The following is a 69,706-nucleotide window of genomic DNA, read 5'->3' as shown; positions in this document are numbered from 1 at the left end:
TTCAGGCACTCAAACAAATGTTGTAGTTTTGCTTCATTCATTTCTCACTGCTTCTCTCATAAGTCATATCTCCCCCCATCTCATAGCTAGAGAGAAGTCTCGAGTCTGAGGCACCATAGAACCAGCCATGTCTTCTTCCTCTCACACAGATCGGATCATGCGCCTTCTGGACGAAAACGATGAGTTTCCTCCGGGGTGGCATGACTGGCATCAGAAGAGCCCTAATGATTTGAACAGCAAGATCATGCTCATCGCCATCATTTCATTATCCGTCGTGGTTGTGGTTGTAATACTTCTTCATACCTACGCAAGATGCGTCCTCAGACGCCAGACAGTTCGCCGAGCTGCCGCCCTACGCCGCCTGGGTTCGACCGTGGCCCGTGTCCACTCTACCGCCGAGACACCTAAGACCGGCCTCGAACCCTCCGTCATCGCCGCCTTACCCGTCTTCGTATACGGTGTGGGACGTCAGGACGGCGATGCTGACGTCGAGTGCGCCGTGTGTCTGAGCATGCTGGAGGATGAAGAAATAGCGAGGTTGCTTCCTAATTGTAAGCACAGCTTCCATGCAGTGTGCATAGACACGTGGCTGATCTCGCACCCAACGTGCCCTATCTGCCGGACGGAGGCCGAACCCCGTATGGCTCTCCAGCCGGAGCCGCGAGAGGGTCCTGTGGCAAACGCAACACCGACGGCTCCACCGTTGGAGCCGGTGAACTCAGTGTTGTCATGTGCGGAAGGGACCTCGGAAGATGGTAAAGCAGTAACTAGTGGTTCCATTTCGAGGATGAGTAGCTCTTTCAGGAGAATGCTTAGTAGAGATAGATCTTCGAGAAGGGTACAAGCTTCAGGTCAAGAAGATGGTTTTGAAGATTTAGAGAGACAGTGAGTCGGTGACAGTACTGAACTTGTTTCGTAAATTTTTGTTTACATGTTCGTATGTGTATATCACATTATATAAATTTTCCTGAGAGACCTCAGAGGTACGTACGTTACGTATATAGTCTAGACGGCAGCTCTGTATGATGGGGCTGCATGTTTCGGGCGTCGACATCTCCCCTTGGCGGTGCGCGGCATAGTCGAAAACTCGAAATGGTTGTTATTTGTAGTACTTCTTTTGCTTGAACACGATGGCGTGTATATGCAAATAGAGGCTACAGGATGTGGTCAATGATTTGTTTTTTTTTTTCTCAAAAGATACATAGATGGTCTTTGTATAAATTGATTAAGTTCGTTTTTGGCGAGCTCAATTTAGATTTTTATTGAGTAATTTTTTTGGGTTTTGCCTGAGAGATTTGATCCGGCTCCTCTTTTATGTGCATGCATGCATGTATCTATGATTGTGGCAATTTTCATGATAAAATTAAGTTCCTCTTCAATCAAACACGATCGAGGTTGTATATCACAATGATCTGAGATATTAATAAAATTAATTTAAGTGGGCGCGGGCGCGGGCGCATAGAGTTTAGCCAAGATATAGTAAAGTCGTAGAACTAGTAGAAGAACTGATGGTCCATCTTCAATCTCCAACTGTAGCTGACCTCACTTATGTTCCATGTACTGTCGATGTTGCTACATGTAGTGTTGATGTTACCGGACGGACAAAGCTTTCCAGTGCTTGAATTGAGATTTTGACAGTAGTGCGCAGCGCAGATGTGCGTCACAGTGCACAGATTCGGATCTTCGCTGGCCGGGGCATTTCAGGGGGGATCAGAGGGAATTGATGGAGCAGATTGGATTCAGATTCTAGTTTTCCAGATTTAATCTAGGCAATGCCTTGTAGAAGTACATGATTCTAGTTCCAGATTTACTCTTTAAAATAGTTTGATCTTATTAATACAGAAGAATAGTAAGTTGATTTCGAATGTGGAGGTGAGTAAAATTAAGACAATTCTAGCTAACTCCCAATTTCAGGTTCAATTTGCGTCTTTTATGACTATAATAAGAGTACAGCTACCGGAGTGAGGATTCAAGGTTTAATTTAAGCCCGATATCAGTAAGGCATGTACAGAAAGTTAAGATACGAGTTTTTATATTACAATTAGACTAGAGAAAATCGAGTATTTTAGGTATCATTTGGTGTTCTTTAGAATCGGCAGGCTGCAATCAATATTTTTGATACCTTTTAGTTTCAAAATTAATAAGAATGTCATTACGTCCATGAATAACAGCCATTCTGGAAAAATCTGAGTACTAGTACAGTACTGACTGAAGAACATGAAAGAACTACTGTTGAAGAACCGAACCGAAAAGCTATGGCTCCCGTGAGGATATGAGTCCTGTTGTAGAGTACCAAATTTCAGAAGCAATATAATGCAGAATCTACAGCTGTATTTTCGAATCATGCATTATATATTTATCTCTCTCATAATTCACCTCATCAGGTACAACGTGCAAAGGTCTGCAATACTCCAAAAACGGAACATGAAAATTGATAGGCCACATAGGTAGATTGCATTTCTTACATTAACCTTTTTAGATTTGACAAAGAGCTTGTTTATTATTGTTATTGTAGAATCATGGAAACCTTCTTGTTTAATGTCACTGCTTCTCCTTTGTGTTGAGAACATTAATTCTGACAAAGTTTTAACATGCAAATATGATGCAATCGGATCTAAGCCCGGTCATTGATTAGTTTGTTTTACCAACTTAATCTTCAAAGAACACTATTGAAACTGAGAAGCCAGGAAAATTATATTGCATGAAGATTAATTCAGACAAAATTGGCTTCTTCAATACCGATTGCTAGTTACTGCAAGACAAAATATTCACTACTTGATTTGTGACCATCAAAATTACAAAGCTCAAACAGATAAACAGAAGCCAAGTAATCGATCTATTGCACGATTTTAGAGATCCTAACTCTAAAACCTAGATATACTAATGTGACCCCAAAAATCATAAGGGTCTCAGTGTCGTTCAGCAAAAGCTCAGCTCAAGGTAAAGAGATTACCAATGTATTATGGGAGGCAATGAGCAGAAGACTGGTAAATAAGGGCAGCAAAACCAATTTGTGAGAAACTTTGTTGCTCCCATTCAGATCTTGACTAGGCCCCAACCCATATGATGCTGATGATGAACTCGAACTTCTACTGCTCCCTGACAAGCTGTGCATCCATCATAGAACACTTGATTACATATCAAATCTTACGCAAACAGAGCAATACTCTGTTTTTACCATGACAATAAGTAAGTGATCTCTATGTTATTCTACAAAAGTGACAAGCTCATAATATCATGATTGCTCAAATGGTCCCAACCCAATTGCAAGAACTCAAAAATATTAAGAATAATAATCTAGGCTCTTCTACTAGTGTGCCAAAAATTGCCCAAATGGTTCAAACCCATTGCAAGAACTCAAAACATTAAGAGTAATACTAATTGCAATTAGTTTACCTGGATGGCATCTTGCAATTACCAAAACCTGAAATGGAAAACAAAAGACAAAAGCTTTACTCTGTTAGAGATCTAAACACCATTCTCACAACAGATCCAATTCTCCAAACATGAAACGGAGAAAACCCAACAAAGAAAGGAGAAGATGAAATGATACAAGTAATGGAGGCACGAACTGGGATTCAAAGAGGTAACAGCGGCAGTGTTATCGAAGTTGCAGCTGTCGTCGGTCATGCCGTTCTTGAGGAAGTAGTCGTTGAAGGCATAGGAGGCGGTGTTCTGGATGTCGGCAGCGTCGTAGCACGGCCCACCCTGCTGGGTAGGGCTGCAGTTGGCGCCGCCGGCCCCGCAGGCCCAGTCGAGGGCGGACTGGAGAGCAGCGTCCTCGGCGTTGTTCTTGGCCACGCACCACAGCTCCGTCGTTACGACGCTGTTTTGGGCTGTGGAGAGGGAGGCGAGAGAGAAGATGAGGAGGGAGAGAATGAAGGGTGTGTGCATTTTGGTGGGAAAAGGAGGACGATGAAGTGAAACGCTGAAACTGGCTGCTGAGGCTTTTAGAGGGCGAAGAGAAGAGAAGGGGAACATTAATGTAGCCGTTTTGGTTGTTTGGTTAATTTATTGAGGGGAGAAGAGGAATATGGAGGGGTAAAATGACCGTTACTGCTAGGATAGAAGGAGGAGGAGGAGTGAGATCGACAAGCTGAGACACAGTGAGAATGCCACCCAAGAGGCAAGAGCTAGTGAGCTACTACTGACTTGACTGCTCCACAAAGTCTTGGAATCCTCGTCTCTGTCTTTCATTTTTATATTTCGGTGTTTCCTTTTTCTCCATGGATTAAAATAAATTCACAAAATACTGAAATAGTGGTTCGACTCGGCATTTCACAGAGATTTGTACCTCTACGACTGTATTTTTGAAACGTTATAGAATCCTAATCTGCGCTCGATTAATTTTACTCACACATCCTCATAAACCACGCATCTTTTACTTAACACACCAATTATTATTTAGAAGTTAGACGAGACCCTATATCTAGGGTTGTCAATTGGTCATGTCGGGTTGGGTTCGTGTGAGTCAATATATTTTGCATCTCATAAAATACAAACTCAAACCCAACATATTTAATAATTGTGTCAAAATTAAACTCAAATCCAACCTACTTATTAAACGGATCACCATTTTTTAACCCGTTTAGCTCATTTAATATATATATCATGTAATTTTATATAAAATAAGTAATAAAAACCTAGATTTAAATAAAATAGTAAACTAATTTATCTTATTATTTATATTCTAGTTCAAAATAAGTAAAGAGTTATTAAAACCATATTGCATAAGATGCGACTATTTTTAAATTGGTCATGTATATGTTTATTTTATATATAATTTTGTTTGATTTTATATTAATTGTGTCATGCGAGTTCATTTCGTGTTAGTGGATTGACCCATGGTTGACCCGATTATTAAATGAGTCATGGCGGGTTAAACCGCCGATAACCCATTTTCTAATCGTGCGAGTTCAACCCGTTTTATTTCGTGCGGGTTTCGAGTCGTGTTATTGGATCGTATCAGAATTGACAGACCTACCTATATCTAGCGTTTCCTCCTCTAATACGAGGATAGTGAGCAACCCACCATCACTTATCCCATTGTTACGCATGTAAGCCCCAGACCTTGCCATCCTTACTTGCATACCACCATTATGGCCATTGGTACTCCATAAAATCATTGTGCCGCCACCATCACTCAGGTTGAGATTGAGCGAAAAAGATATATGGATCAAAGTTACTAGAAGACCACCTCTTAGAATAGAAGTCAGCTGAAGCCTTATGAGGTAAATAGAGATAACTTTTTTTTAAAAGAGGAAAAAATGAAATTATAACTTGAAACATGTACATCACTCAGAGTTTACAACATCAAATATTGGCGCTCTAGAAGCCTCATGAGGAACTCCCTCAAACCAACAAGCTGACAAAAAATATTCAAGATCAGCTAGAGCATCAATAAAAAAAATTGCTCCCATGAAAACATGTAGGAAGCTAATTCAACTAAATTGAGCAACGGGGGCCTTAATATCTCTAACAATCACAAACAATCTCCAAGGAGGCTTAAATAATTGAACAATTGACAACATCAATGATCAACTTTTGCGTCACCTTCAACCTCCACCGAATGATAGCCACGCTCCAAGGCTATTTTCAAACTCTATTTAGGCGGCAAACCTTCAGCAATAGGAACCAAAGTGCGACCAAACGGAACAGCGACAGCATAGATCACCTGACCATCTTCACCTCTCAATATGAAACTGATAGAGCGTTAATTAAAACGTCTATAATAAATCATGTAAAACATCATCGTTAGTATATAATAAGCAATGATCGTTTTTTCCGGGGAATTGAAGGGAACTCTAAACTTTTAGTGTTAACAAATAATGGAGGGTTTGAGATTGATTATTAACTACTGAAATAAAACCTAAATTACTATTTACATGATCGACTTCTCTTTAACAAACTTAATCCAAATTCACCACTACACCACATAATTATAAGTTCGAACCTATCATGCATTCTAATTCGACCAATTACATACTTTTTAGACACCAATACAATTAGAGCCTTACGGGATCATCTAATCATGCAAGATTTCAATTAACATTTAGATTGACTTAGGGCCTAATCTAAATTTGTATGCAATCGAATTCAATAACACTTAAAGTAGAAATTAAACAAGATTACATTGAAGCACCAAATCTTTGTTGGAGACATGCTTCATGTTTGACGTCACCCACCATGGTTTCACATGCAAATTTCCATATTTTTTTACCACTTTTAATCAACAAAATCCGAACCTACTTAGGGCATGATTCGATTTGTGTTAATATGGTTGATGAATCTATCACTTAAACACAATCTTAGGGACTGCATCCAAGCACTAAATTCATATGCACATATCTAAAAATTATCTAAAAGTATGAGAAAGATGGTTGGAACACAACAATAGAAATACAAACTCATTAATTATAGGAAACCATCAATTCGGTAAAGATCCAAAAATCTAATAAAATAATCTGAAATTTTTGATTCTGTTCCGGGAGAATTACTATTCTACCCTTGTATGTGTCTTAGCCTAATAGGTTTCCTGTTAGGAGATAGATTAGCATCTCCGTAATAGATTAGGACTTCGAATCCCACGGGATTGTGGTTTTGTAATGCCTATATATAGGCCCTCATATCATTCAATAATACACAATTATTTCATCCTGAAACACGTTATCAGCACGTTGCCCTAAAACCCTGAACTTTTAGAGCCCTAGAAATTTTTTCTCTCCACCGCCGGCCGCCGTCATCTCAGGCCTCCGGCATCTCCTCGTCAGCACAGCCCCTGCTCGCCGTTGTTGCAGCCCCCCCCCCCCCCGCTGCTACCCCCGCAGCCCCGCGCACAGCCCCCGCATGCTGCCTCTGCACCCCCGCGCGCAGCCCCTGCATGCTACCCCCGCAGCCCCGCACGCTGCCCTGCCATGGTGCCCCCGCATCGCAGCCGCATGCAGCCCCGCACGCAGCCAGCCCCGCACGCAGATTCTGCCCTGTGGCCCCTGCTGCCCTACAGCCCCCTCTGCTGCCCCTGCACGCAGCCTCCGCAGCCCCGCAGGGTATCCTCCGCATTCGCTCCGCAAAAACATCTTTTTGCCCCGAAAAACCCCGCATCAGAGGATTCAAAATTGCTCCTCCCGCATATATACGCAATGAACGCGAACTGCACAAGCAAACTCTTCACTCAAGAGAAGCTACTCCCGTTTTCTCTACCCTTTTGGGCCTTTAAACTATTTCTCTTTTTTTCCTTTTTCTTTTCCAATTGCTTATTAAATCGTTTATTTGCACGTTTTCGTTTTCTAACTATGTTTCACGTGCTTGCATAGGAAAAGTGATCACTCGTCGTACTATGGTGATGACATTCATGCCGAGATGGATGATACTTTTGTCATCTACATACGATTTTGATCGTACCCTCCCAAGATTTTATGTCATCGGACGAAGATCGAAAAGGAATTCAACAAGCAACTTCATGGATGACGATCGTTTTGCAGAGCAATTTACTTATATGCGGTCTATTTGGCAGACCAACAAGTATGTTTTTCTTAAAGTTGCTGCTTTTGAAGACATATATATAAATTATCGGGCGCTATTAGCCTTTTTCATGTCTTCTTTTCCGGCCTTTCCTATAACGCCGATGAGACCAAAGAGGGATATGATTCCCCTCTTGGTCGACGTTTTTCGTGTGACGGTCCTGGGGGAGTCACGTTTTTATTTAAAAAAGAAGATATCGATTTCGTGTGGTCGCCTGAGTGCACCGCTGTTTTGGGTGCGATCATGAGAATCGCCGATATGCATCGATTATTTTGTGACCATATACATCACAACCCTTCTAATTCCGGTTACATACTTGAATAGTTTCGATTATTCGAAACCTATACAACCCTCGTTTCTTATGGATGTGTCGCCATCGCGACTGTTATTTGAATGTTTGAGTTTCTTAAACTCATGTCTATAAACGATAATCTCAAGGTCTACGTACTCATTTATTTGAGTTGATTCATTACTCTGATGCAGCACTATTTGCTGACAAAAAGATCCCAAAAATAACGAATTCTATGGGACACACTTAAAAGTGATTTAATGAACGTCTATGACGACGTATTACCAGAGTTGACCTTGAAACATGCTCAACATCCGAGAAACACATGTCATTTATTGGCACCTGTATCTATTTCTCGAGGGAATTTTGGAGATGGAAACGTAACATTCTTCCATTCTCAAGTAAGCACATTTTTGAGCCTCAGGCTAAGGCTCCGCCCAATCAGATATGCAAGATTTTGTTGCTACAGACTTTTGATTAGTCAATCTATTTTGACTATGTCTTCTGCTTACTATTTTTCAAGTATGACGTTGGCATTGCCACGATTATTGCTCGACTTTAGCTTAAGTCGTCTATTGGAACTGGAAGCTTGTTTGTGTTGTATTAAATATTGGCATATTCTATAAAATCTCTCGTATTTCTTGTTTACAAGATTGACTCGTGAGAATTTTATTTGCCTTGGCTTAGCATGCATGGTCAACGTTGCAACTCACGTGGTTTTTAAATTGGCCGCTTTTGGGTTACATGGGACCCCAATAGCACTACATTGTGATTTTGGACTTTGAAATTTGGAAAACGGACCTCGGAATGTCAAAATCGACGTCGTTTTTCCCGGCTACTCTTCCGGCGTTTCCGGAACGTTTTTTGACGTTTTACCGGCGTATGCGCCGCCTTCCGGCCATATGCCGGCGTTTCCGGCACCGCCATCCAGTTCCGGACGGCGTTCCCTGTCGGACCTGAAGCTATGGCCTCCATACCGGCCGGATTTCCGGCAATCGGTGCCGCCGGCTTCCGACGAGTTTTTCCGACGTTTTTTTTTCCGTCGTTTCTCGTCATGTTTTCCGCATATTTCAGCAGTTCTTGCTGTCACGTTTTCCCAGTCCAAATTTCACTCGGTTTTGAGTTAATTTGACATGGTTTTCTGGTTAATTTTCCAGTTTTCTCCAAGTCGTTTCATAGCTCAAATGATTTTATTATTATTGGTGACCACCCGCACCAAATGGAAGGTTTTCCACCGTAATTGTTTGATATTCAACTGCTCTAATACCATGTTTTTCCAACTCTTGAGTTGAAGAATGTAGTTCTATTGCCATGTGATACATTCGATGGGATTGCCATTTGTTTCAATCCCCTCTCTTACAATATCCTACGGCGTATTGTGTAGAGAAGTTCACCGCGTTGTTGACTCTCTTAATCTTCATTTTGAGAATGTCCCGCCGTGAAATCGAGTGTCTTGCTAATTGCGTAACCACACACACTGTCCTACGGCGCAGGTAGTTGTTTTACGGATCTCGTGCGGAGATTGTGTTGTATATCTTCGTGCCTTGCTAAGTTTTAAAGGCCATTCATGCCAATGATGGATTTTCATCTTGATATTTGTGTTAAGAATGGAGAGGAATAAATCTGTCAGATTTCATTGGCAGTATCTTTTTCAAGCTTCGACAGTAGCTTTGTTAGCCTGCAGACATCGTTTTGCTAGCCTACAGCAGTAGCTTTATGTAACTCAAGATTCTTTGAATCATGGGTTCGGTTTTACTGTCTTCTCGGTTTTGACATGATCGTTTTTTTGGTCATTTTGAACAAGATATGATGATTCGAGTTCTTTGAAATTCACATTATCATCTATTTTTCATGTTCACGAAGCGATTGGAGGACCACCTCACCATGCTCCACACGGTGAGGCCGAGCCTGCCTATTTCGGCGGCTCCATGGAATTAAGGCCGTCAGTGGCGGCATCCCCTCCTTCACAGGAGCTTGTGATGCCTCTCGTGTCTTCTAATGCCTCCATGACAATCTCTTATGCCAATCGCTCATTTTACAAAGCTTGTTCTTTTGCTAGATTTCAAGAAAGTCCTTATTTGCTAAGGCTCCAACCGAGAACATTCCATTCTTACAAAGTATTTAAGGTGACATTAGTGGACCCTATCCAACTGAATACAGACATTTTTTGGTATTTTTATGGTATAGGTTAAGAGCATCGACGCATTGGTCACACGTCGCTTTGCTTTCCACAAGAAACGCTGCATTCGCTAAAGTTTTTAGCTATGATCATCATACTAAGGGCTCACCACCCTTCCCATCCTCTCAAATCTATTTGATTGGATACCGTTGGAGAGTTCACCTCCACGACTTTGATGATTTCGTTTTGCATATCTACTGGGATCGTCGTTGAACATAGTATTCCTCATGTTCATTCACTGCACGATCTAGCAGAGCTCGGACTTGGTTATGGGTACTAACCTGCCGATTTTTGCATGGAGATATGTAATGATGTTGCATGCAGCGACACTTATTCGTTTTAGACCCACAACTTGCCAAGCGTTTAGTGCGTACCAGATGGTTACTGGATACGATCCCAACGTTCTTTTCCTTAAACGCCTATTTGGTTAAAGTTGTTTATGTGCCTCTATTGTAGTTATCTCAATGGGTATACTTGAAACGATGAAGTATTCTGGTTGGTTATGATTTATGAATCACCAACAGTTGTCCGCTATTTCCAATCTAAAACTGTGGATCTCTATCCTGCGATATTAGTAGAAGGTCACTTTGATGAGACATACTTCCCGTCGTTAGGGGGAGATATGGAATGCTCCCATTCTGGTTTTAACGCCAGGAATTGACGTGGTGTGGCACTATGTCTCATTAAGATCCCGCACTACTCAAAGTGAGCAAATGTGCAACGCATTATCGACCTCCAGAAAGTCAAAGATTCGATGCTCAATGACTTTACCGATATTTCGAAAGTGATGAGATCGCACATAAATGCTGTGATGTGCCGGTAAGGTTGGGACTCTCAGAATATGGGAGAATTTCATATGACCTGGTCCTAGCACCGTTGGCACCATCCCTGACAGTGGGAAGGAAGCCGGCGATGGCACCATCGTACGCTGTGGTGTTGTCGGCGCCCGTGGCATTGCACCACAAAACAAGGGCGGCAAACGCAAAGATGAACTAGTAAGGGTCATAGCTTCGGTCTTGGCTCCTGCCTAGATGAGGGGGAGACCATTATTCTCTAGAATCAAATCTAGAAAGAAGCGAAGTGCGTAGGCACAAGTATTTCGCCCATCATCAAGAGATATCCTCTAAACATGTGTATCAACTAAGTTTCTGTGGGACGCTACAGACTCATTTTGTTGATGTTAGAGAAGAATAGAACTCTCACGAATTGATCGTATACAGCGCGCGTGTGTGTTTAATGTATTGATCTCCCATGATTGATGATGTATTCGCTTATGCACTTATTCCGTTGTAAAGCATCAACGATGAGCAACTTGACCGAAGTGGAAAGAATCAATACAGGCTGAACTAGACTTGTTATGTTGGTCGTTGTTCGTAAGTGTAATGAGAAAGATGAAGTCATGCGATATACGCAGGACTTATGGTGCAAAGATTGTCTCATTATCCTAGTATTGACTACGATGAGTTATATTCTCTCGTTATGGACATAATTGCTTTCCGCTACTTGATCAGTAGTAGTGTCCATGAAAACTGATTTGCAGCATATGATAGTGGTCATAGAATATCTGTAAAGGGATCTTGATACAGATATGAGAGTGCCCGAGGGACTTTAAATGCCTCCAGACCACAGAGAGCTTATGTAATCAGATTGCGACGTTCGAGAGAACGTAGTACAATCGGTTGCAAGAACTCATACCCATATGTGTTCATATGAAGCTAATTCTTGATTCTCTATTCCGTCTAAGTATAGATGATGAAGAGATTCAATGAGCTATGCATTCATACATGTTAGTGTTGTTGGGATACTATTGCTTTCATTATGACGTGATTAACTATGCGCCTATGCATTGTCATTGGACTTGCATTGCTTCTTTGACATGGGTTTAGTTCTACACTTAGTGAACCAACACAAATCCTATCCACACCAACGCCGCCAGCAGCTCCAGCAACATCAACGTACGCCTTGGTGTAGCAGTCGACACTGGTAGCATAGAGGATGCATACGGTTCCGTCTTGGACCAAAATCAGTCCTTCATTGGTCCATTCCCCCATTCTATTCGCGAAAGACATTAAATGTGACAAATCAGAATCTGTCCAGTTTCGTAGGTCAACTTCAACGAGACCTACAGGACAGCTCGCTCGATGAAATATGGTGAAATTAGTACCGTTGGAAAGTCTATGTGTCTACTTTCAAGGGACATCAACCTTTCGTTCATACCTATCATATTGAGTGAGTTATGGCCGTTTTAGCAAAGTAGGACAGTCCTGTCCGGAAATTTGCAAGTCAGTCAACTTCGACAGAGCATTGTGGACTGCTCCGATCGGATGAGGTTGTGAACCTTATGTCACTGGAAAGCCACGGGTGTCTACTTTTCAGAACATTTAACGGTTCACTGATACCTATTTTGACGAAGAAGTTATGGCCGTTTAAGTGAGTGAAGGTCATTCTACCCGAGAATCTGATTTTCATTGCAAACTCTTGTTTTGAGTTGTTATGCAATCTTGTTTCCTAAGATCTAAGTTTGGCTAAGTATAGCATGGATGATCTAAGGATGTGTGGTTAGATTAATGATTAATCATTAGCCTAAGACTACGTTTGAGAAGCATGTAATGAACGTTGTATACGTTGTTCTTTGTACTCCATGATTATGGCACTAATCAGGGGGAGTTGTTTCGTAGACTTCAGGGGGAGTCTACCTCACACGATGCTATCAAATGTAGACGGTGCGTTGTGCTCTTTTTCCCTTCGATCAAGCTTTTGTTTTTACCCAAGAGGTTTTTATTTTGCTTGACAAGGTTTTTACCGAGGCAACGATGTGTGCACCATGCAACCTAGGCATGCGACACAAGGGGGAGTGTTCCGGGAGAATTACTATTCTACCCTTGTATGTGTCTTAGCCTAATAGGTTTCCTGTTAGGAGATAGGTTAGCATCTCCGTAATAGATTAGGACTCCGAATCCTACGAGATTGTGGTTTTGTAATGCTTATATATAGCCCCCCATATCATTCAATAATACACAATTATTTCATCCTGAAACAGATTCTTAATATAAAACAATAATCTGTTACTCCCCCCCTAAAAACGTTTTCTTTTGTTTATTTAAGCCCACATTCATTGTTGAAGGCTTTATAGCCATGACCGAGGTCACCCATACAAACATAGAGGTAAGTGTGAAGCAAACAACGAATAATCGCAGAAGAATGTGTAATAGTTTTCTGCATTATTTATTTCTATCTCTTGCAAAGAATAAAACCTTTAGACTATAATCAACCTCAGTGGACAAAATAAATTAGTTTCCAAATTCAGGTGTAACTAACAGAGAAAAAAAATAACGTTGTGATTAAACTTCTAATGATCATTATTATGAACCAGCAAAGAGGTAAAATATCAAAGAGTTATCAATACAAGTGTTATAACTATTGCTTGAATAGTTGTACATCCTGAGACCCCGAAACATGGTAATTACTGCCATGAATCCGAATTCATGAATAATAAACACATCAGATAGACATGTTGACTGCTCACTAACCTGATCCCACAAAGGCTGAAATGAAACAAACAAAACTTGAACATAACAAATTGGAAATGAGTAAAGTAAATGGCAACAACAATTTACAACCCATTCACATAAGTATGGAAGGTGAAGCTACAAGACTTCAGTAAAAAGAAACAAAACCCAAGTCTTGAGAAGAAACAATGCAACCCGACGAATTAAAGTTCAAAGATCGGAGATCGAGAGAAATAAGATACCATCAAAGAGAAAAGATTGTATTCTATCTATTTGCTTTACTCATATGCAAATGTTAACACCAAAATAGATAGAATATATTTGAGAATAATGATCCATGGAATTTTTATAATGATATGGTGACTGAACCTAGTGACTAATGAGACCAAACAAGTGACCTCAAAGTCGATGCCAACTCTCTTTGTTGTAACAACAAAATAGCAAGAGTGCTCATTTAGACAATACCCTTTGATAAAAAGATAATGCATAAGGTAGGTTGGTAAAATAACAGGACATTACCCCTCTGGATGTTTACAGTTTTGACACCGAGGGTATCCAAAATTTGCAATTCCCATTCACTCTCAAGTCTACTCACTCATGAAAATAATGATAAAAGTTGTAGTCTAACCTTAATAAAATAATAAATAAGAAATATGTAAATCTCAAGGCAGAGGCTAAAATGTAAATGTGCGCATATAGCATAAAGAAATGAAAGCAAGTAAAGCATTACACAATTAGAAAATCACTGGCCCATAACAGAGTAGCTCACTCTAACGAGCAACTCCCCTTACCTGATATAGTAGTGCCAAATTCCACATTTCATACTTCAATCCTCGTGCTCCAAAGACAAAGAAGTCCTGAATTTCATTTGATAAAAGGGTTAGTCGTTTAAACGACTCGAATACAAAAAATTTGATGTTATCATGGGCAAACTTTCCTTCTCCTGGTTTGACTAGGAGAAGTCCAAAGTTGACTTGGTGTTGACCAAGTTATTCCTAGGTTGACTAGGAATTTGACCAAAGTTTTATCAAAACCCAAAAAAACTTGATAATCGTCGAACTTAATGTTCGTGTGATATTAAACAACTATTGGAAATCCAACAACATTCAACTTCACAACGGAAGGGCTGGTATTATATTTCAGACACAATTTCTAAGTTAAAAGTTCTCGATTTCTAAACCGGCGGATTTTGGAACTAATGTTTAATTGTAACATGAAGTTACGTAATTTTTTGTCATACTTTAAAACAACTAAATCTAATTACGAAACCATAACACTAAATCCAAATGGAAACAAGAACGCTGATACTGTGAGGTAGGGCTGGGCATGGGACGAGGCTCATCCCTCACATCCTACTCTTTTGAATGAGATTGGAATCATTGGATAGAGACGGGACAAGGGTTTTTGAGATTGCATCCCATTCGGGATCAATTCCAGTTGGGATCGGGAATGGACGAGCCTAATCCCACCGTCCCATGACTTTAAAATACCTAAATTTTCAATTCTCACATACAATTATCATTCAATTATACAACTATGAATTAACAATATTGAATTGGTAAACTAAAGCAATCCATCACAAACTCCTAAAACAATCTATCCAAACTTACATAGTTACAAAACAAACATCAAACGAAGGTTGTTCCAAAGCTTTGGATAGAGCATAATCATTACACAGTCACTAATTATCCTTTAGTTTGAGCCGACTATGATTTCTTTCTTCTAGCCAACATTAACCAATTTGATAAAATGAAACCCAGAATCAACAAAACGCCATAACAATAACACACAACTCTTGTGATCATATTCATCTTAAACAAATAACACAAACAAAATATCATGCTAATAATGTAGCCTATCAGCAACATCCTAAAACAAATTAGAACATCTATAATTCACAAGTATAATCATGCTCTTAGAGGGAGTGATAAAATTTTTTTTTTTGAATGGAGAGTGAATTTTTTTATAAGAAATAAAATTTAGAGATTGTTTTTAAAATTATACATATTTTAAAAATTCTACAAATTTAGAGATTTGATTTCTCATTTTTTATATTTTTATAGTATAATGGACGGTTTAGATGAATTGTTGAAATAAAAATTTAATATTGTTCTTTTATTGATAAAAATTATTTAAATTTTAGAAGAGACATAAATACTCTGAGCGAATTGGGGTAAGTCGTTTAAATAGAAGTGGGTCACAATTCTCAGTCGTGAGAGTAGCAAGTCGCATCTCCAGAAACAACACAGAGAAAAAAACCAGCAGGCATTTACCTTGATTCCATAGACACTATGACCCAACTCGAACAAAGCGACCCAACTCCAAATTCCCATTCCCATTCCCAATTCGAAACCACTCTCACCCTCGAACCCCCTCCTCCACCTTCCGACATGAACCCGACCCAAGACCCGTTTCCGGTCCGATCTCCCCGCAGCCGCACCGCCATAACCTTCTCCCGCAAGAAGCGCAAGAAGACCAGCCGTAACACCAAGGCCGCCGAGAAGAAGCTCGACACTCTCCGCCAAACCCTAAACCCGATCCCCTTCGTCCCCGCCAAAACCCTAGACTTCGCCGCCCACCAGGACCTCCTCCGCCGCCTCGGCCTCTGGGACTTCGTAAACATCAAGTTCGACCGCACCGTCAGGGCCGATCTCCTCGCGAAGCTCATCGCCAACTACAACCCCCAGCTCCGGTGTAGCTACGTTGACGACAAGAGAGTCAACCTCAACCGGACCGATCTGGGACGCGCGTTGACGCTTCCGGTGATGCAGAAGACGAAGAAGAGCGTTGCCGCGGACGCCGGCGAGGAGGAGCAGCCGCCGGAGAAGGTGGAGGCGGTGGTGTTTGTGGAGGATTTGGTGTCGAGCTGGATGCTGTTGCATGAGGATATGTGGATGATGCCGACGGAGGTGTTGAATTACATGACGGCGATAAGGGGAGGGCAGTTTGGGAAGGTCGATTGGGCGGGTTTGGTGTGGTATATGGTCAGTGAGGAGATTGCGAGGTCGCCGAAGCTGGAGAATTGCTACTATGCTTCGCATTTGCAGCATTTGATGAAGTCGCAGCGGGAGGAGTTGTTTTCGGTGAGGCAGGAGGAGAAGGTGGAGATTGATTTGAAGGATGATGATGAGGAAGAGGAGGAGGAGGAGGATGGCGGCAGCGGTGGGGATGTGAAGATGGAGGATGTTCGGGGAGGTAGATTGGAGGAGATGGATGTTAAGTTGTGTCTCGGGAACGATAATGTGGCTGGTGTTGAGCAAGAGATTGTGGAGAGTGGTAATGTTGGCGGAGAAGCTGCTGAGAATGTTGATGCTGGGGAAGAGAAGGGTGAGGAAGTTGAGGCTGCTGAGGGAGAGAATGTGGAGAAAGTGGAGGCTGATGAGGAAGAATATGCGGAGATAGCTGAGGCTGCTGAGGGAGAGAATGTGGAGAAAGTTGAGGCTGATGAGGAAGAATATGCGGAGAAAGCTGAGGCTGCTGAGGAAGGAAATGTTGGGAAAGTTGAGGGGGAAGCAGAAAATGTGGAGAAAGGTGATGCTGAGGAAGAAAATTTAGAGAAAGTTAGTTGTGAAGCAGAGCGGGTTGAGGTTGTGGATGAGGATGAGGATGAGGATGTGATGGATTTTGAAGGATCTAAGGAGGGAGAGCCTGCTGAGTGGGAATTGGCCGGGAAGGGAAGTCTAGGAGAGCCTTGTTTGCAGCGGTGTAATCTTGGTGGGGTTAAGGATTTTGGTTGTGGGGATGAGAGGAATAAAGATATGGAGGTGGGAGAAGGAGTAGGTGAAGAAGACCAAGAGGAAGATGAACTAGAAGACCAAGAGGAAGAGGAGGATGATGATCAGGAGGGTGGTTTCCACCTTTTGCCTAAAGGTTTTTCGTTAGAGGGGTTTCCTTCAGGAAATCTTACTCAGGGTATGGATGGTATGCCAATGCGTGATCATTTTGGGTTAGAATTTCCTTCTCCAAGGGACCTAATGCTTCCTGGAAGCTCTTCAGTTTATGGTAATGGTCCCAAGAGAGAGATTAACCATGAGAATGATGATTCTCATCAGGGTCTCAATGGTAATAAGAGGTTGAGGACTGATGGATCTTGGGATGGTAAGGTGCCTGGTGACTTTGAGGCTAGTATGGATCAAATACAGCAGTGGATGGGGAGGATGGGGGATATGCAGCAATGGATGGGAAAAGCTAGGATGCTTTATGCGGAAAAAGAAAATGAGTGCCAACAAGCTTCAGTGAACCAGCAGTTCTTTATGCAAGAGTTACAGAAAAGGGATGAATTGATTGAGCAGTTGCATAAGGCCAGGTTTGAAGACCAGCAAAAGCTTCAAACAGAGAAGTTTAGGTTTGAGCATGAGATACACTTGATGAATAATCTCTTGGACGGCTATAGGAAGGCTTTAAAGGCAACACAAAATGCATTTGCTGAATATAGAGCACGTTCTCCACAGGCTGTTGAGCCACTCTACAGGGATGTTCCGGGATCTGGGGGCCTTATGTTAAGCACCACAGAACTGGAAAAGCTGCGCATGAAGCAAGAGGAAGAAGAGAGAATGACTAGAGTGGAGATTGAAACGATGATACAGGAGTTTGATGGTAGGTGGAGTCGCCACTATGAAACACATTACAAGCAAATTGAATTAACTAGTGGAAGGTTGCTGGATGCCGAGAAGGAAGTGAAATTTCTCAAGGAAGGGCTTTTGAAAAAGAGGGTTCCAGAAACACAAGAATCTACTCCAAATGAATGTGATCAAAGTGAATCATGAGATGTGCGGTGAGTCACCTATATATCTTCATTATGCAAAGCAAACTTTGCCTTAATATGCTAAACTACTCTTCTTAGTATGCTAAACAATGTAACCTTGTCTTTAAAATCTGATTTGAGTGTCAATGCCAAATTGATATCTGTTGCAAATTGAGGTTGATACTTGCCAGTAATTTGGAGAAATGCCTGGTTGATGACCCTTGACGCATAGCTTTTAATTAATTGAGATAAATATCTCTAGTACAATCATGTGGAACTTGTCACCAAGTTTTGAGGATGCATGTTGTGGCTTTGTGTTCTATTAAACTCTAGGGTTAAATGGCGTAGAATCTTGACAAGCAGCTCCATTAATTTAGTAGGATTATGTACAACTGTAGAGCCCTATGTAGTAACCTGTTACTGTACTGTCTGGCCAAGTAGGTCTTTTGCATAGGCGCACAAAGTTTCTATTAATTTCGGGGATTTTCTTTTGAAATTTTATGAGAATATTTTGCAGAAAATCTGATGAGAAGGGGTAGTCCAAACAGACAAGGTTTGGGGGAAGAATTGGTTCTGTAAATGCAAACTATGGGTTAACTCTATGGGTTGGTTACTCCTTATTAAGTGGTGGTAGGCTTATATGTAAAAGAGGAATATAAGTCAAGGTTTTATAGTAGCTTAATGTCAGGAGCTCAATTCATATCAGGAGCTTCTACTAGATGTTTGCTTTCATGTTGGGCATCACGTTGCATTAGATTAGAAGCGTTATATATGCTAATGAACAATGAAATATCTTTAATTGTATAATAGTCAGTGATTTGATAACTAAGAGGAACAATGAGGGATGCTTGCTGAGTCAGTTTTACATTCATATCGTCTTCATATGTAAAGCAGATACAGCCCTTATAAGAAGGTTAAATGGTCAAGTTTGCTGTGTTGCATTGTTTATTATATTTTGATGTGTTGGTATATGAGATAAGACTACCCTTTCTCTTGTTAATTTACAAGCTTTGCTCAATTACCAGTTATGAACTTATGACCATTAAAGTAACAAGTACTGTTGGCTTTTGATCATACATTGATCTCCATTATGTGATGACTTCATCACAAACTCAGTGTGGCACCGTTCCTATGAGTACCTATCAAACTTTCATGTACAGTTGTCTCCATTAGGTGGTGACTTCTTCACTATCTCAGTGTGGCACCCTTCCTTCCATTGACTAATTTAATGTTTTGGCATATGAGACCCAGTTGTCTGTGCGTGCTTCCATGTATTGTCCTATGTTCCAATTATGCTTTTTATGCACCTTGGTTGCATTCCTGCTGGAGTTAATTCATGCAACTAGAATCAATAAATCATAATGTGATGGTTTCTTGATGCAGGTGGGGGAGCTGGGAGCATGTGCAGATCTGTAGAGCATAGTTCATGAAGAATGGATGTTTGGAAGGAAGTGTTGATGTTTTGAAGCATGTTGTTTCACTCTTAGAACTTGACTGGTAGTATTAGATGTCAAATAGTAACCTGTTGCTTGTAGCTTTTGTTAAATGATGGCATAGCTTGCAGATTTTGTTAAATTATTAAGGCATAGCTTGAAGCCGTCATTTTGCATAGACATGTAAATGCTCGTTTAAATGCTGTAGTTTATGTTCCACTACGGTGTTTTCTTGTAGCCAGTGACTTGATCCTTAGTTATTACATCCTTCCCGGGCATCCATTCAGCCGAGCCTGCTTTTAATTATGGCCTTAATCCTATGTTTGAAGCTACTGCCTTGGTATTCTATCTTATACTTGTTGCCTGTTAAACTGCAGCTACTATTAGTGCTTAAGTGTCCCCTTTTGAATTTGCATTTGTGTGTGCCTCCGTAGAATGTGAGAGGCATGATCAGTTGAAATTTTACTAATATGACAAAAACTGATATCTTGTTTACCATACTGCTCCAAAGATTTAAGAGCATTCAAATTTATGTAACATGAGTCGATTGAAAGCGGCTTAGAACTGACGTCTATGACCACCCGAAAACATATTCAAGAATGTAAACCAGCAACAGAGAGAGAGGATAAAGCAACACAGCCCCAAAACACATCCAAACAGGGAAGGTAGTGCGTAAACTAGCCGCAACCCCCATTAGAACACAGACGATTATAATGACGAGAACTTCCGCTGAGAAACTCCATGTCAGATTTCTGATGTAGACAAGAGCCAAGAACACTGCCAGGGAGAGGATGTTACTCATTGTTACTGATCCATATATCTGCACCAGAAAGTAGACATGCATTAGAGTTTCCACTTCATGTGATTGATATATAACGCAAATGTGGTGTAGAATATCATACTTCAGAGTAGGCTAAGGATGCTGTTCTCTGCTTCTTCCGGCTGACGAATATTAGAGTGGACACGATCTCGCTGGAGCTAACGAAAGGCAGAATCACAAACGAGACGAAGAATGTAGGAATACTTGTTGCAGTTGAGAAGTTGTCTACAGCATCAACAAGGGGATCAGCAACAATAGCAGCAATAATGGTTCCCAGGAGCAACATTAGTACTGCTTTTGAAGCATGCCAGCGTGCATCTTTAACATCCTCCACAATCTCATCAATCGGATCCCTATACCGATCTTGTTCTTCCATTGTGTGCTGCATAGTATGTCACATTGTACTAAGATTAATGTGTGTAAAGTGTAAACACCAGGAAGCTCTGAATCAAAGGACTAGGAACATACCTTATCAAAATCATCTAACAGTTTCATTGATAGCAGAACATTTCCACGGTCCATCATTGCAGCACGCTTAGCCTTGTTAATCCACCTTGAGATTCCTTTGAAGAATTCATCAATATCAATCTTCGAATCAAGCGTTGTATCGAAGTCTCTCATCACTAGAGAAGCGGCTTCATCAATATTTATATCTGTGCCATCATCAAATTCTATTCCTATTATCAAAGATCTCAGGTCTGTGGTGTTAAGGTAACCATCCGAGTTCAAATCTAGTGTCCTGAATAACCTGTCATTGGATCAAGATAGAGTTCATGCTACATGTATATATTTTAATGATGACTCAAATTAATATGCAGACTCCAAATTAATCTGATGACTCAAAGCAAGAACTAAGGAAGAGTAAACTAATAGAACATGTACCTCTAAAACAAAATTAACATGCCAGTACTTAGAAGCCTACCATCCAACTACGACGCTCTATCTAATTTTGATTTCCCTTTTTATTCCATGGCAAAGCAAACATATTGGACTACTAGAATTCCCAAATACTAAATGAAAGCCTGAAATTTTTCATGAAGACTAACTTTTCTATAACAACTTTGTTAGGAGCACCATCATCTGTAAGAAATCTCCCAAGTGCGTTTGCTTTCAACTGCTTTAGAATCTCTGACATCACATGCTTATGCTTTGCATATGCAAGTTTTCTCTTCTGAATCCAAGGCTGAAAAACCTGCATCAGTATCACTAAGTGAGGTGTATATATGAACTAATGCATGACTCAAGGTAAGAAGCTGAGATGATACACCAAAAAGAGAAACACTGCATTTGGTAAGTGAAGATATTCATTCTCAAATAGCTCCGTATATAGATAAGGACTTTCACGGATGTCAAGCTGCAAGTACCTGATAAATGCTATAAGCCATTACAAAACAGATGGCAACAATTAGTGAAATTAGAATTGGCAAGGTACTTTCAGAAGTTGCACTGAAAGCTTGAGGTAGTTGGACAATTGCAATAGGAATAATGGAGATGACCATGATCGCTGCAGCATAGCTAGTCCATACATCTGTGGTCACTCCAGATCCTGAGAAAGATTAAGCAACTCAATGTATTTTGTTATCGACCATATTATCAATTTGTCATAAATTAACATCATTTCTTAAAAACCGAGTATTGCTGCTTCATATTTATGTAAGCAGGATTTAATGTTTTAGTAACTGTGGCACTGACATATACAACATAATCAGATCTCTGAACTGCAAAACAACTAAGATGCAAGCTACATTCAAATATTGGCATTGTTAAAAAAAAAAAATCTTTACGACTTTGGTCTTATTGGTTTTCCAAAATCTTCTTCACTTCACTGTTCACACTGATAGTATACAAAAACCATAACGGTACTGATTAACTAGCCAAATTTAACAACTGAATACGTTGAATTACACAGACGAAATGGAGAAGAGTAAAAGCAAGTACCGGTTAAGCTAAAACGTTTTGTATCTTTTTCGTCAACTGCAACTGAATTTTCAAGGTCGCATTTGCCAACTATAAGACAGGTGCCCCAAAGGATTGTAAGAAGCATCACATTGGATCCAGCTAGCAAGCCCATTCCAACAGAGACCTGACTTTGTGCCGTTGCCGTATCTCCAGAAAGCCCTGATGCTGTTCATACACCATTACTAGCCGAATTAAATTCATGGTTAAGTTCTGTAAAAAGAACAATGAATCTTACTTAACATAGCCAACTTCTTTGAAATTTTAGCAGATCATGTTGCACAAGATCATGCTGCTTCTGAGGGAAAAAGCAGCATAACTACAGATGTTGCTTTCAGTCAAGATTCAAGAGTACTGGTGGATGGATGGTGAAGTAGTCCAATATAAGAAAATTGAATTGTCTATGAATCAATGCATGTAAAATTAACATAATACCAAAACTAATTTATTAAGTTAATTAATAAAGTCATTAGTTGACATAAGCTCATACCAACTCCACAAATAACAAGCACATGTCACGTATGCATTTAGATAATCATGAAAATTACACATGCATATAAAAATGTTGAAATGTCAAACATTCAGAGTACTTGTTTTACATTTGCACCAAGTACCATGCTTCATGCTAAAGTCATGGATGCAGATCATCTTCAATCAGCTCTAAGGAAATGATGCTAACAATACTAGATCTAGTATGCAGTTTCAAGTTGTATGACAATTGACAAAAGCCTAACATACACATTGAGGGGTATTATGGTATCTGAGTAAAGCTAAGCTAGCTTACCAAGGATAATGGTGGCATCTGGTACAGCACTCAACAGAGGCAGGAAGAGACCCCCTATGATACCAGGTCCTAAAATCTGCAGGAGAATCTCACTTCCAGCTGACAATAACTTGGCTGAAAGGAACATCACATAACCGTAGACCATGATGAGGAAGATATTACCAAGGGAAGTGCTGGTACATGGCAAGAAACCGTACGTCTCATCGCAGCTGTCTGATGCAAACAAGCTATGCTTTAACCAAAGAAAATTTGGTTCATACCAAGAACTCTGGTTTATGCCATCAGAGACTAAATTGAACAGCGAGTTATTTGAAGCAATAGAACGACTTTGGCCAAAGCTGGTTAAATTAACTAGCAATACCGATAGGAAACAAAGGAACAATGCATGTTTCTTTGACATGTTTTGGCTTAGTGGGAGCTTGAGACAGCTTCACTTGTGCTACCTCCTTACACCTATGTACAGTATACATATCTCTATATATACATACTACATATTTTTGAGGTAGTTGAAATAAGGTTCACGTTTCTCAGGCTCAAAGCCAGCGACCTTGTGCATTGGGTCATTTACAATAACATTATACAATATGTTCAACAAGATATATATAATTATAAAGATTAAGAAACCTAATATTATTCAACTAGGGTTTCTTGTGCACAGAAGTTTTGCTTAATTCATGATCATACAAGCTTGCTTGTGAGACGGAAATTCCGTACTCCTCGTGGAAATAGTGGTTTGTTATATGTATATCAAAGACTAAGAGAAGGAAGAAGACATCAGCCAGTTATTAAACTATAGGTGTTATTCAAGTGTCTATAAACTATACAATTAGGATTCTAGACTGCTAGTTACATGTTCAACCAAGCTGTCCTAGATAGATTATCCCAGGCTAGTTGATCGGGATAATAAGTATTATATCGACAACTTTCAAATTTAGTTGGTTTAGCAAGGAAGATTCTGAGCATATCTATACAAAACGGACCCAACAAACCCTCCCTTTGATCAGTTTGTTGAGTGATTCAGTCAACTCTGTAACTGTAAATTAGAACTTGTTTCTTTTCTTTCTTCAAGATCACTGTTTTTAATTTCAAATTAAATGATGAAGTGATACAGGTGATGCTCCTTGATTTGCATTCAGGGAACTTTTCCGACTACAAACTAGTTTGCTACCAGTTATTGTTGATTCTCATTGGGTTCTCCCAGCAGATTTTATTTATGGAGAGCATTTCTTGAGTTTTCCGTGGTGTATTTCCGAAGTTCTCATCCAGATAAAGAGGCATAACATGCACGAGTAAAGTACAAAAGTCATCAATTAAAATCCTCTTTTGATTCTGAAACATTACATCTAGTGAGATTGATAGGCTCTCTATTTCAAATATCCCAGATAACTCCTAAAGTTTGTGGGAGCTAAGCTAAACGAGCCTGCGACATAAACCGACTTCTTGGAGCACAAAGCAAGCAATGGATTTTACTGTGTAGCAGACAATGAGACATCTCCAACTTCCAGGTGAACTGAGAAGGTAGTTGAGGGTCGTTGACATCAAGGAGGACGAGACGCAGCACAACAAGTAGGAAATGAAGCTAGGAATGCTGGTGAACAGTAAGCGTGGGACGGAGCCAACATTTTCGGTGGCGCAAATAACATGTTTGTGAAAATTCTTAAGAGAAGTTTTATGCACATAAAATAGTTAAGAGAGTTGTGGTCGAGTAGTTTGAGATCAAAGATAAGCAAAGTGTTTGACAGGTTTTAGGGACCTACATCAGAGTCGAAGGCGTCGCCGCACAAGGAGGAATCCACCGACGTTGCCATGTCGGTGATGAGCGCAGGTACAGCCGCGTGTCCATGGGCTTTCTCGTGTTCACTGGAGGAGGATCCTCGTCCTCAACATGTTCCCAAAGCAAAAACCTTTGCCTCGGTTCTCTCTAACTCAATTGAGTCTTCGGTCACTCTAAACCAATTGCCTGCTCCGGTCAAACGCGGAGACATGCCTTATGTCAAGATCAATGAAACTCTCTACCAGGAGTAACTGAAAAGCTTCACAACCAATTTGATTGGTAGGTTGTTATTGCGTAAGGGTTCTGTCCTAATGAAAACATCTGTTCTCAAGGGTTTACTTGCCGATTTATGGAAGCCATCAGTGCCATGGTGTATAGTTCCACTCGGGAAGGGCTACTTTGATATTCACTTAAGCAATGAGGAAGATTTACGCAGAGTTTGGGGGGGGGGGTACATGCACTCTGCCTGATGGTCTCTTCCGATTGTCGCAATGGAAACTTGACTTTGTCCCTGGGGATGTCCTTCCACAAACACATGCCCAACTTTGGGTCAGGATGTATGGTTTGAGCCAAGATTACTGGCATCCTCGACATCTCATGGAGATTACTCGTGGAGTGGGTAAGCCCTTGTAGTTGGACAAGGCTACCAAGGAGCGTGAGTTCGGTTACAATGCTCGTGTGCTAGTAGAAGTTGATCTTGCAAACGAACTGCCATCTTCGCTCATGGTCGAGCGTGAGGCACATTGTTTATGAGAATATGTGCACTCATTGTGGTATGGCTGGGCATATGGCCGATCGTTGTAGACAATTACAGAGTGATCCAAAGCCTCGTCATTCTGAGAAGCTGATTTTGAAACCGAAGGTCCGACAAGAATACAGAGTAAAAGAGAAGGTTTCAAATGATCAAAGTATAGAGACTCAACCATCAGTTAGTCCAACTAAAATTAATGGTACGGCTCCATCACGTACAGAAACATGTAGAGTGATATAACAAGTTGATCAATGGATGAATTTTGAGTCAAGAGACATTGATGAAGGGAGAACTATTGAAGACAATGGGAGAGACATTGATGAAGGGATCGTAATTGTAAGGGTGGTAACATTGCAATTAAGTTTGATGTGCAAAAGACATTTGACACACTTGATTGGGGTTTCTTACTTCGGGTTTTGAAGGCTTTTGGTTTTTCAGATCCTTTTTGTGACTGGATTAAAGTAATTTTGGGGTCCGCACACGTATCAATTTTAGTTAATGGTGAGATGGAAGGGTTTTTTCCTTGTTCTTGTGGTGTTCGTCAAGGAGATCCTTTGTCATCTATACTCTTTGTCTTGCGGAAAAAAGTTTTAAGTAGAGGTCTCACTACGCTGGTTGATGTTGGACTTATTGATTTATTGTCAGCTCCTCTTGGTATTACTCCACCCTCGCATATTCTATTTGCAGATGACATTATGGTTTTTATGCGAGGTACCAAGAGATCTTTGAAGAATCTAATGAAGTTTAGGGAGGAATATGACTTGAATTCAGGGCAAAGAGTCAATAAATCTAAATCGCTTGTGTTCATTGGGAAATATGCTCATTGTAGACGCTTTGTTATCTGGAAAATTTGGGTGTCAAGCAGGGGTCTCTTCCATTCACATACCTTGGGGTTCCGATTTTCCAGGGACGTCCTAAGAGGGTGTATTTTCAGGCCATTCCAGATAGAGTGAGATGTAAGTTATCCTCTTAGAAATGTTCTCTTTTGTCGCAAGCGGGTATGATACAACTTATTTAGTCAGTGATTCAAGACATTTTGGTTTATAGTTTTTAGATTTATGAGTGGCTGGCTGGTTTACTTCATGACCTTCAATCTTGGATCATGAATTTTTTTTGGACTGGAGACCCTTTGAAAATAGGCATGTCTCTTGTTGCTTGGCGTCACTGTTGTAAACCCAAAGATGAATGAGACTTGGGGTTACGTAATCTATTTGAGGCTAATCGTGCTCTTTTAATAAAGAGATGTTGGGAGATGCTCTCTTCTTCCTCTCCAGTCTCTATTTTGCTTAGAGCTCATTTTTTTAAAGATGATTTCCAACCTATAAAGTCTTAAAAGAGATCTTCAGTCTGGTTGGGTCTCAAAAACGTTTGGCCAATATTTTTAAATTCTTTGCATTGGAGTGTTGGTGATTGTAAAAGGATATTTTTTTGGCAAGATAATTGGTTTGGTGAGCTTCTTGATACGTGTTGGAGTAAGTAGCTCTATTCCACTTTTTTTGGGGTGAATTTCTCTCTCTTTTTAATACGCATTTGAGATATATGAGATCAATTATACATATACGCCAAAAGGCGACATTTTTATGATACATATATTTCATAGACGTAGCGCTCACCTTTGGACGTCCGCACTTAACCTTGCTCACTTAAGAGAGAGGTTCTTGTACATCTGGATTGTGTAGAAAGAGATGACACTGGGCATATTGAGCCATTAACTGATCCATGAGCACTAGCGCTACTCCCGCCTCAACCATTGGAACCGCTCGTGGGACAACACAAGGATCATGGCGACCACGGGCTATTAGTTCAGTCTCCTTATCTCTAGTCACTGTATTTTGCTTCCTTGAAATTGTAGTAGTTGGCTTGAAAGCTATTCTCATGTTTATGATTTCCCCATTAGATATTCCTCCTTGTATCCCACCATAGCGGTTTGTTCTTGTCCTCACTCGTCCTTGTTCTTCCACATAGAACTCATCATTATGCTCACTCCTAGTTAAAAAGGTACCTGCAAACCCGCTTCCAAATTCAAATCCATTTGTTGCAGGTAATGACATGCAAGCTTTAGCCAGCTTAGCTTCAAGTTTGTCAAACACAGGCGAACCAAGACCCTGTGTGCATTTTTTAACTATGCATGTGACAACACCACCAATTGATTCTCCTCTCACTCTAACAGCGTCAATGGCAACAATCATCTTCTCTGCATATTTAGGATCTGGACACCTAACTATATTACTCTCTATCTGATCAAGTGTCAAAGTGTAATGATTAACTGAGTCCTCTGGGCGTACAACCTTGTGAACTTGTAAAACATAAGCAAATACCTCAGTACCTGAGAAGTCCTTCAGGATTTTCTTGGCAACTGCTCCTGCAGCAACTCTTCCTATTGTTTCTCTAGCTGAAGACCTACCACCACCCTGCACTGATCTGATACCGTACTTCATGTCATATGTGAGATCTGCATGCAAAGGCCTATAAGCTATCGACATTTCGTCATAGTCCTCCTATGTCTGATAAACTCTAATAAATAGGATAAACAAAAGCTCAATCCGGTATGTGTACACCCACACATGCAAAACCAAAGATATAAAAAAAACCCTAGCAAATAGCAAGCCCTTAGCCAAGAAACCCTTAATTAAAGGACGGGATGAAGCTGGTAGCATTGGCAGACAGTTGTGAGATACCAAGAATAGAGAAAATAGACATATCGTGATGCTTCTTCTAAGGATGAAAAGAATGCAGAGCAAACTCTCTGAACAATTCCAAAATATGACGTTGGGCTTCCAACACATTAAAAATCTTACATTCGAAACGCACCAGATTCCTAGTGATCCAAATAAACCAAATTAGATTACAGGAGACAAGAAACCAAAGTCGACGTTTAGGTTTTGGGAACGCTGAAACACCAACACCGTCAAACACTTCATCAAGAGTACCCTAAAGCGAGAATGAATGAGAAAATAGAAGGCCAACTCATTTCAATAAAGCCATAATTTTCAGAACAATACAAAAGAAGATGTGTACCCGATTTCGCATGACTTCCACAAAAGGAGCAACGAGATGAAAGTGAAAAACCTCGCCGTTGTAAAACATCATCAGTTAGTAAACACCCATGAAGAGCCTTCTAAACAACAAGAGTTTTGCGGGGTTAAATTACTTTACTCTAAATCACTTTACCCCAGTCTTTATGCTCACCATGATTTGAAAATAAAACAAAAGCTTCTTTTGCTGTCAGAAATCTTAACGAGGAGTGCGGCCATAAAAGAGAGTCAAATGTGTCTGCATCAGGCAGAACAATGCGCTCAATTTTTTCTGCTGCTTAAGAGAATGAAGAAATAAAATCTGTTGGGAGAACCTAATGAGAATCAACAATAACATCATTCACCTTAGCATGAAGTGGAATAGAGCCACTTACTCCAACACTAGTAGCAAGAGACTCACCCAACCAATTATCTTGCCAAAAAGATATCCTCCTACCATCACTAACACTCCAATACAAAGAATTTAAAAACATTGTCCAAACTTTTTTGAGACCCAACCAGACCGAAGATCTCTTGTAAGACTTTATAGGTTGGAAATCATCTTTCAAAAAACGAGCTCTAAGCATCTCCCAACATCTCTTTATTAGAAGAGCACGATTAGCCTCAAATAGATTACGTAACCCCAAGCCTCCTTCCTCTTTGGGTTTACAACAGTGACGCCAAGCAACAAGAGGCATGCCTATTTTTAAAGGGTCTCCAGTCCAAAAAAATTCTTGATCTAAGATTAAAGGTCATGAAGTAAACTAGCCGGGCACTCATAAATCTGAAAACTATAAACCAAAATGTCTTGAATCACTAACTAAATAAGTTGTATCATACCCGCTTGCGACAAAAGAGAACCTTTCCAAGAGGACTCCTTGCATCTCACTCTATCTGCAATGGCCTAAAAATACACCCTCTTGGGACATCCCTGGAAAATCGGAACCCCAAGGTATGTGAATGGAAGAGACCCCTGCTTGACACCCAAAATTTTCCCGATAACAAAACGTCTACGGTGAGCATATTTCCCAAGGAACACAAGCGATTTAGATTTATTGACTCTTTGCCCTGAATTCAAGCCATATTCCTCCATAAACTTCATTAGATTCTTCAAAGATCTCTTGGTATCCCGCATAAAAGCCATAATGTCATCTGCAAATATAACATGCGATGGTGGAGTAATACCAAGAGGAGCTGACAGTAAATCAACAAGTTCATCCTCAGCCAGCTTAGTGAGACCTCTACTTAAAACCTCTTCCGCAAGACAAAAGAGAATAGGTGACAAATGATCTCCTTGACGAACACTACGAGAACAAGGAAAAAACTCTTCCATCTCACCATTAACTAAAATTGATAAGTGTGCAGACCCCAAAAAGCCTTCAAAACCCGAAGTAAGAAACCTCAATCAAGCGTGTCAAATACCTTTTGCACATCAAACTTAAGTGCAATGTTACCGCCCTTACAATTATGATCCAAGAGGTTAATGCATTCTGAAGTCAATATAAGGGGGGTCTGCAATAGTGCGGCCTCTAAGAAAAACACTTTCGTTGGGTGAAATAATCCGAGTAGCAATACTTCCCAAACGATCAGTTAAAATCTTTGTGATAAGCTTGAAAATAAAATTCGCCATAGCAATAGGACGCAACTGCGTTACGGTGTCTGCTCCAGGGACTTTAGGAATCAAGATCATTAAATTGGAATTGAAGTGGGGGAGAATGTATCCAGTATTAAAAAAACTATGAACTGCTTGGACTACCTCTACACCAACAACTTACCAACACTTCAAAAAAAAATTCCACCAAAACCATCTGTACCAGGAGAACTATTATGATCCATGGAACACATAGTCTGAAATATTTCCTCAGATGTGGGAATGACTGTTAACATAACATTATCCTCAGTAGTCACGAGATTATGAATTACCTGAGAAACTAGACCAGTGTCTCTTACAAAAGAATCTGCTATGAAGAGACCATTGAAATAATTTACCACATGATCACTAATCTTTTTTGGGTCATCAATAATGCTGTTTCCATCTCTCATAATTGATAATGACTGTTTAAGATGCCGGACTTTAACCATTGTATGGAAGAAAGAAGAGTTTCAGTCACATTCAGTAAGCCATTTTATCCTTGATTTATCACATAAAAATTTCTCTTGAAGCAAAAAAGTCTCATGAACTTGAGCACTGGCAACACTCTCCCTGGAAAGCAAGTCATCAGAATGACCCAAGCTAACAATTTCCCGCTGAATTATATGCAAATCATCAAATGACCTTTCCACCATTATGTTTACATCCCCAAACTCAGCTTTATTCCAAACTCGAATCCGCTGTTTAAGAGTCTGCAGCTTAGAAGCCAAAACAAACATTGGATTATCATATAAATGAGAACTCTACCAAACCTCCTTGTCCAAAGAAAGAAAACTTAGACGATCTAACCACATACGATGGAACCATAATGGTGATCTTTAGGTAAATATAAGCTTTGAAAAGGACACTAAAAAGGGACAATGATCTGAGGAAAAACGAGGAAGAGTAGTGCACTCCAAATTGCGCCAAACATCCATCCAAGAGAAATTACTAAGACACCGATCAAGCCTCATTTCAACACTTTCATCAACACCCCTTATATTTGTCTAGGTATAAGACAATCATTTAGTAAGAAGATGAACCAACTCACAATTAGTTGACATGTCCTGAAAGTCTGAACATGAAACGGCATTGGGAAGAATTCCACCTCGTTTTTTATGAGCACCTAGGACACAATTAAAGTCACCCAACACTATCCAGGGTCCTTGAACAAAGACATTTTTAACATGAAGCAGATCATTCCAAAGCCGGCGACGCTCTGTTACCATAGTTCTTGCATAAACCCAAGTCAAAATACAATTAACATTGTCTAAATTGCAAGAAATTGTGAGCTACTGGTATGTAGCTAGTAACACAGTATGTTGAATAACTAGATCATATAAGAGCCAGACATTTGGAGGTTGGTCCTCCTTGTCATTCATAGATGATGGGAACATCTTTAAAAGAATGTCAAAAGGAAGATTTAAGTGAACTTAAATTAATAAAAGGTTCAAAAATACCAATTATAGCAAGTTTGTATTTGCGAACCATCCTACTCAAGACTGGACGAGTGGGGGCGTTGCCCATACCCCGAGCATTCCAAAAAATGATCTTCATAGGTTAAGGCGTGAGGTGGGAACCTTGCTACGGGCATGGTATCGGTCGATTGAGTCCCCCCATCTGCGCCGCGAATTTTCTTTTTTTGCTTCTTTTGCTGGGATCCAGTTGCATTGTCCTCTGTCCTCGTTGATGGGGTGGGGAGTGAGTCCTCAACATCATCTAAAGTCTCATTAGTAACCACCATTGAGTTCTCTACATCAAGGGTCTGAGCATTCGGCCCGTGGAACACTTTGTTTGCCAATTGCTCAATTAATTCATTAGTAGCCCCCACAATAACCTCCTAAGCTAGAATGGCAAACTGATTTTCACTAGAAGTAAGAATACATGGCCTTGGAACCAAAGCTCTATCATCTGGAGTACTAACTCTCCTATTGTCTTTAATACTTCTCCCTTTATCAATGTCTCTCTCATTGTCTTCAATAGTTCTCCCTTCATCAATGCCTCTCGACTCAAAATTCATCCCTTGATCAACTTGTTATATCACTGTACATGTTTCTGTATGTGATGAAGCCATATCATTAATTTCAGTTGGACTAACTAATGGTTGAGTCTCTATACTTTGATCATTTGAAACCTTCTCTTTTACTCTGTATTCTTGTCGGACCTTCGGTTTCGAAATCGGCTTCTCAGAATGACGAGGCTTTGGATCACTCTGTAATTGTCTACAACGATCGGCCATATGCCTAGACATACCACAATGAGTGCACATATTCTCATAAACAATCTCAATAGGAAAACAATGTGCCCCACGATGTGCCCCACGCTTGACCATGAGCGAAGATGACAGTTCATTTTCAAGATCAACATCTACTAGCACACGAGCATAGTAACTGAACTCACACTCCTTGGTAGCGTTGTCCAACTGCAAGGGCGTACCCACTCCACGAGCAATCTCCATGAGATGTCGAGGATGCCAGTAATCTTGGCTCAAACCATACATCCTGACCCAAAGTTGGGCATGTGTTTGTGGAAGGACATCCCCAGGGACAAAGTCATATTTCCATTGCGACAATCAGAAGAGACCATCTGACAGAGTGCATGTACCACCCCCCAAACTCTGCGTAAATCATCCTCAGTGCCAAAGTGAATATCAAAGTACCCATTCTTGAGTGGAACTAAAACGTGATGGCATTGATCGCTTTCATAAATCGGCAAGTAAACCCTTAAGAACAGATGTTTTCATTGGGACAGAACCCTTACGCAATAATAACCTACCAATCAAATTGGTTGTGAAGCTTTTCAGTTGCTCCTGGTAGAGAGCTAAATTGATCTTGACATAAGTCATGTCTTCGCATATAACAGGAGCAAGCAATTTTCTTAGAGAGACCGAAGACTCAATTTATTTGGAGAGAATAGAGGCAAAGGTTTTTGCTTTGGGAACATGTTGAGGACGAGGAGCCTCCTCCAGTGGACACAAGAGACACAAGAAAGCCCATGGACACGCGGCTGTACCTGCGCTCGTCACCGACATGGCAACGTCGGTGGAAACCCTATTAAGCAGCACTTTTACGAGGGGGATGTAGGTCCCTAAAACCTGTCAAACACTTTACTTATCTTTGATCTCAAACTACTCTACAACAACTCTCTTAACACGATTTTCTGTGCATAAAACTTCTCTTAAGCATTTTCACAAACATGTTATCTACACCACCGAAAATGTTGGCTGCATGTGAAGTTCAATCTTCTCTTCTACTACTCTAGTATGCTATATATTTCTTTACTGGGTGGGCATATATTCAACACCAAGAACAACAAACAAGAAGAACAAAGATGGCCAGCTTCTCAGTTCTTCAGAGAGAGAGAGAGAGAGAGAGAGAGAGAGAGAGAGAGAGAGAGAGATAGCAACATACTTGGTATCTAGTGCCATCAAATCTCCAACGGATATAATTCTGAAAAGTCAAGTCTGCAGAAGAAGCAAGGAAGGAAGCTAGCTAGCTGCCCCTTATCACTCTAATCTTCTTCTTCTTCCTCTCTCTTTTTCTGCTTAGTCTTAATTGTATGGCCAGCAGCTGAGTGATCACCAGCTTGGGGAAGCGAGTCGTCGTTGGCTAGATCCGAGTCCGTCTGGCCAAGTCGACTCACCTCGCTCTTGCTGCTCCTCTCGCTCTCAGATCTAGATTTTCACCTTCATGCCTTTCTCTCCTACTGCTCCATGCTCAGAGATGTCAGAATGATAAAAAAGATTAAGGCAGAACTGAAGGAAGGCAGAGAGCATTTTCAGAAATGGAGGTGGAGCTTTTCAGAGAGCTCTCTATGTCTCAGTGTCTTAGTGTCTGTATTTCTCTCTTACTCTCTATCTCCCTCCTTATTTATCAAAATCATGTATCTGGAATTGAAGAAAGCTTGGAGAGTGGAGACGATGGATTGAAGAAGACTTGAGAGAAAATGAAAACTGTAGCTTAGATTAAAACCATTTCCTCTATTCCACTTCATGTTAAGGTGAATGATGTTATTGTTGATTCTCATTGGGTTCTCCCAGCAGATTTTATTTCTTCATTCCCTCAAGTAGTAGAAACAATTGAGCGCATTGCTCTGCCTGATGTAGACACATCTGACTCTCTTTTATGGCCGCACTCCTCAAGAATTCTAACAACAAAAGAAGCTTTTGTTTTTTTCTCAAATCATGGTGAGCATAAAGATTAGGGTAAAGTGATCTGGAGTAAAGCAATTCAACCCCGCAAAACTCTAAAGAGTTTGGAAGGCTTTTCATGGGCGTTTACTAACTGATGATGTTTTACAACGGCGAGGTTTTTCACTTCCATCTCGTTGCTCCTTTTGTGGAAGTCATGCAGAATCGGGTACACATCTTCTTTTGCATTGTTCTGAAAATTATGGTTTTATGGAAATGAGTTTGCCTTATATTTTCTCATTCATTCTCGCCTTGGGGTACCCTTGATGAAGTGTTTAATGGTGTTGGTGTTTCAGCGTTCCCAAAACTTAAACGTCGACATTGGTTTCTAGTCTCCTGTAATCTAATTTAGTTTATTTGGATCACTAGAAATCTGGTGCGTTTTGAAGGTAAGATTTTTAATGTGTTGGAAGTCCAATGTCATCTTTTGGAATTGTTCAGAGAGTCTGTTCTGCATTCTTTTCATCCTTACAAGAAACATCACGATATGTCTATTTTCTCTATTCTTGGTATCTCACAACTGTCTGTCAATGCTACCAGCTTCATCATATCCTTTAATTAATGGTTTCTTGGCTGAAGGCTTGCTATTTGCTAGAGGTTTTTCTATATCTATGGTTTTGCATGTGTGGGTGTACACATGTCGGATTGAACTTTTGTTTATCCTCTCTGTTGGAGTTTATCAGACATAGGAGGTCATGTTGTTTTGTCTATCTTCTTTGTTAGTTTGATTTCAATAAATTAAGGACAATTTGTCATAAAAAAAAAACAAAAAAATCAGTCAAGCCACCAATAATGCGACGACACGACATGTCTCCCCTTGAAAACAACGACAAGTCGTTAAGCGAGGTGCCCCGTCTTAAAAATCTAAGACAGGAAACAAGCTCGCCGAGGAAGACACACTTCACTTCGACTCCGAATCTTGCATCGCATCCTTGAGTAAGCTCTCTCTCTCTCTCTCTGTATATATATATATATGTATAGAAATATTATTGTCTGAATTCAGTTCGATTGATATTGGTTGCGGCTCATGATTTCTTATCGATGGATGAATTAGGCCTCTTAACCCCTAAACCCTTGAGGTCTCTGTTATAGTTTGTTGATTTGCTTATTGGGAACCCAATCCTAGTCTATCGCTACATGGGCATAAGACTGCGGTACCTTGCATTTTGTAGGATTTCTATTTCTTAAGAGATGGTAATTGATTTGTGGTTAAGATGCAACCCAGATGGAGCATTCTTAGTTCCTGCAAAATAATCTAAAATCAAAATTGATGCAGGAGGAAACAACAGCTAGTGAGATTGTGATTTCGGTGGCTTTCTGAGTGTTGAGAGATCAAGAAAGCAGTAAGATTTTATAAGAACAGAGGGCTATTAGCCGACGCACCAAGCCTAATCTGATTTTGGGTTTACAATAGGTAGCCATATTTGTAGGCTTCAAACAAAACCCTTAGACTCGTTGAACACCATAAGACTATAAATCTAACAATAAGACCCTCTAATACTTGAAGACTTATATACGAAGTTATTAGCTTTAAAAACACTTGACTCACAATAAATTCTAAATAATACTGAAAATTAATCTCACATGAACCTTGAACTAGTCTTAGGCTTCCAAAGGGATATTTCTATTCCAGCCAGCTTATTGCTACTCGATTTAAGATGTAGGGTCCAAGATGTTGGTATATAATATTATTGTTTCACATTGTAACCAGAATATGTTCGTTCGTTTTTCTGTTCTTTGATTTGGCAGGCAAACTTTGAAACAAGATGGAACTTGGGACCCTTAATGATCCCAGCCAATCCACATTCTCTTTGATTGATGAGGACCATACATTTGCAAATGCTATCCGATTTACTTTGAATCAGGAGTAAGTACTTTGTAATTAGTTTTATAAATTATAATAGTATACAGCTCAGAGATAAACAAAATATACTGTTTCTCTAGATTTTAGTTGTCTAAGGATAAATCAAATAAGGTGTCGTTATTGACTTTTCTGTCTTTAAGTACTCTAACTTATGTAGGGTTTTAGTAAGATGGGATCAACTAACTGCTTGAGTTATGATGATGTGGTAAATCTAGAGGTAGTACTGGAGGTAATAAAAGGAAGAAGTATACTATTGCTTAATGCATCCTCAGAATCTTCAATGTTATCTTGCAGTCCAAGGACGCAATTCTGTGGGTACAGCATTCCTCATCCATCAGATAATCGAGTTAATATCAGAATTCAGACTACAGGTGTGTGTGTGTATTTTATTTCCCTAAAGTGACACACATATCATCAATATGTGAATAATTTTGTTCAATCATCTCAATTTTTGGAATCGTCTCTGAATTTTACTTTCACCCTTTTGATAAAAGATCTGGTTGAAATGGTTGTGCACATGAATTGTCAAATCATTATGTGCATAAAAGCGAAGTTGTGGGTCTGAAGACTCTAAATGAGTTTCACTAAAAGCTGCTTCATGAGTGCACACTAGAAATATGGGATTCTTCTTTCTTTTTCTTTCTTTTCTTTTTTTGAGTTGAGAAATTAAAGAATGCTGCATGAAGTGCCTGAGTAGTTTCTTTTTCTTCTGTTTTTTTTTGTTGAAAACCATCCAAAACTTAATATCTTCTCTTCACATCTTTAATTATTGTCATTTGGAGGAATCAAAAGTTCTAGATGGGTGGGGGAGTTGCAGCTCTAACATATAGAGCACATATCCCTGCATCAACTGATAGATTTCAGTCATTTCATGCCCCTTCCTAGTTTATTTCTATGCATTTCTGGACAATCAGTTGAGTATATCAGAACTGCCTGCTCCATCACAGTGCCAAAAATTCTCATGTGGTACTCAACATATTGATACGAATTACTTTTAACCTGGCCATTTCATGAATTTTACAGGAGATCCAGCAAAAAAGGTATTTGAAGATGCATGTCAGGATCTCATGGTGATGTGCCAACATGTGAGCAACACTTTTGACAAGGCAGTGGTTGATTTCAAAATGAGCAAGTCTGTGGATGGCATGGATATTGAAGAATTAAAATAGTTGAATTGCTCATCTGAGATTCTCATATATATGTTTTTTTATCACAATCGTAGCTTAGGGTGATGCATGATATGAACTCAATAGTTTGATCGTCGGCTGCAATTATATATGTTGGCGGTGTTCCAGTTACTGTTCTGCTCATGGAAGTCTTATGGAAGTCTATCCCCTATGTTTTTCCTCAGTTTTGCTAGGTTTGATGTTTCAGTACCAGACTCTTGATATATTCTACCAGCAATAAAATTGAATCTTCAGAAATGATAAGACCTATCTTAACTAACCGTTGGCGTTTCAAATCTTAAATTCTCCGACTGTCACTTGCCTTCTCCTAACGGGTATTACTGTGTTAGAAACTGGTTCACTCTACAGTCTACACTTCCAGCTCTTCTATTCCCTTTCACAATTCACAGAGATATTAATCGGTGACTGATGATGGAATACAAAGATCTCTTAGGTTGAGACTTGAGAGTTAAGCCTCTATTGATTTGACATGTTAGGCAAACTGTGGAAAAAACCCCCCTTTCTCGAATGTCCTTAGCTTACCAGGAAATAAACTTCTGAACATGGATCTGAAGTATGTTGGTAACTCAGTATCGTCTTTTTAATGATTGATTCATCTGTTTGTTGATTCGTTCAATCACTAGCAGAAAATTGTCTAAGAAAAATCAAGTTAACTACAACCAAGTAATACACTGAAAAACTATACAACAAATCTCCCCAAGTAAGAACTCAGACAACCCTTGCTTTTGTCACTTGTAGAAACCAATGCTGCAGTTCTTGAAGGAGCTAGCCGTTATGACCAAGGAACAAAATCTCCCCGATATTTCCGATATATCTTCTGATATCTCTCTTTTTCAAAAAAACGATATATCTTAGGGGTAAATATCTTATTTTTTTCCCGTATCTGCGATATTTCTCCGATAACATAAAATATCTTCAATATTTTTCCGATATTTACGATATATCCGATATATCTTCGATATTTTAGAGAAATATTTGAAAATTTTCAATTAAAAAAATTTATCTCAATTTGAGGATGTCTGAAACTCTCCTTGACCTGGATTTTTTGATTAATTAATCACCTCGAGCCTCGAGGGATATAAAAAATAAGACTAGAAGAATAATCTTTCAATCGGCTAATTTTCAAATTTTCGTAAAATATATCGAGAAGAGGAGTGAAAATTCAAGTCTTAATTCTTAAAAGTCAAGCCATATCAGTGATCAGTGCTCTCATTGACCTTCAGAGAATCTAAAATAAAGGGTCACAACATAGTCTCACACTCTCATGACGATCATAAGAGAATATCCATAATTTTAGTAACAAATGTTCTCCTCGAGGAATATAGAAAGAGTAGTAATCTTTATCTCCTTGACGTCCTCTCAAAGAATATCTAGATAAGGAGTGTTCTCCTTGAGCACTATTGGGGAAACTGGGAAAGTAAGAAAACATGAGTCACATTGTAGTCTTTGTCTTCTAGAAGTTCCCTCATACCTTCATAGATTGCTAGCAACCTGTGAAGCCATCATGGAAGGATGATAATACTGAAATTTGACATGCGTATTTTAGCACAAACGGCTTCCTCTTCTGCTTGTGAAAGAAAGTGTAGTACTTTTGCTCTTATTCATACAAAGCAAAGGAACTGTCTTTGCATATCAGAAGTTACAACTACGTGATAAAAAACAAAGGATAATGTGATCAATGAAAACAATTATATCGATCTACTTCATGTTGCTAGTGAACCACTTCATAATGACATTGATCATCTTCATGATTAGATTATGCATGCACACCTCGATGATGAAAATGGCAACCCTCCTCCACATGTCGTAAGAAAGGCAACAGATTTTGGAATTGATGTAAACAAGGTATTATCTGATGAAGTTGGAGACCCGGGAGATGATTCTGATAATGCTAGTGTGTGGGGCGGTGTAGCAACTCTAGATAGTTCAGATAGTGATGATGATGGTGGTGGTGGTAATGGTGATGGTAGTGGTGGAAGTCGACAAGGTGGTGGAGATACAAGGTTTGGATATGGACAATTTTATGTAGGTGGATAATTTGAGCAATTTACTTGTGAAAGTAATTTTGATCATGCTACCCAAGATGAGAATCATGGATCTAGAGTAGGCGGTCATGGTGCACAACAGAAAAATAGGTGCAGGAGGAGGGCAAGAGGAGCCATTGATGATCAAAATATATTCATCTGATGTTAGTTCAGTTGCCTTAAGTTTTGATTATATCAGTTTAGACACATAGCACAGTGAGATGTCAAACGAATCACATGAAGTCAACTATCAATCTGGTCATCCTATTTACAATTATGGTCAGTTTGGAGACGTTTATGATCAATTATCGAGTTGGGTTCATCCTTACTATCTCATTCTCGGAAAAACTATTAGTAGCTCAAAAGAGATATGTGACTATCATGTTAACCATTACAATTCGTACTATATGACTCGTATGTCTTAAGCAAAGTATTGTAGTTTTGTTGACCAACGTACATCTTTTCAAGCACCTAGATCTTCTTTCTAGTACTAGATAAAATTAATAATTGTATTTGTTTGTATGTAATTCAATAATAAATAAATAAATAATTTCGGAAGAGGAACAATATTTTTTTCTAATATCCTCGATATATCTCCGATATATCCGATATCTCACTTAAAAAAAAACGATATATCTTCCGATATCGATATTTTGAACCTTGGTTATGACTAGGTGAAGCCACCAATAATAGTATAATACCCACCCACGACGGCATGTCGTTTATTTCAAGGAGAACGACATGCCGTAAGCGAGGTGCTCCAGCTTAAAAAGAGAGGAAACAAAAACGCCGAGGAAGCCCAAGCCGTAATTCACACCCCTCTCACCTGTAAGCTCTCTCTCTCTCTCTCTCTCTCTCTCTCTCTCTCTCTCTCGTGTGTATTGGATTCAGTTTCATCGACTCGGAATTGGTTGCGGTAATTGATGGATCTCCGTAGTTTGAATCAATCAGAATCAATACCTAATTTAGGATGCAGTTAAACTTATGTAGAACAACTGGGTTGCCTTGTATAGTTTACTCTCAGCTTTTCGTTATTGCAAGTTTAAGCTTAAACTCATATCTTGCAGCCTGGCTTAAGTCACAATCACCCTTACACCTAACCACACTGGGCCGCTTTTACGTCTAAGGTTGTAATCTATTATTGGGGAACCAATCCTAATCAGTAGTTAGTTTCTGTATTATTTAGATGCCAAAACTTGTTTTTATCATTACAAGGCATCTACTTCTTGTAGGATTTTCATATGTTTAGAGGTCATGAACGATTTATGGTTAAAAGTCTGGTGACTCTAGAAGGACAAAACAGAATGGTTATGGTTAAACATAAAGTAAAAAAGAAGTGTAATGATCTTCTCAAGAATTACATGTTATTAACCGCTTGTTTGATAGTCTATTCTGCTTTTGAACTGCTTCTTGTTATCATATAGTAAGTCTTCATATTCTGCATACGTACTGGTATTCTAAATGACACCATTATCATGGCTCCTCTTTCATTACTTGACTAATCATATTGTGTTGTAGTTCGTGGGAGACTTAGTGCTTACTTCTTTTACCCTTGCAGGTTGTTAAACTGAGTAATGAGTCAGTGCACATATTGCGGTTATTGAAAATACTCGGGCACTCCATAAAAAGGTGTTTCTTTTGACCTATTTGTATGTCTTCATAAAAAGTTAATATTCTGTACTATCCCAGTCTCTGTCTATAAGCTTTAAACTTCACACTCAAGTTTCGTGGTAGCTGTGGCTGAATCCTATGAACCTTAAATGACTTCAAACCTGATTCGGATTGCTTCCCATGAAGCTGAAAACCCAGTAGACTGCGCACTGAAGAAGGCCTTTGAGCTACTTGAACCAAATCTAAGACCCCCATTGGCAATAACAATCCTAACACCACAGGAATATTTGCTACTCAACAAGGCTATTTTGTATGGAATTCTATGTGAAACCCATTATGCCAAAACACATATTAAGCATTTACACGCTATTGTCACTGATGGGTATGGCTTATTTGCTAGTTTGATTTCTGAGGTTGTGAATGAAATTTACACGAAACTTCTTGAACCAGTGAAGTGTCAGTTGATTTGGGTTACTAAGGAGATGATTGATGTTCAGGCTGTAGGTGTCCATGGTTTGTTGGTTTGTTTTCTTAGGCAAATTGTTGGTGGGGATTTTAGTGTTGGAAATTTGTGGTTGTGTTTTGAAATTTTATGCATTTTTCTGACCAAATGGGATTCTCTCGTGGAAGTGGATCCAATGATTTTGACCAGTGGATTGTATACATATCTTCGGCTAGTAGCTGATCACTATAGATTGCCAAGTAATCCGAAACTGGAACTGTTAAAACATATGGAAATTGATTTCTGTATGAAAGTGTTAAGGGAGCAGTTTTCTGTCTGTTTAAAGATTGGACGGGATCTTGTTCGGCTCCTACAAGATTTGGTTCATATACCAAACTTTAGAGCTATGTGGAAAGATTTGTTATTGAATCAAGGCAAGTTTACTACTCCTGGGGTTTCTGTTATTTCACAGCTCTATAACACAAGGACTTCAAGTCGGTATACTTTACTTCGGATTTCACCAGAAATGGAGACACAGTTGCGGTTTATACTTACTTTCGTGAAGTTTGGGAGTCAAAAGCGATACCAAGAATGGTTTGCTAGGAAGTTCTTATATGAACCTAACAGAGAGACTTTGATAGTTGACATTGTCCGTTTTTTATGTTGTGCGCACCACCCACCAAACGAAATCATTAAATCAGATATTATTCCCAGATGGGCTGTTATAGGTTGGCTATTGAAACATTGCAAAAAGAATTATGTCCAAGCCAGTGTGAAACTAGCTCTACTTTATGATTGGTTGTTCTTCGATGAAAGAGTAGACAATATCATGAATATTGAACCTGCAATGCTATTGATAGTGTACTCTATACCCGAATACATTGATGTGACTCACACACTTCTTGAGTTTTTGCTCCTTCTTGTGGACAGCTATGATGTGGAACACAGAGCTGGGATTGTTAGAGGTGTGTCTTCATCTCTCTGTGTACTTGTCAAGAAAGGAGTGATTCGCTCCCTTGATGTCTTGACAGCTTGTGATGCACTTTCTCCTGTCCTGAAAGAGAGGCTTGATAGGTTTTTATCAGGTACGGAATTGGAAATTTCTAAAAGGTAGGCGATTAGTTTCATACCAAATTAGCTAATATTTCTGTCAGGACTCAGGATAATAGATGCTGCAGCTTCTTGTAGTCCATCAGTAATGGACAAATGATCAAATTCACAATGTAGAAACAGTTATTATTTTCTTGAGAATATGTAGAGGTGTTCAAATGTCTTGGAACTGAGAAGAATTGCTGCTTTTATTAGTGAGTGTTGAATGTCCAGGACCAAAAAGTGGCTTTAGCTGCACTGATTTTTTTTTTCTAAAATGACAAACTTCTTTGAATTAAATCGGTACAAATTATTTGCTCCAGCTTAAAAATAAAAGAGAGCAATAAAGCTGTGGAGCCCAAGCCCTGAGTCACTTCGACTCTGAGTCTTCATCACCCTCCTTGAGTAACACCCTATCTCCAGTAAGCTCTCTCCCTCTCCCTCTTAAAACCCAAACCCTTCGTAGTTTGATCAGAAGCACTCAGGACTATCAGGTTTTAACGTTAGCAATTGCTTTAGAATGCAGATGAAGTTATCTAGAACAACAAATGTTGTGATCCAAGGATCCATGTCTAAGATGTACCCAGTTGCCTTGGTATAGTTTACTCTCAGCTTTTCGTTATTGCTAGTTTAAGCTACAAATTAAAACCATGCGCTCACCCTTGATATCATATCTAGCTTGCAGCTTGGCTTAAGACACAAACACTCATACCAACACTCCTTACACCTAATCACACTGGGCCGCTCCACGTCTAAGGTTGTAAGCTACTATAGTTTCATGATTTGCTTACTGGGGACCCAATCTCAATTGTAAGTTTCTGTTTATTTAGATGCCAAAAAAAAAAAACTGTTTTATCACTACATGGACATAAGATTGTGATACCTTGCATCTACTGCTTAAGGGTTTCTATTTCTTAGAGGTGATAATTAATTAGTGGTTAAAAGTTTGATGGAGTTCAACGCAGATGGAGCATTCATAGTTTCTGCATAATAACTTAAAATGATCAAAATTGTTGCAGGAGTAAACAACAGTTGGTGTGATTGTGATTTGGTGGCCGGGTTTGGGAGTGATGAGAGATTAAGAATCAGTCAGATATTATGAGAAATAGAGGGTTATTAGCTTGTAGAAGGACAAAACAGAACGAGAGTTAGCCGACTTAGTTTAATTCACTCCAATCTGATTTGGGTTTACTGTAGAGAGCCATATTTATAGGCTTCAAACAAAACCCTGAAAACTTTGAGAACACCATAATGTTAGATCAATTTTGGACATATCACATATTATATGATTATCATGTTTAATGTCATAATCTATTTCTACATGGAAACAAAGATAGTATCAAATCTAGTTCCTAATGATTTCGTGTATTATATCATTATGGTAAGGAATCCTAATTTAAGTCTAGAAGCAAGACTACAAATCAGTATTGAATCAGGAATCTAAATAAGATGACTTAACTTACAATATGTCTTTAATGGAAGGACTCTTAAGGGTTAAATATTCTCTATATATATATAGATGGTAAACGTCCATGTTATCACTACGAGTTATTTGCGTGAGTTTCTGTCCATTGAGAAAGCAAAGAGTAGTGACTAACAAAAGACTTTGCCTAGCACCTTGTGACTTCGGATTAAGGCACAATGGATCACGGTGTCGTCGTTCATGAAGATGGTAAGTTAATCTCATTCACTAAGTTAACGATTAGTTGTTATGCATATGATCTTTGGTTTTGTACTCATATCATGTAATTTAATTTACATATGGTATCAGAGCACTTATGAGCACAAAAATTTTCAGTTTTGCATAACTAAAAATCGGTTTTAGATTTTAACAAAAAAAAAAAAGGAGATGGTCGCGAACGTTACTTGATGGTCGCGAGCGTCACTGAGGATCGCGAGCGTCACTGAGGGTCGCGAGCGTGACTGCTGGTCGCGAGCGTGACTGCTGGTCGCGAGCGTGACTGCTGGTCGCGAACGTTACTACTGAGGAATTTTGCTTTACGGGTCGAACCAGTTGCAAACACGCAGATCTGGTCTCAACCCAATCCGAACTCAAGAACAACAACCCAGAAAAATTTTAGCCGTTGTGTTTTTCAAAACGTTGAGCTTCTGGATATGGGAAGACGACTGGATCGGAAGCGATTGAGACCTTTATGTCTCTTACGGGATTGATAACCCAAATTGCTACGGATTAAGAAGACCAAAGGAAATTGCTGCTGATTCAAAAATTTGTTATATGCTTCAGCTACAAAAACTGCAACAAATTTGGGGAAAAAGCAAAACAGGTTTTTCTTAAAGCTTTTCCGATTTCAATTTAAGCAGATTATATGAAGTATATATGTATATGTATATGTATATACATAAGAACCCTAGAGCACACCCAGCGTGCATATAAGAGTAGCTTAGAGACTTGGATTGTGGTTGACGTGTGGTTCCTGTATGGCTGGGAAATTTAATTTTCTATGCAAATATATACTCTATGGTTGAATTGAATGATTGCATTCTATGTGTGTGATGTAATTGATGGACAATGTATGCAGAAGTTTAAAATCTCCCAATTTTATACATTGTAAAAGGTTTACATGACACAAAGCTTAGTTTTCTTATAAAGATTATCTGGGTAGAAAACAAAGTTATAAGCTCAAAATTGGTTTGTGGTTTCCTGTTCGTATAATTGAACATATTGCACAAAGCATTCTTCTTTGATATCTGCAGGGAATTTTCAAGATAACAAATTGAAAAGTTGTGTTATGTGTTTTTAAATTCATATTTTATTCTTCCAAAGAAGTGGTTAAAATATGATTTTAGAATACAGACAACAATAAACATATTTGATGAAAATAAATTCGGATACTTGGAATTAGATCTTCTGTCTAAAGATGTTGATTTGATTCTTTGGATAACATGTTTTTATCTTGTGTGGCTTATTGAAAAGAATTACAGAATGTTAAGTAATTGCTCAAAAGTATTGCTTAATGTTGATTAAAGTTATGGATTGAATTACATGCAAGTATATGACTGTGTTGTTTTATGGTATTTTTTGATTTATGCTTGTCTTGATTGGTATTGTATGACAAAACAGAAAACATTGAAAACTAAGAACTCATAAAATTTTCTTTTTCTCTTTAGGTAGCACCTACCTCACCTTCAACAGTGTTTTAATGCTTACTGGGTCAAACTTTAGAGCTTGGAAGGATTCTGTAGAAACCTATATCACCATGAATGATAAGATAGGCTATTGTTTTCAAGAGGATAGACTTGAAACCCCAGCAGAAGATGATAAAACCACAGTCAAAGCTAACTATAAGAAGTGAATGCATTCAAACATGATGGCTAAGAATGTTATTAGACAGTCTATGTCTAAAAGCATTAGAGGATGCGTGGCTGAGCCGGAATTTGCTACTAATTTTTTGGAGGCCGTGTCAGCTAAGTTCAAGGAGAGTGAGAAAGCTGAGATAGCTAAGCTAAACAAGGAGTATCATAGCCTTCAATACTCAGGAACTAGAGGAGTCAGGGAGTATTTATTAAAGTTGATTAATATCAACAATAAGCTTAAAGAGATGATGGTTGGAGTACATGACACCTTGCTGGTGCATCATGCACTGGACACACTCCCAAGCAGTTTTGACCATCTCAGGACTAGCTATAATGCTCAAAAGGAAAACTGGACTCTAGATGAACTAATAGCTATCTGTTCTGATGAGGAGGAGAGGATTAAGAAGCAAACCCCAACGATATACCTACTTGAAAAGCCTAAGAAAAGGAAGTCACATCAACAGAACAAGCTTAAGCCTAACAAGATCATCTCTAAGACATCAGCAACCACAGGGCCAAAGGATAACAAACCATTCAGATTCAAGTGCTACTTTTGTAAGAAAGTAGGACACATGAAAAATGATTGTACTGGCTATAAGGCTTGGCTAGCTAAAAAGGGTAAGATTATTTCTAATACAGTTTTTTCTTTAGAAGTTAATCTTGTTAATGTCAATCCACAATCTTGGTGGATTGATTCCGGGTCACCTATCACATAACTAATTCCTTACTGGGGTTCAAAAAGACCAGGATTCCAAGAAGTGAGGATGTTAGCTTGCGTGTTGGAAATGGGATGAAGGTGGCAGTAAAAGCTGCAGGATGTCTTAAGCTTGATTTAGGATCTGGAAAATTTATAGTCTTAAATAACGTTTATTATGTACCTTCCATGAGAAGGAATTTAGTTTCAGTTTCTCAATTGGTTAAATCTTGATGTAGTTTTTTGATTGACAATAAATGAATTCTTATTTATCGAAATAAAGAGCAAATTGGTTCTGGTGTAATATTGGATGATCATATAAAGTTAAATTGTTCAATATCTCAACAAGATATTTCTTTTGTTGAATCAGATACCACTAAAAGTACTAGCACCTTAACTGGTGTTAAGAGAACCAGGAACAATGAAAAATCTGCATATTTATGGCATAGAAGATTAGGCCATGTATCCAAAGAGAGACTGAAACTATTAGTAAGGAACAACATTTTAAACGAGTTAGACTTTTCAGACCTTCATGATTGTATTGAATGTTTTAAGGGTAAGATGACAAACAAACGGAAAAAGACTACAGTAAGAAGTAAAGAGTTATTGGAACTCATACACACTAATATCTGTGGTCCATTTAAACACCAAACTATCTGTGGAAACGTGTATTTCATTACATTCCTTGATGATTTCTCTAGATACTGTTATGTTTCTCTACTCTCAGAAAAATCACAGGCACTTAAAGCCTTTCAAATCTATAAGGTTGAGGTAGAGAATCAACTAGAGAGAAAGATCAAAACAGTAAGATCAGATAGAGGTGGGGAATTTTATGGAAAATATACATAAAAAGGTCAACAAAAGGGTCCTTTTTCCTTGTATCTGCAAGAGCATGGAATTAAAGCTCAATATACAACACCTTATAATCCCCAACAAAATGGTGTTGTAGAGAGAAAGAATAGAACCTTTCTAAATATGGTTAGGTGTATGATGTGTACCACTAGGTTGCCAAAATTCTTATGGGTAGAGGCTTTAAAAATTGCAAATTATATTTGCAACAGAACACCAAGTAAAGCCATAGAGAAAACTTCTTTTGAATTATGGTGTGGTAGAAAACCAAGTCTTTTTCATTGTCATGTATGGGGTTGTCAAGCAGAAGCTCGGATTTATAATCCAAAAATGAGCAAGCTTGATGAAAAGTCTGTTAGCTGCTATTTCATAGGTTATCAAGATAAATCTAAAGGTTACAAGCTATATTCTGCTAAATCAAGTCAAATTCATAAATGAGAAAATTCACAATACAATTTATGAGGATTTATCCTCAGACTTTGAAGAACTTGTGATGGATGAGGATTTAGCAAATACATTACCTTTTGATAATGAATTAGCAGATGACATCATTAGACAAAATCAAGATGCAGATGATCAAGAAATTGATCAAGGAATGCAAATTGACAATCCAGAAAACAATATAGTTGTTCAGAATCCTCCCATTGCTGCAATTGCACCTATAGCGGAACCTAATCTCATTCCACAACCTCCACAACCTCAAAATAATCTAATTCCAGCTCTTCCTCAAAATCTTTTGTGTAGAAGATCCGAAAGAGCTAGAAAAAAAAAATTTGGGGGGGGGGAATTGTCTTTACATTGTCAGTTATCTAACTGAGGCAGACGTAGTAGAAGATTGTGCAGAAGACAATGATCCAACAAATTTTGTTCAAGCTACAGAATGTGTTGAGTCAGAGAAGTGGCAAGAAGCTATGCAATCTGAAATTGAGTCAATGGAGAAAAATGGAGTTTGGGAATTAGTTGAAGCTGATCCAAGACAAAAAGCAATTTGCTGCAAGTGGGTTTACAAACCCAAGAAAGATGCAACATGAAACACTGAAAGACACAAGGCATGGTTAGTTGCCAAAGGATTTACGCATAAAGAATGCATAGACTACACTGAGACTTTTCTCCAATTTCTTGTAAAGATTCTTTTAGGATTATTATGGCGTTAGTTGCACACTATGATATGGAGCAACACCAAATGGATGTCAAGACAGCCTTCTTAAATGGAGAGCTTGATGAAGTGATTTACATGAAACAACCAGAGGGATTTATTGAAGCACGGAATGAGAATTTGGTCTGCAAGCTGAAGAAATCAATTTATGGACTTAAGCAAGCCTCCAGGCAGTGGTACAAGAAATTTGACTCAGTGATTTCCTTTTTTGGATTCACTGAAAATCTAGTTGATGAGTATGTTTATTTAAAAACAGTTGGAGATCAATTTATTTTATTAGTACTATATGTTGATGATATACTTTTGGCTAGCAGCAATCTAAAACTGCTAAAAGATACCAAAAGCTTTCTGTCAGAGAATTTTGACATGAAAGATCTAGGTGAAGTATCATATATACTAGGGATTGAGATTAAAAGAGATAGAACACATAAACTGTTGGGATTGTCCCAAGAGAACTACATTTCTAAAGTTCTAAAGAGATTTAGTATGGAATAGTGCTCTGGAGGAGAAGTTCCAATGTCTAAAGGTGACAAGCTCACAAAAGGTCAACAGCCACAAACTGAAACTAAGAAGGAGAACATGAAGTCAAAGCCTTATGCAAGATTAGTTAGAAGCCTCATGTATGCTCAAGTTTGCACAAGACCTGACTTATCTTTTGCAGTTGGGATGTTATCAAGGTTTCAATCTAATCCAGGTTATGAACACTAGGTTGCAGGGAAAAAGGTGTTGAGGTATCTACAGAAGACAAAGAATCACATGCTAGTTTACAGACAAGTCAAAGATTTGAAGGTTATTGGATTTTCAGATTCTGATTTTCCAGGGAATTATCTTGATTCAAAGAAGTCCACTTGTGGATACGTGTACATGCTAGCAGGAGGAGCTATTGCTTGGAAAACTATGAAGCATGCATTGATCACAACCTCAACCGTGCAAGCTGAGTACATAGCAGTATATGAAGCAGTGTGTGAAGGGGTATGGATAAAGAATTTTTTACAGCAGACTCAAGTACTCAGTCACATTGTGAAAGACAAATTGGAAGTTTTTTGTGACAATGAGGCAGTTGTGTACTTCTGCAAGAACAATAAGAGATCTAGTAATTCCAAGCATATAGATTTAAAGTATTACAGTGTTAGGGAGAGGGTTAAAATGGGTGAGTTAGTGGTTCTAAGCATAGATACAAACTCACAACTAGCTGATCATTTCACAAAAGCATTATCAGTTAAAGTGTTCAAGAAACACATAAAGAGCATAGGCATTTTGCCTAACTTAGATGCTTGAGGTCAGTGGGAGCTAAGTCCAGTAGGAGCAAACTAAAATTGACAAGTTTTGAGTTCTTGTTTTAATTATCCTTGTGATAACAGTTTTCTTTGTTTTAGATAAAGTTTGGAGGTATTTCAGAATTGTTATGACATGCTGCAGTTTTACATTAGTTTCTGAAAAACTTACACAAATAAGTTACAGTTGTATATATACTTACATATCAGATGACTTTAATCATGTCTAGCATGATGATATGGTTCAAGCAAGTTATAAAGTCATTGGTGTCCAGTTTATTGCTTGAAGTTCTGGTTTTAGAACATACGGTAGGACTTGATGTATATGTATTATATACTTGTTAATACACATTATACATATATATCAATACTGAGGGTTTGGACATATGTATTTTGCAGGAGCTTATGTTGTAGCAAAGAAACTCTGCATTTTTGTTAAAATGTAACTCGTTTCTTGTTCTGCATAAGTAACTGCAAGGTGACCATGTTGTGATGGGATTTTTGATTCAATTGTTTCTGGCGCGCACTACAGTAGGTAGTATAGTTTCTGACATTACAGGAACTTGATTTTCATAAACCAGAAGTGATTGTCCAAGTGGGAGATTGTTAGATCAATTTTGGACATATCACATATTATATGATTATCATGTTTAATGTCATAATCTATTTCTACATGGAAACAAAGATAGTATCAAATCTAGTTCATAATGATTTCTTGTATTATATCATTATGGTAAGGAATCCTAATTTAAGTCTAGAAGCAAGACTACAAATCAGTATTGAATCAGGAATCTAAATAAGATGACTTAACTTACAAGGTGTCTTTAATGGAAGGACTCTTAAGGGTTAAATATTCTCTATATATATAGATGGTAAACGTCCCTGTTATCACTACGAGTTATTTGCGTGAGTTTCTGTCCATTGAGAAAGCAAAGAGTAGTGACTAACAGAAGACATTGTCTAGCATCTTGTGACTTCGGATTAAGGCACAATGGATCACGGTGTCGTCGTTCATGAAGATGGTAAGTTAATCTCATTCACTAAGTTAACGATTAGTTGTTATGCATATGATCTTTGGTTTTGTACTCATATCATGGAATTTAATTTACACATAAGACTATTAATTCAATAAGAGCTACTTGAAGGCTTCTATAGACATAAATATACACTCAAAAAGCTACAACTTTTTAAAACACTTGGCTCACAATGATTCTAAATAATACTGAAAATTAACTTGGCAAGACGCTTAACTACCATGGAGACTATCCTTTGGACCAACAAGGGTTACGCATAGCCTAAGGCTTCCAAAGTGGATATTTCTATTGCAGCCAACTTATGCAGGATTCCAGATGTTGATATGTAATATTATCATTTCACATTGTAACTGGGATTTCTTTGTTCATATTTCTTTTTTCTCTGGCAGGCAAGTTTTGTAATGGAATGGAACTTGGGACCCTTTCTGATCCCAGCCAATCCACATTCTATTTGATTGATGAGGATCATACATTTGCAAAAATGCTATCAGATTTACTTTGAATCAGGAGTAACTGAGCAAGTACTTTGTAATTAGTTTTATAAATTTATAATAAAATATGGCTTAAGAGATTTACCAAATTATACTGTTGCTCTAGATTTTAGTTGTCTAAGCATGAATCAAATAAGGTGTCATTATTGACTTTTCTGTCTCTAAGTACTCTTACTTATGTAGAGTATTGGAAGATGGGATTAACTATCTGCTTGAGAAATGATGATGTGGTAAAACCTAGAGATAGTAGTGAAGGTAATAAAAGGAAGACGTATACTGTATGAGTCTATGATATCCTCAGAATGTTTAATGTTATCTTGCAGTCCAAGGACGCAATTCTGTGGGTACAGTATTCCTCATCCTTTGCATAATCAAGTTAATATTAGAATCCAAACTACAGGTGTGTATAAATATGATATTGTTAATTTCTCGGGAGCAACACACGCACACACACATATCAGATATCAATACCTTAATGATTTTGCTAAATCATTCGAGCTTTTGGGATCGTCTTTGTGTTTAACTGTTTCACCCTTTTAAAGAGAAATCTGGTAGGAATGTTGCTGGCAAATGGTAATTTCTTACATTATTTTTGGTCAACAATAATTTTATATAGTTGAATGTTTTTCCAAACACCAGTTGTGCATACGAATCCCAATCAGTAAAGCCAAGTTGTGAGTTTACGACTCTAAACGAGTCTCACTAAGAGCTGCTTCATGAGTGCACTGTTAGATTTCATTAGGCTTTCTTCCCTCTTTAAAAAAAAAAATGCTGCATGAAGTGACCTGGGTAGTTTCTTTTTCTAATGTATGTTATTTTTTTCTTAACTTAATTACTTCTCTTCACATGATTAATTATTGACATGTGGAGGAATCAAAAGTTCTAGATGGCTGGGGGGAGTTGCAGCTCTAAGATATAGAGCAGACCTCATCAACTGATAGATTTCAATCATTTCATGCATCTTTCCTAATCATTTTTAAGAAAAGAATGTAATAGGTTCAAAATATTACTGCTTTTTTTTTTCAAGGCAGTCATATATACTACCCTATATTATTTCTATGCATTTATGTACAATCAGTTATGTATATCAGAATTGCCGGCTCCATCACAGTCCCAATAAAATTCTCATGTGGTACCTTACATATTGATACAAATTGCAATTCTGAGTATGGTTTTAACCTGGCCATTTCATGAATTTTGCAGGAGATCCAGAAAAAAAGGGTATTCGAAGATGAATGTCAGGATCTCATGGTGATGTGCCAGCATGTGAGCAACGCTTTTGAATTTTGACAAGGCAGTGGTCGATTTCAAAATGTGCGAGTCTGGATGGCATGGATATTGAATAAAATAATTAAATTGCTGATCTGAGTCTCATGTGTATGTTACTTTTTTTTTATCACAATTGTAGCTTACGGTGATGCATAGTATGAACTTACTAGTCTGATCATCAGCTTCATTTGAGTGTTGGCGGTGCAACAGTTGCAGTTCTGCTCATGGACGTCTATTAGGTTTTTCGTCCGTTTTGCTAAGCTTGATGTTTCAGTACATTTTTACTTTATATATTCTACCAGCAATGAAATGGGTTCTTTTAGAAATGAGAATTCCTAATTATTGGCGTTTGAAATCAATTGTGTTGCAAATTATATAAGCGCGCGCCCCTCCTACTGTCACCTACGTCTCTTCTCCGGAGTTCTGAGTTCTGACCGGGTACTAATGTGTTAGAAACTTCAACAGCCTTTGTAAATCATCCTCATACTCTACAGTAGGGAATTTTCAATCTACAAGTTCTTTTATTCCTTCTCATATTTCACAGAAATATTACTCAAGTGACTGATAATGGAATACCAAGATCTCTTTTGTTGAGTGTAATAGAGGGTGCTTGATTTGACATGTTAGACAAGCTGTGGAAAAAACCCTCGTTTCCTGGGTTGTGAAATTTGTCCTTTGCTTACCAGGAAGTAGGCTTGTTGACAACTCAAGTATGCTACTATCATCCCCTTTTTCTTTTTCATTTTGGTTACAACTATCGTCTTTTTTTTATGACAGCTACATATCTATTTGTTGGATTTGTTCAATTATTAGAAGAAAACTCTAATTAGTAGAACATAAAATCAAGTTAACTACAACCAAGACATAAACATAAGATTATACAACAAGTCTGTCTCTCAGATCAGGCGACCCTTGCTTTTGTTCATCCCAACACTACACTTTGCCTCCCAAACATGACCTCTAAGTTTTCCGGTTGGTCTTACAACACCTAGTTGGAGATCCAAACACAAAATAGAACTGATACCAGTAAGAAAGAATCATCACAAAACCCGCAACAGTGTCAAGTCTGCTGCTTTCCTTTCCTTTTCTTAAAGCCGAGAGCTGCACATGTTCCTTTGCTGCACTCCAATCATTCATCATCCCCGTGGTCCCTTCCGACTCCCTTCTTTAAGCTCTAAAGCTCAGCACATCACGTGACTCCACATTTTAGCTCCAGAAATTGAGCAACCCAGAAACACTACTACTGTCACTTCCTCCTAGCCACTGAGCTCAAAGACCATCTTATAAAATTGACCCAACACAATAATACTAATGGAGTCAGATTTGTATGCTAAACACAATTTGGTGTTTGACAGTGTTTCCCCAGACTATCAAACCCGTTGGTTGCATTGCATATATGCAACTCAAATAGTAACATAGGCGAATTAGAACCATCGAAAATGATGGTATGAGTCGCCGTTCCAGACTCGTAGTAATTAATTTGCTTCATGCTTTAGGCACCTAAATAACACCAGGAAGAAAATCAGGAAGAAACATTGAGAAGTTGTTCTTTCTGATCAGCAGCAGCAGCAGCAGCATTATCAGGATGTTGAGCAGTTATGGCGTCTGAGTTTGGTGATTGTTCAATGTTGTTGTTGGTGTTGTTGTTGTCCATCTTCTTGAGATTTTGTTGGTGATATACTTGCCTCAGTCTCTCTATTTCCCTCTTCAGTGCTTCTTGATGAGCTGCATATTCAGTCATTTCAGTGTCACAAACAGTTGGTATAAATCCCCTCAAGAAAAAAAAAACAATTAGCATAAAGCCAGGTTATAAACTATGGTCCCTGATGTCTACAACTTGTTACTAGTGATAACACCAAACCCCACATTATTAAAATGCGCACACATGCATACACATGCCCAACCTAAAACTACTTTATCTCTAATCACTTCTCTTCCTTCTCCTAAAGATCATGTATATTCATGGGGCTTACCTAACCACCCCTAAAACTAGAGGACTTCATTTTCACTAATAGAACTATTGTCAGTACTTTATTATAACACATGGAGACAGATAGATTTATATAGCGGACCTCTTGTCTAATTTTCAGTGAGTGATTTTGTTCACACAAGACTAAAGGATGACAAAACTGAAAGTGAGATGACATCACTCTACATGTATCCCATATAGAAAGAAAACTCTACAGATTGGTTACTTCTGGCATTATATTTTGGCCTTGCTGCTGTTATTTCTTTACATCACTACAATGTCATTCAATAAAAAACAAGAATCTAAATTGAAATAACTAGAGTAGAGGAACTGCAGAAACCTATGCATCTTCTCCTTAATTTTCTTCCTACTCTTAGCATGCATGTGATTGATGTGATGGCCATTGATTGTAGGTAAGTAAATAAGTCTATACCTACTGCAAAGCACAGATCTTTCTATTTTCATGGTGTTGAGTACTACATACGTACACCTTTTATGGGCTGCAGCTAGCTTTTTTTCAATACTTTGCTGAAAATTTTGGTAGGACTTGAATTGAATCAAAATGCACTAATGTGTTTTCAACTAAAGTCATTATCATGGCAATTGGCAAAATGCAAGCTTAAGTATTGTCTCAAGAAAAAGGAAACAACAATCACCATCTTTAAAAATCTTATCCTGAGCCAATGCTGCAATCCTTTGTTTGAGAGCACTGTTGTCCACATTTAGAAGCAACCGTTGGTGGTCTAGGAACGCAACTCTTGGTGACAACACTGAAACTTCGGCCTGCATATTGAATTCAATGAGTTAGTACTGATTGAACTTCAACGTTAAGTAATTTACAGATTGAATGAGACCTAATTCATTCACATAAAATTTGATTAGTAAACCTGTAGAGAGGTAACACTGCGTTCCAGCTCTGAAATGTATTGCAGCTTCCTCACCCGTGATCTTTGCGCAGATTGTCTGTTTGCCAAGATTCTAATGCAAACACAAAAACAAAAACATATGCGATTCAGAATCAATCAAACTTACCCCAATTCCATTAATTAAGAATAGATGGCATTTTTTGACATGCATGAATTTATGAACTGACCTCTTCACCCTTTTGGGGTCGATTTTTCTCTCGCCGGAGGTGTTGTTCGACGCATTGTTGTTATCTCCGTTCAGGGTTTGTTGCGCCTCCAATTGACACTCGCTCTCTGCCTCCTCAGATTCATGCTTCATCACCTTATTATCTCGCTTCTTCTTCTTCTGCCCACCATCATCACCCTGCTGCTGATCCTCGTCGTTAATGCTGTTGTGATCCGACGGCGTCGACGGGTTCGAGCACGACCCTGCGGCGGCGGCGGCTGCGATTTCATCGGTGGTGAACATGGACATGAACTGCTCATCGTCAAACCTATCAAACTCATGAACATTGCGAGTGTGGCTGTTGTGGGTCGGCGGCTCGGGTTGCAGTGCTCCCGCGGAGACCCGGCATTCGTCCTGCATTGGCGCCTCGAGAAATGTGATGGAGTCGCTGACGGATCTCCGGTGAGACCCCCGCCGGGCAGAAGAGAAGTCGAGAAACTCGTCGACCCAACATGGGTTGTTATTCTGGGAGGCCGCATTGCCATTTGGCGGCGCAAAACACGTCGACATCTTTTGATGGTGGCTGAAGTCCGGCCAGTTTGATGTCATGGTCGGAACCTTTGGAGGTAACTGCGCCATAGATATCTCACCAACCAAGTAGCCAACCCAAAACACAACACAAGACACAAGACAAGAAACTAAAGATTAAACTGGGAAGGCTGAGAGGATTATATATGATCGACCAGAGTGGGAATCAGCACCCCCAAGAAAGAAAGAGAGGGGGTGTTTATATAATGTAGGTAGAAACTAACAGGGGGGGGAGGTTGAAGAGAGATCAATGATTGTGGGTATTGTATAATGCCATGGAAATGGAAGAAGAGTATGTATGAGATTGGGGGCAAAGTGGGGTCTCACATGGGAGGGAGAAGAGGGAAGAGGGAAGACAAGGGAAGAAGAGAATGGACAGCTATCTCCAGCTGGAAGGGGAGGTTGGAGCTCAACGGTATTACTGGAAAGTCGCCAGTAGTAACTCTCAGCCACCACGTGCCGCTGTGAGCGCCCTTCTTCTCCTCCATTATCACAAGGAACATTCCTATATGGATTGTTACCGCGGTTAATGCGTGTTTTACTATTTCTGAGACTATTTTATCTTCTTCTTTTTCTTTCAAAGATAGGTCAATGCCGACCTTCCGCCTCGTCGAGAATCTTTCTCAATCGAATTGAGTAAAGGAGAGTAATGTGCGCCCGTTACTTCGATTCATGTAATATGCTAACAAAATTTCGGTAAGCTCTTCAGTCTCAACATCACAGCGCGGATTCACTCGGTAGACTATTTAAGCTTAAGCCCATACGAAAACTGAAATATATATTTACTCTTATGTAGTTAAAGTTTAATAATCTTAGTTGGTTGAGCATTTGTATAACAAACATGTGGTCCTAGATTTGAATGTTGTCATCCTTTTTTATCATCTTTTATATTTTCTTTTCATTTTTCTGAAATTTATTTGTTTTCTTACCATATGTTCATATTTTCTACAATATTTCTTACTTTCTTTCTTATTTTCTTTCCTTTTTTTCTCCATCCTAAAAACACTGGTTTTAATGAGGATATTATAAAGTCCTTAATTGTAAGTTTATCATGTTTTTGAAGGAAATTGTAAGTCTCTATCATTTGATTGCAAAAAAAAAAATCGACGAAAACATGTAGCCTTTGTGACTCTTATTAGCCTAGATGGAAATCTATTCCTGGAACATGTAACATCATTTTTGAATGGACTCATTCCGACCCTAATAAACTATAGTATTGCCTGCCCCATACATGAAGCGTTGTTACAATGCGCTTGATTAACCATGAAAAATCATCGATTCCTTGAGGGGTTCTAGAATCGGCCCACCAACTCTAAATCTGAATCGAATCTAAGATCTTACCGGAGTTGCAAATCTTCCAAGACATTAATTAGTTAGTTTTTCTTCAAAGCAGTAATTATTTAGAAGTTACTTTGAATTTTAATATATATTTTTTATAAAGAAATATAGGGTAGGATCATAAGAATAGTGTTGAGAATCACGGTAATATCACATCCCCATGTGAATTGCTCGGACGATCTTAAGGCCTGTTTGCTTTTGTCCCCAATTACCATACCCACATGTAGAGGGCTCTTTCCTGCGACCTTCCATCAACATTAACACAGAGCGTACCAGAATTTCTGTTGTCTCAGTACGTGAACGATTAATTAATACAGAAAAGCAAACTACTTGCAAGGCACTAATCATGATTAGACTTTGAGAGATCAGAGGGAGATGATTTTAAAATAAAAAAAGGATGATCAAGACGTATACAGCTCTTTTTATTTATTATTTATTTGGTTGTATTACTTGTATATAGCTAGCTTTCATTAATACAATTTGGTTAACGATATAAATTTCTTATTGTTAGTGAGAAGTCTTGAGTTGGACTTACACCATACCCGTCGTAATATATTACTTATTATATTTAATATAAAATAAAATAAAGATAAATTTCAATTTATAACTTTGAACTTTAGATCAGTTATTAGTTGTGCGACTTGTGCCCTCTTCTTTTATTTTTATCGTGTATACTTATACTTTCAAGTTCAATGGAGCTAGGAAATTTTTTTTTTCTGAATTTGTGAAACCAAAAAAAGTGAAATACATAGCTAAAGGATGCTTTCTCCCTCCATGAAGGGTCGGAGATTGAATGCTAGATGTTTATTGTCTCCTCCACATTTGGATCTTAACATCATCATAGGCTCACATTTGACTTTTGTCCAATTGTGATGAAATTTTGAAACCGCATGGATACACGCGATTAAAAAAGAGAGACACAATTGATAATTGACGTAAAATTCAGTTTACTACCCTCACAATTAATCCGAAAGGCGCCACGAATCGTAATAGTTGAAGTTCCATATCGTTTAAGTTGCTATAGCTAGCTAGCTCTCACTCTGTTACATACATGATCTAACACATTATGGCTCCCAATTAATCAAGTGAGAACTACTACATGCATGCCAATGGTAAGACGTGGATACCAGTCAATTAGGCCTCCAGGCGACTAATAAAGCTCTATAAATTGCCTTGGATGGGCACAGAAACAATGACTAGTTTGCAATCTCCTTAGATTTCATTTGGAAACGTCCCTCAAGATATTATAAATATATACGCAGATATACTAGTATAGAAATATTATATCACTTTGTACATATACCAAATATTTCAGCATATATACATACACAAATAGTATGACGATCAAAATCATTGATTTCAAGTGGTGAATGAATTTTGTATGGTGGGGTTTATAGCATGTGCATTATCACTCTGCAATGCGTTTATTCCCATGTAGTTATATCCCTCTGCCTCCCCGACTAGCTTTCATGGTCGACAATGACTTTGCCAAAAGCTTCAATTGTGATCTTTGCACATTGCAATTGCAGGTGAGGTGGAGCATATGGCACATGCATATACTCTAACAGGACAACATAAGAACTTCACCTCATAACTTCACCATATCATATTCTGATATCATTCACCCTCAAAGTTTTACATCTTGTCTAATGTCTATGAATGAGAATGTCATTTCTATCACACAAAATCAAGAAAAAAAAAACATAATCTGTGATATAATTGAACCCGGGAGGCATACATCCCCCTGGGAAGTGCCCGGTGAAACTACAACGGTTGACAGTGGCCGCTCGCCACTGCTGGTGATAGGATTTATTTTCATAGGATGCATGCTTATGGTAATGGGGTAGCCTGAAGAAAATATGAAAGAGAAATCTGATGAGTTGAAAGACAACAAGGAGTTTTTGAATGTCGAAAATAGTTGGCTGTTTTCTTTTTGACATGTTGTAACTAACAATCTACTACTACTATGTTGCAACTAAACTAAAACAGCAGTTTCAGTGCATTTCAACTTAACACCCCCCACCAAACACCCGTGGCAAATTCTGTACTAATCTACAGATCATTACATCACTTTCCTGATAGTGATTGCATGTACATACATCCATGTCTGTAGATACATGCTGCTATAAGGTAAAACTCATCAACAAAATTTGTGGATCAATACTCTTCTAAGTCTTGTAAGGAGCAACAAAGCCTCCATTACTTTGTTTTCTTGAAATTCATAAACATATCTTGAGGAATTCACGAGGATTTGGCCGGAACTTCAGTATACAACCTGAAAAAGTACAGTAAATCCCATTTTGATAGCCTGTTAGATACTCACACGACGATAACAGGATAAGTATTTCATCACAATGCAAAAACAAGGATAGTATAGATTATATTACTTCTAACGATGACGTCTTCGTTTTGTTCTGGCACGACAATGGCATATCCGCCAAACCACAAAAACACTAGCAATAACTAATTGTATGATTATTATCACCTTCAGAAAACCTGCAAACAACAAATGGTGACTTACAAAAAACGGCAGACTCATTATCAAACAAAATTTTCAACTACAGCAAAACAGCAGAAAACCAGAGACTACCTTTAACCTTCTGGATGAAGTCATCCAGAGTGACTCCATTTTTGGTTAACTTTGTGTCAACAGACCCTAGATCCTGAACTCTAGAGAACCGGTGGTCAGTTTTGTACTCAACATTCCCGCCCATGATGCATGTATTTGGACAATTGAGACTACCATCATTCTCATCACTACCATCACAGCAATCTACAGTCATGGTGCAGAGAGTATCAGTATTGAAGAACATGAGAAAAAATCTGAAGTCTTGTAAGACAATTGTAAGAACTAAGAAGTAACATAAAATGAACGGCAAGATGTATATATTGGGCAAGGAAGACATCTTGTATGGATCAAGTTCCTGATTCTATACGGAAACTTAAGTAAGACTTTAGAATTTAGAACTAAGAAGAATGCCATTTCATCAGGACTTCTATCAGTTCTTTATCCTTCCCTGAATTGAAAAGCAGTAAACAGATTTTCATAAAGTAAATATACTTTGCAGTCATTTCAACTAGATCAACAGTGTAATGATACAATAAGATAATACATCCATTCCATATTGGGAACATTCCCAGAACAACTTAGCGGCTAACTTCCAGGCCATTTACTAATTAAGTAATTAGACTCTTATGGCATTGAACAAATAAATGAAAAAAATGCCTTAACTAGTGAATGAACATAGAAAGAAAGAACTAATCTAAGAAATGTTACTTACCACAAATACGATCATTGACTCGAGAAGAAAATATGAACTGTGGTGTAGTTCCAATGTTCCGACAATAAAATTTGCCTGTAGGACAAGCAGAAGTCCCTGAAAACACAAGAAGTTATATGACTCGCCACGACACAAAAGTTGGAATTTCTTCAAATAATACAAGACCAATCCTTCAGGAAATTCATCCACAACATTTATGATAATAACAGGAGATGTGTAGTATCTCATATTACCTGATCATTTTTCATAGCATTTGAAATGTAGAACTCAGGAAACCAGTTTCAGAATAAATTAGAATCAAAATGTGTTAAGCCTAATAGTGCATCTTAGTCATCCAATTGAACTTTCAAAACCAGATATAATATACAATACATGGTCTTCATCTCAATAAATAAACAGAAATGGTACATGCATTAATTGTAGAAATTGAATAAGGCAAAAGCATACCAGGCTCGTCGGTTCCATCAGCACAATCACAGAAATTATCATTGAGACGGTCTCTGGGGAAGGACTTGGAGTTGTCCTTGCACATGATCACCTCTCGAGCAAAGTATTTCTCATCTGCATACAGACAGAATAACCCAAATTCAATAGAGAAAAAACCAAGCAGGCATCTGGGTAGAGAGAGAGAGAGAGAGAGAGAGAGAGAGAGTACCGAGTGGATGAACTCCAATAAGAAGAGGTGCGTTGGAGAGTGAGAGAGCCAAGGAGAAGGACGAAACGAGAAAGAGAGAGCATATGAAGAAGATTGTCTCCATGTCTGTTGGGGAAACTCCTCGTAATGTATCCCTTTGCGGACTGAGAAGAGACCGAGAGAGAGTTATGCTACTCTCAGTCAAGGTCAATGGAGCAATTTTCACCTAAAAAAATCCCAAAACACAAAATTTGGTTTTCTTTTCCTCTTTTAATTAAAAAAAACTCATCAGACTTTTGCATTAGGGTCCTGGAAATGGTACTAGGGTGTGACACTCTTCACTTGTACAAGTGCTGTTGTGGCCGTGATCAAGGGAGTGGCTTCTGATCTTTGCGGGAAGCCTACAACAGTCGGTGACATAAACTGCGTGGTGGAGTCAGGTTGGATTTCTGAGTTGATGTGCTTTCAGACGTTAGATCGGTCTTGGGTTACCTCTTCTAGGGTTGAGGCTCCGGCTCTCGAGCCTAGGTCTAGACTCAGAACAAATGTGTATTTAGTCATTTTCTTTAAAGTAATTTCAGAGTCGATCTTGATAACGTTTTGAGATTTGGTTTTTGTTCGACTATTATTTCCTAAAGTTGTATTGCTACCTAGAGCTATGTTTTTATTTAGAATTTTAGATTTACTTTTATGGCACATTATTGAACGTAGTTGATAATGTAATTTTATTTCTCATTAAAAATTAAAAAAAAACTCATCAGACTTTTTCTTTTAACTTGAAGTGATTTTTTTACCTCAAATTTTTCACTTGAAAATCGTAACACAAAATAAAAACCTCACTAAAACCTTGCTCTTTCTCTGTGAAGGCAAAAACTACATTAATCTAGTCCTGAATCTCTGATGACCTCCATTTTTCGCAACACCGGAGCTTTCCAGCTGCCCTATTCCCTATTCTACTGTGCAGACCTCGAACCTCAGGAAGTCATGGGGGTGCCTTCAAAGCGGTCAAGAAAGGCGCCCGGAAGTGAGTGATTTGGAGGAGGACAATGCTGATTTGGATAGCCATGGCCTAAATGTTAGTTTTATTTCTATAATATTGTTGTTGGGTTTTGGTTATTTATCATGTTAAGGTGCTTATGTTGTTGATTGATACTTTTGTATTGTAGATGGAAGATGATGAATTCGACGATGAGGAGGAAGAGATATTAGATAATGAAGGAGAATCAGATGCTAAAGAAGAAGAAGAAGAAAATGGTGGTAAAGATGCTGAGATTCAACAACTTGAGAAAGAATTCACGGATATTCAGGACCAAGAGCAATAAGATATCTGCTTTACTGGCTTTCATTAAGCTTTTTGAATTAAGATGTTGATTTTGTGTTGCAATGTGTGATTTAATATGGTAGCGGTTGATTGCAGTGTTATTGTGTCTTGATATTTCAAGCTACATGGAGCAGTGATGAGTTCATATTATGTTATATTATTATACCTCTTACCCTCGATATATATGTTTAATTCTTATTGTTTATAGTCATTTTTACTTAGTTTAGTGTTTTATAGGTTTGAAAAGCACCGGAGAGAAAAATGAGCAAAACTATAGCAAAACCTTTGTAGCCTTACCTGTGTTTCAAACTTAAAGCGCTTGTCCACTCATTCTTTTGGCTACCCTTGGTAACCCAAATAAAAATACATGTTAGTTTTCATCGCGTCACATCTGGGAGATCAGTTGTCTTCGACAATTTGTGACTGAGCTACAGACTGCAAGCTAGTAACCATTGATCTAACAAAACAGTATGAAGACTAGTAATTATAAAACGTTAGATACACTATATGCATAATTAATTTGGTTGTGGTTGAGAAGTCACATTGTTGACACTACTCTAACACTCCTAGCGCATGCTCACATGCCACTAACATATTGGGTGGAAGCCTGCAACGCAGCACTATATGTGATAAATAGGTTGCCTTCTCCTCTTCTCAAGAATAAGACTCCATACTTCTACTTGTTCAACAAGTTACCAGATTATTCTTTCCTCCGCACGTTTGGATGTGCATGCTATCCTTATCTTCGCCCTTATACTACGTCTAAGCTTCAACCTAGATCTACAAGGTGTGTGTTCCTAGGCTACTCTCTTAATCATCAGGGTTATCATTGTCTTGACCTCGATACACATAAGGTCTATCTTTCTCATCATGTCATTTTTGATGAATCTTCTTTCCCTTTCAGCAAGGCCATTCTCACATCCCCCACTGATGTTGGTATGTCCTCTTTCTCTCTTTACTTTGTATCTCTACATGATGTTCCCTCACGTGTCACACATATACACAATTCACCTTCTATTCCTATGTCTTCTATTGTGTCCTCATCTTCAATAATTCCTCCTACTGAGTCTCATTCACGGCCACATCAAACACACACGCACACAATCTTCACCTAATGTGGTTTTAGAGTCTATGACTTTGCCTCGATCTAACTCGGAGGCTGCACGAGATTCTAGTCAGGTATGTTCTCGGGACAATGCTCATTCTATGCAAACTCAATTGAAAGATTACATTGTTAAACCAAACCCTAAATATGCTATGCTTGCTACACTAACTCATGATGTCACAGAACCGTCTTGTTACTCTAAGGCTGCTAAGAGTCCATCATGGTGCAAAGCTATGCAAGAAGAGATCCGAGCTCTTGATCACAATGACACTTGGGATTTGGTTCCCTCTTCTCCTACTATGAATGTGCTTCCATGTAAATGGATCTTCAAGATCAAGAAGAAGGCAGATGGTAGCATTGAGCGTTACAAAGCTCGACTTGTGGGAAATGGATTTCATCAACAAGAGGGACTGGATTTTGCAAAGACCTTTAGTCTAGTTGTCAAGCACTCTACCATCCGACTGGTCCTTGCTCTAGCTGTTTCAAACAATTGGCCGGTGCGTCAATTTGATGTGCACAATGCTTTTCTTCATGGTCACTTGTCTGAGGATGTATGCATGCGATAACCGGCTGGTTTTGTCAATCCGGAGTATCCTCACCATGTCTACAAACTTAAACGCTCCCTTTACGGCCTCAAACAAGCTCCTCGAGCGTGGTTTCAGTGTTTTGCAGATTATTTGGAAAACTTGGGGTTCACTGAATCTCTCTTTGATTATTCTATGTTCACATATGCAGAGGGTGGTGTGTTTCTCATTCTTCTAATCTATGTTGATGACATCTTGATTACAGGGAACAATCCTTCTCATCTTCAACATCTTATCTCTAAGTTCAGCAAGCAATTCTCTATGAAGAACCTCGGCAAAATTCATTACTTCCTTGGTATTAAAGCAACATATGATGGTTCATCCCTTTACCTCACACAGAAGAAATACACGCATGATCTTCTCACTCGGACCAAAATGCTTGACGCTAATCCATGTGCCACGCCTTTTGCTGGTCAGAAACTGAGTCTTCACTCTGGAGAAAAGCTGGTTGATCCCACTGAGTATCGAAGTGTGGTTGGTGCGCTTCAATATCTCACTCTTACACGACTAGACATTTCTTATTCCGTTAATCAGGTGTGTAAGTTCATGCATTCCCCTACCACTACGCATTGGATTACCGTCAACTGCATCCTACACTATCTCAAGTTTTCGATTGATTATGGTCTTAAGTATCAGCCTGGCTCGCTTTACATTAGCGCTTACTCTGATGCAAACTATGCTAGTGATCCGGACAATAGACAATCTACTGGAGGCTACTGTGTTTATCTCGGCCCTAATTTGATTTCTTGGAGTTCAAAAACACATTGAACTGTGTCTCGGAGCAGTGCCGAAGCTGAGTATAGACAACTCGCGTTTACAGCTGCAGAGTTGTCCGAGTTACGTTCTATGTTTCGTGATCTTAGTCTTTTTCTCCAGTCCCCTACTATTTGGTGTGACAACATGTCCACCATTGCTATTGCTTCAAATCCGGTGTTCCATGCTCGTACTAAGCATATTGAGGTTGATTATCATTATGTTCGGGAGAAGGTTGTCCGAAAAGAGTTATAGGTCAAATTTCTCTCCACAATTGATTAGATTGCAGATATCTTCACCAAAGGCTTGTCATCCACACGGTTTCATTTCCTTGTCAACAAGCTTCATGTCCTTCCTCGTCCACTCAAATTGCGGGGGAGTGATAAGCCACAGTTAATTGACGATAAGGGCGCATGAGAAGATAGCTCTCTCACTTCTCCTGGTGTGGAAAGAAAACTCTAATTGTATAGTTATATGTAATCTCTATCAGTTATATCTTGATTTGTTACTAGTTGTATAGTTGTTACGCAGTGTTTATCATTTGTAAACCTAGCATAGGATTTATGTAAACGCACTCATATAAATACAAGTACTGTGAGGCTTAGTATTCAAGCCATCACAATCATTAAACACTAGTTCCTTTAGTGGTTTCTTTTGGTTGGATCTGTGTCTAGCCATTTGATAATTACGGTCACTACTCACTAAAGATATCAACCCAGAAATCCTGCCAGCTAGAACTGTACAAAGATTAGCCGAAAAGTCATGTCAAACTTGGTTCTCGATGATAGCTCAGTTTAATTGATAGTCCTAGTTACACTATCGGAATTTTCATTATTTCCATACAGCATAGAATCATAGGTACAGGAACTGCTTGTAGTAATATTCTTCCTGTTCCTAAGGTAACTCTGGACGTTCTAAACAATCAGAAATATCTAAGAATATTGATGCTGACGGTGATGAAGATTGGTTGAGAATCTCTAACTCTTTCTCAAGCTGATCCTTCTAGAAGAACTAAAGAAACTTTACGTTTAAGTTTTTCATGGTCATGGATTAGTAAATTCAAAATCTCATTATAGTTGCTTATCAATTCCTCAGTATGCACCACTTTTCTTAATAGTTGGTACACATGGACGGATTTAATTACAGGGTGTGCTAAGTTTGGGCGAAGCAAAAAAAAATTTTTATAGGACTTCATAGCAGAGCAGTGATAATTTCAACATGAAAATGATAGCTTACACATGTTGGAACAAGATAGAATACTGAGATTCGAGTGAAAAGAATGATCATATGTACTTTGTGTTGACAAAGAAACATATAAAAACAGAGCAAATAAACTCAGAAAAAATAGAGCAAATGACTCAATTTTTCTTAGGGCCATACTTGACATATACTCAATCTTTTCACTCTAAAAAAATAAGGTGGGTTATGGCAAACCCTAGCCCACCCCTAGATCCGTGACTGTTGGTACACGCTCTTATTGTGCTGAGAAGATCATGTCCTCTTGAAATCAAATGAGTAAGTATATTAACATTCCAGTTATAAAACGACGTGGATTTGTACATTTGCAGGAGCTAGCAGATGAACATTAAATACGCACACGCGCGCACACACTATTATAGCTGATTTACTTTGTTATATAACATCTAAATCAACATTAAGCTGATTGCAATATATGTATTTGTTCATGCTCAGAATCTTCCTCTGTCATTGTTTGCATGTGAAATTCTAAATTTCTAACCGGGTATAACCTGTTAAACAGCGACAAGCGTGGCCCGTGGACCAACTTACCGATACTGTCCCAACTTAGCCACCTCACAGGTGTTGGGTTTTAATCACAAAAGGCTTCGGTACAGTTGGTTATTATCCCCCCACTTATAAGCTATTTTATTTGTCACTTCTTAGATGTGGGATCTCTCTTCTCCAACACGCCCCCTCACGTGCAACCTAATTTTTAGGTCTGCACGTGACAAATTAACATCCCACATACTGGGACGAAATAAACCAAGGTCCAGTAACCAACGACACTTGGTGACCATCCAATCGGAAACTCTCCGATGACATGATAATGACACTCATCTTGGGCCCATGACAAAGTGACACCCAACTCGGGCCCACGACAGATTGGAGGCGCGACTAGAGAGGGACACGCTCTGATACCATGTTAAACAGCGACAAGCATGGCCCGTGGACCAACTGTACCGATATTGTCCCAACTTAGCCACCTCACAGGTGTTGGGTTTTAATCACAAAAGGCCTCAGTACAGTTGGTTATTATACCCCCACTTATAAGCTATTTTATTTGTCACTTCTTAGATGTGGGATCTCTCCTCTCCAACATAACCAAGATCTTACCGTTGCTTCTTGTAGAATATATACTTTCAGAAACAAAGAAACAGGTGATGCGTCTATTAAAGGCAGATTACAAGCTTTTAATCAGGTTTTACCCTAGGATTCCTTCATGCTGTGCTTACAAGTGAATTTGTGACTATGGTGTACCAAAATTTCACCTTGATTCATTTCTTTTCCAATTGCAGAGTGTTAGTCAACAAGTTTCCGCCTACATGAGAGATCCAAGCAGAATGGTTAGGCAGATGCAAATGAGGCGATCATCAGTTGGTGTATTTGGGACTGTAAGATGTTAAATCTTTCTTTTAAATATGTGAAATACCTATAATTCTATATAGCTTTTGTTTGGAAGTGTACTCATACCTTGCATATTGGCTGGTTCTTAAAGGGGAGGATATTCCAATTGAAGAGGTAATCTTTACTCTTCTGCTTATAATTCAGTTGACTAAACTATTTTCTATTTTCCAAACCCATCCCTTACGTAATTTACATTGGAAATAAATCTTCTGTGGATGCTGCAATTTAAAATATTTTACATTTGCTTCTTGAATTTGCAACTTGTAACCAAATTACAAATTCATTTTTTTTTTGGGATGCATCCAGTTTAAGAAATTGATGTCTTGTATGAAGCCTTAACCAAAAGTAATTCAGTTAATTTTGGGTCAGTTGTGATTTTTGTCTTTGGAAGGCTCCACTGTTGATTTTCTACCTTTCACTGTGTTGGGTTTCCAGCCCATGTGTTTTTTCCTAAGATGGTTTCTTAGAGTATGGTGTTCCAGTAAGGATAGGGAATCCTTATTGATGATGGTTTATTTGTAGAAGGAGGAGGCTTTATAGCCTACCACTATTAGGAATAGGATTCCTATTTGGTGAGGAAACATGTTTGTCCTTATGGCTATATAAGGAGGGGTTATGCTCTAGGTTTAGGCATCACAGAGACAAAGAGCATAGTGTGTTCCATTCTCGGTTAGAGGGCGAGAGAGGGCAGAGAGGAGAAAGATATGAAGAGAAGAGTCTTTGTCTTCTTAGTCTTTCTTGTGTACCCATTATTATCATAGTGGAAGTGTGTTTCTGTCCGGTGGATGTAGGCAAAGCTATTTGCTGAACCACCTTAAATCTGTGTTCCTGTGTTCTTTTCTTTGTGGTTGTTTCTCTTGGTTTGTTGTGCTTGTTCTGTTTCTCTGACTAACTTGTTGACCGATTCACTACAAGTGGTACCAGAGCCTGGTTGAAGGTTGGGTTCGGCTGAATCGGTATTGTCAGAATGGATGATGATGTGAAAGGCACAATGATCAAACTCACCCACAAGAATTGGGTGACGTGGAAGCCAAGAATGGATGATATCCTGTATTGTAGGGATATGCATAAGGCCATAGAGGGTGTGGCTGCAAAGCCAACCAATATGACTGATGAGAAGTGGCGAAAGTTGCACCGGAAAGCAGTTGGTACGATAAGGCAATGGGTTGATGATAGCGTCTTTCACCATGTGTCGAAAGAAACTGATGCGGAAGAACTCTGGAAGATATTGGAGTCCCTCTTTGAGAAGAAGACCGCTGCAAAGAAAGCATTCCTTATCAAAGAGATGGTCAACATGAAGTTTGATGACGATACTAGTGTGGCTGTGCACTTGAACAATTTCCACAATGTGACCAACCAGTTGTCGACAATGGGTATGAAGGTTGATGATGAGCTACTCGCATTGCTGCTGCTAGGAACTTTGCCGGATAGTTGGGAAACTTTCGTGGTGACCTTGAGTAATTCTGCGTCTAATGGTGTATTGTCTATGGATACCGTTAAGGATAACATGCTTAACGAAGAACAAAG

General features: G+C 38.8%; 9 protein-coding genes across 11 annotated transcripts in view; 4 read left to right on the top strand and 5 right to left on the bottom strand.

Moving 5' to 3' along the window:
• Positions 1 to 1,189, top strand: part of LOC126799832 (E3 ubiquitin-protein ligase ATL41-like) — a 1,216-nt gene extending 27 nt beyond the window's left edge. Inside the window, exon 1 of the mRNA XM_050527087.1 lies at positions 1 to 1,189. This exon is cut by the window's left edge and continues 27 nt beyond it. Within this exon, the coding sequence (XP_050383044.1) occupies positions 128 to 889 (762 nt within the window). The 5' untranslated portion in view covers positions 1 to 127 and the 3' untranslated portion in view covers positions 890 to 1,189.
• A 1,539-nt stretch (positions 1,190 to 2,728) lies between these two features.
• On the bottom strand, positions 2,729 to 4,019 carry LOC126799864 (PLASMODESMATA CALLOSE-BINDING PROTEIN 5-like). Its single transcript, XM_050527127.1, has 3 exons — positions 3,573 to 4,019; positions 3,397 to 3,424; positions 2,729 to 3,107 (listed from the first exon to the last, which is right to left on the bottom strand). Exons 1-3 carry the CDS (start codon positions 3,979 to 3,981, stop codon positions 2,936 to 2,938), a joined length of 609 nt encoding a protein of 202 aa, XP_050383084.1. The 5' UTR covers positions 3,982 to 4,019; the 3' UTR covers positions 2,729 to 2,935.
• An 11,733-nt stretch (positions 4,020 to 15,752) lies between these two features.
• On the top strand, positions 15,753 to 19,956 carry LOC126798611 (uncharacterized). The gene is made up of 2 exons (XM_050525621.1): positions 15,753 to 18,272; positions 19,626 to 19,956. Exon 1 carries the CDS (start codon positions 15,790 to 15,792, stop codon positions 18,262 to 18,264), a length of 2,475 nt encoding a protein of 824 aa, XP_050381578.1. The 5' UTR covers positions 15,753 to 15,789; the 3' UTR covers positions 18,265 to 18,272; positions 19,626 to 19,956.
• A 158-nt stretch (positions 19,957 to 20,114) lies between these two features.
• LOC126798612 (sodium/calcium exchanger NCL-like) lies at positions 20,115 to 23,666 on the bottom strand. Its single transcript, XM_050525622.1, has 7 exons — positions 23,236 to 23,666; positions 22,434 to 22,619; positions 21,860 to 22,041; positions 21,542 to 21,687; positions 20,964 to 21,243; positions 20,578 to 20,877; positions 20,115 to 20,495 (listed from the first exon to the last, which is right to left on the bottom strand). The coding sequence occupies exons 1-7, from the start codon at positions 23,633 to 23,635 to the stop codon at positions 20,247 to 20,249; spliced, it is 1,743 nt and encodes a 580-aa protein (XP_050381579.1). The 5' UTR covers positions 23,636 to 23,666; the 3' UTR covers positions 20,115 to 20,246.
• Positions 23,667 to 27,403: 3,737 nt separating this feature from the next.
• Positions 27,404 to 30,107, bottom strand: LOC126797015 (chorismate synthase, chloroplastic-like). Its single transcript, XM_050523707.1, has 4 exons — positions 29,721 to 30,107; positions 29,615 to 29,678; positions 29,140 to 29,513; positions 27,404 to 28,258 (listed from the first exon to the last, which is right to left on the bottom strand). The coding sequence occupies exons 1-4, from the start codon at positions 30,105 to 30,107 to the stop codon at positions 27,404 to 27,406; spliced, it is 1,680 nt and encodes a 559-aa protein (XP_050379664.1).
• Positions 30,108 to 35,482: 5,375 nt separating this feature from the next.
• LOC126799910 (uncharacterized) lies at positions 35,483 to 37,871 on the top strand. Of its 2 annotated transcripts, none has more exons than XM_050527171.1 (4): positions 35,483 to 35,529; positions 36,343 to 36,460; positions 36,752 to 36,828; positions 37,481 to 37,871. In XM_050527171.1, exons 2-4 carry the CDS (start codon positions 36,360 to 36,362, stop codon positions 37,624 to 37,626), a joined length of 324 nt encoding a protein of 107 aa, XP_050383128.1. In that variant the 5' UTR covers positions 35,483 to 35,529; positions 36,343 to 36,359; the 3' UTR covers positions 37,627 to 37,871. The 2 variants fall into 2 exon arrangements, with proteins under 2 accessions (XP_050383128.1, XP_050383129.1); XM_050527172.1 differs by lacking the exon at positions 35,483 to 35,529 and adding an exon at positions 35,682 to 36,007.
• Positions 37,872 to 40,477: 2,606 nt separating this feature from the next.
• LOC126799298 (uncharacterized) lies at positions 40,478 to 43,637 on the top strand. 2 transcript variants are annotated; one of them, XR_007672607.1, is made up of 4 exons: positions 40,478 to 40,496; positions 41,227 to 43,232; positions 43,330 to 43,405; positions 43,489 to 43,637. XR_007672607.1 is itself a non-coding variant. In XM_050526471.1 (2 exons), the coding sequence occupies exon 2, from the start codon at positions 41,429 to 41,431 to the stop codon at positions 42,833 to 42,835; it is 1,407 nt and encodes a 468-aa protein (XP_050382428.1). In that variant the 5' UTR covers positions 40,478 to 40,496; positions 41,227 to 41,428; the 3' UTR covers positions 42,836 to 43,637. The 2 variants fall into 2 exon arrangements, 1 of the variants encoding a protein (XP_050382428.1); XM_050526471.1 differs by having other exon boundaries at positions 41,227 to 43,637.
• Positions 43,638 to 53,835: 10,198 nt separating this feature from the next.
• On the bottom strand, positions 53,836 to 56,793 carry LOC126799077 (basic leucine zipper 34-like). Its single transcript, XM_050526192.1, has 4 exons — positions 55,955 to 56,793; positions 55,749 to 55,839; positions 55,518 to 55,644; positions 53,836 to 54,617 (listed from the first exon to the last, which is right to left on the bottom strand). The coding sequence occupies exons 1-4, from the start codon at positions 56,569 to 56,571 to the stop codon at positions 54,415 to 54,417; spliced, it is 1,038 nt and encodes a 345-aa protein (XP_050382149.1). The 5' UTR covers positions 56,572 to 56,793; the 3' UTR covers positions 53,836 to 54,414.
• Positions 56,794 to 59,274: 2,481 nt separating this feature from the next.
• LOC126799863 (glucosidase 2 subunit beta) lies at positions 59,275 to 61,992 on the bottom strand. The gene is made up of 6 exons (XM_050527126.1): positions 61,795 to 61,992; positions 61,587 to 61,700; positions 61,140 to 61,235; positions 60,449 to 60,631; positions 60,246 to 60,354; positions 59,275 to 60,133 (listed from the first exon to the last, which is right to left on the bottom strand). The coding sequence occupies exons 1-5, from the start codon at positions 61,895 to 61,897 to the stop codon at positions 60,248 to 60,250; spliced, it is 603 nt and encodes a 200-aa protein (XP_050383083.1). The 5' UTR covers positions 61,898 to 61,992; the 3' UTR covers positions 59,275 to 60,133; positions 60,246 to 60,247.
• Positions 61,993 to 69,706: the final 7,714 nt, after the last annotated feature.

Source organism: Argentina anserina, chromosome 6 (genome assembly GCF_933775445.1).
Source record: "Argentina anserina chromosome 6, drPotAnse1.1, whole genome shotgun sequence".
Lineage (NCBI taxonomy): Eukaryota > Viridiplantae > Streptophyta > Magnoliopsida > Rosales > Rosaceae > Argentina > Argentina anserina.
This window is presented reverse-complemented; position numbering and strand designations above follow the sequence as displayed.

Bases quoted from the DNA above. Each gene is read 5' to 3' on its own strand.
- LOC126799864 (XM_050527127.1), bottom strand. From the start codon at position 3,981: ATGTTCCCCTTCTCTTCTCTTCGCCCTCTAAAAGCCTCAGCAGCCAGT. The intron at 3,425-3,572 runs GTTCGTGCCTCC...TTTCCATTTCAG, and splicing joins TGTTACCTCTTTGAATCCCA to GTTTTGGTAATTGCAAGATG. The intron at 3,108-3,396 runs GTAAACTAATTG...ATGGATGCACAG, and splicing joins AATTGCAAGATGCCATCCAG to CTTGTCAGGGAGCAGTAGAA.
- LOC126798611 (XM_050525621.1), top strand. From the start codon at position 15,790: ATGACCCAACTCGAACAAAGCGACCCAACTCCAAATTCCCATTCCCAT.
- LOC126798612 (XM_050525622.1), bottom strand. From the start codon at position 23,635: ATGTCAAAGAAACATGCATTGTTCCTTTGTTTCCTATCGGTATTGCTA. The intron at 22,620-23,235 runs GTAAGCTAGCTT...GTGTATGAACAG, and splicing joins AGATGCCACCATTATCCTTG to CATCAGGGCTTTCTGGAGAT. The intron at 20,496-20,577 runs GTATGATATTCT...TTTCTGGTGCAG, and splicing joins CATCCTTAGCCTACTCTGAA to ATATATGGATCAGTAACAAT.
- LOC126797015 (XM_050523707.1), bottom strand. From the start codon at position 30,107: ATGGAAGAGTTTTTTCCTTGTTCTCGTAGTGTTCGTCAAGGAGATCAT. The intron at 29,679-29,720 runs GTTCCGATTTTC...GTGTATTTTTAG, and splicing joins TTCCATTCACATACCTTGGG to GCCATTGCAGATAGAGTGAG. The intron at 29,514-29,614 runs GTATGATACAAC...CTTTAATCTTAG, and splicing joins TTCTCTTTTGTCGCAAGCGG to ATCAAGAATTTTTTTGGACT.
- LOC126799910 (XM_050527171.1), top strand. From the start codon at position 36,360: ATGGAACTTGGGACCCTTAATGATCCCAGCCAATCCACATTCTCTTTG. The intron at 36,461-36,751 runs GTAAGTACTTTG...GTTATCTTGCAG, and splicing joins CGATTTACTTTGAATCAGGA to TCCAAGGACGCAATTCTGTG. The intron at 36,829-37,480 runs GTGTGTGTGTGT...TGAATTTTACAG, and splicing joins TATCAGAATTCAGACTACAG to GAGATCCAGCAAAAAAGGTA.
- LOC126799298 (XM_050526471.1), top strand. From the start codon at position 41,429: ATGACTTCAAACCTGATTCGGATTGCTTCCCATGAAGCTGAAAACCCA.
- LOC126799077 (XM_050526192.1), bottom strand. From the start codon at position 56,571: ATGGCGCAGTTACCTCCAAAGGTTCCGACCATGACATCAAACTGGCCG. The intron at 55,840-55,954 runs GTCAGTTCATAA...TGTTTGCATTAG, and splicing joins GACCCCAAAAGGGTGAAGAG to AATCTTGGCAAACAGACAAT. The intron at 54,618-55,517 runs GTGATTGTTGTT...CTGAATATGCAG, and splicing joins GGATAAGATTTTTAAAGATG to CTCATCAAGAAGCACTGAAG.
- LOC126799863 (XM_050527126.1), bottom strand. From the start codon at position 61,897: ATGGAGACAATCTTCTTCATATGCTCTCTCTTTCTCGTTTCGTCCTTC. The intron at 60,632-61,139 runs GTAAGTAACATT...CCATGACTGTAG, and splicing joins AGTCAATGATCGTATTTGTG to ATTGCTGTGATGGTAGTGAT. The intron at 60,355-60,448 runs GTAGTCTCTGGT...TGTTGTTTGCAG, and splicing joins CTTCATCCAGAAGGTTAAAG to GTTTTCTGAAGGTGATAATA.